The following is a 68,408-nucleotide window of genomic DNA, read 5'->3' as shown; positions in this document are numbered from 1 at the left end:
ACAGGCCTGGCAACCTACTTCTGAAAATCAGCCCGTGAAAACCAGTGGATCACAATGGTCTGAACTGAAACTGATTGTGGGGAAGGTGCAGGACCAGGCAGTGTTTCATTCTGTTGTGCATGGGGGCGCCATGAGTCAGGGCCTACTTGATGGCAGCTAACAGCAACAACATCATACTATATATTTACAGCTCCCTGTGTTTGGAATCGTCCTTAGTCTTGGAGAGAGGTTTAATGAGGGGGTTGGTGTGGCTGTTTTATCTCCGGGCTTAGCGCTCCAAGGGCCTCATGTAGCAAACTCTTTACTTCTCTTGTGTCACAGTGGGAGATCTGCCCCAGGAGCCATGGAACCCTGTCAGAAAACTGTGCCCTGGAGGGCCTGTCGGTAAGTTTTTGTCGTGAAAAGTCAGTGCCCACCCCGGTGTATATAAGGTTACTGGGCTTCCAAAATATATTTTTGTTTCTGAGAACAAAAAGTGACATGTTTAGTGTAAATACGGAGGCAGCTATCTACAGAAAAAAATAAAAATCCCTCGTAAATTGTCCCTAAAGAGAGAGAACCGTTGTGAAGATTATGGTCTGTAATTCTCCAGTTCTGTTTACACACACACACACACGCACACACACACACACATTTATGCTTTGTGTGTGTATGTTGTATACGTGTGTGTTTGCACATGTGGGCTATATATTTGTATGTAGTGATAGTGGTTATTGTACACAAGGAGCCTCAGTGGCGCCCAGCTACTAACCTAAACGAGCGCTGGTGGCAGAGTAGTTAAGAGCTTGGCTGCTAACCAAAAGGTCAGCAGTTTGAATCCACCAGCCGCTCCTTGGAAACCCTATGGGGCCAGTTCTGCTCTGTCCTATAGGGTCGCTGTGAGTCAGAATTGACTCTATGACTACGTGCTTGGTTTTGGTTGCTAACCTGAAGGTCAAGTTGACTGACTCACGGCAACCCTGTGTGTTACAGAGTAGAGCTGCTCCATAGGGTTTTCTCGTCTGTAAACCTTATGGCTCCTTTTTTGTTTTCTAGGCTGCACTAAATACTCCCCCCACATCCCTGCCGTTTCCGGCTCCAAATGGAAATGATTAATCCTCCTTTCGAGTTTTATTTGTGCCTGTCAGGATCCCAAGCACCCGTTTTTCTTCACAGCTTTATTTTGATATACAATGAACAGCGTACATTTAGGGGTACAGTCTGACATGTGTACACTGTGAGGCACGGATGCGGTGCCCTGTCGTAAGTGGCCTCACCTGTTTCCCCTCTGGCCACAGGCACCGAGAACAGGCACCGAGAGGCACCTTCCGGGATGGGCACCGACCGGTGTGGCTGGAGGAGGGTCTCCTGGGGCGAGGACGGGCCCCCGCCTGCAGGCCTGAGATTGTGGACACCTGCTGTGAGGAGGAGGCCACACTCCTCCAGATGGTCACCCTGGGCAGCGGTACGGGCAGTGGGGGGCCTTTGTCAGCATGACCTCTCTCCCCTGAAGTGTCAGATCCTTCACCACTGGGAAAACCCTCCCCCGAGGTGCCCCTGCAGCCGTGCTGGGTACCCCAGCTCCCACTCACTCTCCCAGTCTCCCAGGTGGCGGTCGAGTACTGGGTGCAGGCCTATAAGGCCCAGAGTGACCTGGCCCTGCTGGACCTCAAGCTTCTTAATCCAGAGCTGCGGCCATGAGGCTGAGAGGCCCTGGGTGGAGTCCCAGCAAGACCACCACATGATAATCCCAGTGTCCCGTGGCGGCCGTGACAAGTACCACGGTGCGGGCTTTCAAGGACGCTTGTCAGGGGTCAGCACACGGGGTGATGGTGGGTGTGTAGCCCCTCAGCCTGTATCAGGTCAGCACAGGAGGCGATGGTGGGTGTGTAGCCCCTCAGCCTGTGTCAGGGGTCAGCACAGGAGGTTTGGTGGGTGTGTAGCCCCTCAGCCTGTATCCGGTCAGCACAGGAGGCAATGGTGGGTATGTAGCCTCTCAGCCTGTGTCAGGGGTCAGCACAGGAGGCAATCGTGGGTGTGTAGTCCCTCAGCCTGTGTCAGGGGTCAGCACAGGAGGTTTGGTGGGTGTGTAGCCCCTCAGCCTGTGTCAGGGGTCAGCACAGGAGGCGATGGTGGGTGTGTAGCCTCTCAGTCTGTGTCAGGGGTCAGCACAGGAGGCGATGGTGGGTGTGTAGTCCCTCAGCCTGTGTCAGGGGTCAGCACAGGAGGCGATGGTGGGTGTGTAGTCCCTCAGCCTGTGTCAGGGGTCAGCACAGGAGGTGTTGGTGGGTGTGTAGCCCCTCAGCCCGTATCAGGTCAGCACAGGAGGTGTTGGTGGGTGTGTAGCCCCTCAGCCCGTATCAGGTCAGCACAGGAGGTGTTGGTGGGTGTGTAGCCCCTCAGCCTGTGTCAGGGGTCAGCACAGGTGGTGTTGGTGGGTGTGTAGCCCCTCAGCCTGTGTCAGGGGTCAGCACACGGGGTGATGGTGGGTACGTAGCCCCTCAGCCTGTATCAGGTCAGCACAGGAGGGGATGGTGGGTGTGTAGCCTCTCAGCCTGTGTCAGGGGTCAGCACAGGAGGCGATGGTGGGTGTGTAGCCCCTCAGCCTGTATCAGGTCAGCACAGGAGGTGTTGGTGGGTGTGTAGCCCCTCAGCCTGTATCAGGTCAGCACAGGAGGTGTTGGTGGGTGTGTAGCCCCTCAGCCTGTGTCAGGGGTCAGCACAGGTGGTGTTGGTGGGTGTGTAGTCCCTCAGCCTGTGTCAGGGGTCAGCACAGGTGGTGTTGGTGGGTGTGTAGTCCCTCAGCCTGTATCAGGTCAGCACAGGAGGCGATGGTGGGTGTGTAGCTCCTCAGCCTGTGTCAGGGGTCAGCAAAGGAGGTGTTGGTGGGTGTGTAGCCCCTCAGCCCGTATCAGGTCAGCACAGGAGGTGATGATGGGTGTGTAGTCCCTCAGCCCGTGTCAGCTCAGCACAGGAGGCGATGGTGGGTGTGTAATCCCTCAGCCTGTGTCAGGGGTCAGCACAGGAGGCGATGGTGGGTGTGTAGCCCCTCAGCCTCTGTCAGGGGTCAGCACAGGAGGCGATGGTGAGTGTGTAGCCCCTCAGCCTCTGTCAGGGGTCAGCACAGGAGGCGATGGTGGGTGTGTAGCCCCTCAGCCTGTGTCAGGGGTCAGCACAGGAGGTGATGGTGGGTGTGTAGCCACTCAGCCTGTGTCAGGGGTCAGCACAGGAGGTGATGGTGGGTGTGTAATCCCTCAGCCTCTGTCAGGGGTCAGCACAGGAGGCGATGGTGGGTGTGTAGCCTCTCAGCCTGTGTCAGGGGTCAGCACAGGAGGTGATGGTGGGTGTGTAGCCTCTCAGCCTGTGTCGGAGTCAGCGCAGGAGGCGATGGTGATTGTGTAGCCCCTCAGCCTGTGTCAGGCCAACAGAGGAGGTGATGGTGGGTGTGTAGCCCCTCAGCCTGTGTCAGGGGTTAGCACAGGGGGCGATGGTGGGTATATAACCCCTCAGCCTATGTCAGGGGTCAGCATAGGAGGTGATGGTGAGTGTGTAGCCCGTCAACCTGTGTCAGGGGTCAGCACAGGAGGTCATGGTGGGTGTGTAGCCCCTCAGCCTGTATCTAGTCAGCACAGGAGGGGACAGTGGGTGTGTAGCCCCTCAGCCTGTTTTAGGGGTCAGCACAACAGATTGGGCTTTTTGTTGTTGTTGTTGTCGGGCTATTTCCTGTGAACGTTCACCTGATGTGAAGATGCAGAGAGAGACGCTGACCATGCCCACACCTCTCCACCGCCCCCCCCATCTGTCCCCACAGGCACTACAGTTTGTCTTCACAGCCTACAGGCCAATTGACAGTGGCTGTGGGGGAACTGATCTACCGACGGTAATGTCCCTGCACCCTTCCTGGGAAGTGAGGGGCAGCGTCTGTGTCTCCGTGGCTAGCACCTACAAGCTTTCGTCAGGGTGGGGGGGCTTCTGTGTTCCACTGCCACCTGATTCTTCTTGGGCAGGTTTGAGGGTATTGGGGCTAACCACGTGGCTGAGACCAACGGGGCAGGCGTCTCCTGGCCTCTGCACTGCTCTCCATCCCAGTTTCCTGGGCTGCCTAACAATATCCAAAGTGGCAGACTTCTGAGTATACAAATGTATTCTCTCACAGTCCTGGCGGCTGGGGGTCCGAGATGAGGGTGTCAGCCGTGTTGATTCCTTCTGAGGCTCTGAGGAGAGCGTGTCTTCCTGCCTCTCTCCCAGCTTCTGCTGACGACCCTTGGCGTTCCTTGTCCTGCAGCATCATGTGGTGACCTTCTGTCTCTCTCTTTATTTCTCCTCTTTTATAAAGAAGCTAGTCATGTAGGTTAGGACCTCCCCTACCCCAGTGTGACCTCTTGTGAAGCTAAGTAATTACATCTTCGGAGGCCTCATTTCTGAACAAAGCCACGTTCCCAGGTACAAGGGTAGGACTTCAGCTTGTCATTTTGGAGGACACCACTCAACCCCTGACACCGAGGTTGTGGGGGAGGAGCCTTCCTTGTTTCTCGATACTTCTGGGCATCCCTTGGCTTGTGGCCGCATCTCCACATGGCGTCTTCCTCTGTGTGTGTCCCTGTGACCCTGTGTCTCTTGCCTTTCTTAAGGACACCACTCATTTAAGACAGAGTCCCTGGGGGCACATTTAAGTGCTCAACTCCACCTAGAGGTTCCTCAGAAGAAAGCCCTGGCAGTCTACTGAAAAATCAGCCATTGAAAACCCTACGGAGCAGTTCTGCTCTGCACACACGAGTCGCTGTGAGTCAGGGTCGACTTGTCAGCAGCTGGCAATGGCAGTAACTTATATAGGATTAGGGCCTACCCTACCTCATGTTACCTAATTGATGACATCTTCAAAGACCCTGTTTCCAAACAAGGTCACTTTCACAAGTACTGGGGTTAGGACTTGAACACATCTCTGGTTGGTGGGGGGCTAGGACTTGAACACATCTCTGGGTGGGGGCAGGACACAGTTAAACCACAGCACCCTCTTTCCCTGGCTCTGTGGGCTCGGCATGTGTGCCATGGGTAGGAGGTACAACGTCCTGGCCCTGGCCCCTGCTGTGTGCCCAGTTCCCCGACGACGTAGAGGTGGAATGAGGGTCAGGGCTTGTTCGCCTCTGGAGTTCCCGCCGTCTCCGGCCACCTGTGGCCCACGCCCTGATGGGGCTGTATGGGGCAGGGGCACGGTGGATGGGCAGGCGTGTACACAGGGTCCCTGCTGTTGTGGTTCCTGCACTGTGCAGACGGCTGGGCCTCGTAGGTCCTGGCCCTTTGCAGGCAGGTGAGCGGGGTTTCTCTGTGTTCCCAGACTCCTGGCACCTCCTCAGGAGGGTCTCGTCAGCCATGGCCCCGGTGAGGAGTTCAGCGGGAACGCCCACCACCGGCAGACGCTCATTAGCTTCTACCTGCAGGGCAAGGTGAGCTGGCGTGCGAGGGTCCCCATGAGGTTTGGGGGGATGGTCCTGTGTCACCTCAGCCCCGCAGCCAGGACCTTTGAGGGTGGGGGGCCGGGGAGACATCGCTGTGTCACCTCAGCCCCACAGCCAGGACCCTTGAGGGTCGGAGATCAGGGGAGACGTCCCTGGGTCGCCTCAGCCCTGTGGCCGGGGCCTGTGTGGGGCAGGGAACAGTCCTGTGTCACCTCAGCCCTGCAGCCCAGGTTTGTGAAGGTCAGGGGTCAAGGAGAAGGGACATCCCCTTGTCACTTCAGCTCTGTGGTGGGTCCCATGAGGGTCAAGGATCAGAGGAACGTCCCCGCTTCACCTCAGCCCTGTGGCTGGGTCCCGTGTGTGTCGGGGGCATCCCTGTGTCACCTCAGCCCTACCTGTGTCCCGTGTGGGTCCGGGGGACGTCCCCATGTCACCTCAGCCCTGAGGCTGGGTCCCATGTGGGTCTGGGGGACGTCCCTGTGTCAGAGCCCTATGGATGGGTCCTGTGTGGGTCTAGAGGATGTCCCTGTGTCACCTCAGCCCTGTGGCTGGGTCCCATGTGGGTCTGGGGGATGTCCCTGTGTCACCTCTCAGCCCTGAGACTGGGTCCTACGTGGGTCTGGGGGATGTCACTGTGTCACCTCAGCCCTGTGGCTGGGTCCCATGTGGGTCAGGGGCTGGTTGACTGGGGGAGGAGGACAACTCCTCCGCCCCCTGACGCCCTCTCATTCCACAGACATGTCACGTACCTGGTGGACAGACTGTGGGAGTGGGCCCCTGGCCTGCTGTGTGACTGGGAGACCATGGCGGCCCTTCTGCTGCGTGAGGCACCGCTGGAGCATGGAGGTGAGGAGACCATGGTGGCCCTGTGAGGCACATGGAGGTGACGCATGTGGAGGTGAGGTGCACGAAGGTGAGGTGCACAGAGGTGAGGGGAACATGGTGGCCCTGTTAGGCACGTGGAGCTGAGGCATGTGGAGGTGAGGCGCATGGAGGTGAGGAGACCATGGCGGCCTTGTGAGGCATGCAGAGGTGAGATGTGCGGTTACACACACAAAGGTGAGGTGCACGGAAGTGAGGCTCATGGTGGTGAGGAGACCATGGACCATGGCAGTCCAGTGAGGCATGCAGAGGTGAGGCGCACAGAGGTTAGGTGCATGGAGGTGAGGCATGCAGAGGAGAGTAGACTATGGCAGCCATGTGAGGTATGCGGAGGTGAGGCACACGGAGATGAGGCATGCAGAGGTTAGGAGACCATGGTGGCCCTGTGAGTCATGTGGAGGTGAGACATGCGGAGGTGAGGTGCACGGAGTTGAGGCATGCAGAAGTGAGGTGCGTGGAGGTGAGGAGACCATGGCGGCTCTGTGAGGCACATGAAGGGAAGGCATCCAGCAGTGAGGCATGTGTAGAGGTGAGGCATGTGGGAAGCGAGGCACAGAGGTGAGGAGACCATGGCGACCCTGTGAGGCACACTGAGGTGAGGCACGCAGAGGTGAGGAGACCACGGTGACCCTGTAAGGTGTGCAGAGATGAGACCGCGGTGACCCTGTGAGGTATGCAGAGGTGAGGAGACCGTGGTGACCCTGTGAAGTGTGCAGAGGCGAGGAGACTGTGGTGGCCTTGTGAGGTATGCAGAGGTGAGGAGACCGTGGTGACCCTGTGAGGTGTGCAGACGTGAGGAGACTGTGGTGGCCTTGTGAGGTATGCAGAGGTGAGGAGACCGTGGTGACCCTGTGAGGTGTGGAGAGGCGAGGAGACTGTGGTGGCCTTGTGAGGTATGCAGAGGTGAGGAGACCGTGGTGACCCTGTGAGGTATGCAGAGGTGAGGAGACCGTGGTGATCCTGTGAGGTATGCAGAGGTGAGGAGACCGTGGTGACCCTGTGAGGTGTGGAGAGGCGAGGAGACTGTGGTGGCCTTGTGAGGTATGCAGAGGCGAGGAGACCATGGTAAACCTGTGAGGTGTGCAGAGGCGAGGAGACTGTGGTGGACTTGTGAGGTATGCAGAGGTGAGGAGACCGTGGTGACCCTGTGAGGTATGCAGAGGCGAGGAGACCGTGGTGACCCTGTGAGGTATGCAGAGGCGAGGAGACCGTGGTGACCCTGTGAGGTGTGCAGAGGCGAGGAGACCGTGGTGGCCTTGTGAGGTATGCAGAGGTGAGGAGACCGTGGTGACCCTGTGAGGTATGCAGAGGTGAGGAGACCGTGGTGACCCTGTGAGGTATGCAGAGGTGAGGAGACCGTGGTGATCCTGTGAGGTATGCAGAGGGGAGGAGACCGTGGCAACCCTGTGAGGTGTGGAGAGGCGAGGAGACCGTGGTGGCCTTGTGAGGTATGCAGAGGTGAGGAGACCGTGGTGACCCTGTGAGGTATGCAGAGGCGAGGAGACCGTGGTGACCCTGTGAGGTGTGGAGAGGCAAGGAGACCGTGGTGGCCTTGTGAGGTATGCAGAGGTGAGGAGACCGTGGTGGCCCTGTGAGGTATGCAGAGGCGAGGAGACCGTGGTGACCCTGTGAGGTGTGCAGAGGCGAGGAGACTGTGGTGGCCTTGTGAGGTATGCAGAGGTGAGGAGACCGTGATGACCCTGTGAGGTATGCAGAGGTGAGGAGACCGTGGTGATCCTGTGAGGTATGCAGAGGTGAGGATACCGTGGCGACCCTGTGAGGTGTGGAGAGGCGAGGAGACTGTGGTGGCGTTGTGAGGTATGCAGAGGTGAGGAGACCGTGGTGACCCTGTGAGGTATGCAGAGGTGAGGAGACCGTGGTGACCCTGTGAGGTGTGGAGAGGCGAGGAGACTGTGGTGGCGTTGTGAGGTATGCAGAGGTGAGGAGACCGTGGTGACCCTGTGAGGTGTGGAGAGGCGAGGAGACTGTGGTGGCCTTGTGAGGTATGCAGAGGTGAGGAGACCGTGGTGACCCTGTGAGGTATGCAGAGGTGAGGAGACCGTGGTGATCCTGTGAGGTATGCAGAGGTGAGGAGACCGTGGTGGCCTTGTGAGGTATGCAGAGGTGAGGAGACCGTGGTGACCCTGTGAGGTGTGCAGAGGCGAGGAGACCGTGGTGGCCTTGTGAGGTATGCAGAGGTGAGGAGACCATGGTGACCCTGTGAGGTATGCAGAGGTGAGGAGACCGTGGTGATCCTGTGAGGTATGCAGAGGTGAGGAGACCGTGGTGACCCTGTGAGGTGTGGAGAGGCGAGGAGACTGTGGTGGCCTTGTGAGGTATGCAGAGGTGAGGAGACCGTGGTGGCCTTGTGAGGTATGCAGAGGTGAGGAGACCATGGTGACCCTGTGAGGTGTGGAGAGGCGAGGAGACTGTGGTGGCCTTGTGAGGTATGCAGAGGTGAGGAGACCATGGTGACCCTGTGAGGTGTGCAGAGGCGAGGAGAGTGTGGTGGCCTTGTGAGGTACTCAGAGGCGAGGCACGCAGAGGTGAGGAGACCATGGCGAGCTTGTGAGGTATGCAGAGGTGAGGAGACCGTGGTGACCCTGTGAGGTGTGCAGAGGCGAGGAGACCGTGGTGGCCTTGTCAGGTATGCAGAGGTGAGGAGACCGTGGTGACCCTGTGAGGTATGCAGAGGTGAGGAGACCGTGGTGACCCTGTGAGGTATGCAGAGGTGAGGAGACCGTGGTGACCCTGTGAGGTATGCAGAGGTGAGGAGACCGTGGTGACCCTGTGAGGTGTGCAGAGGCAAGGAGACCGTGGTGGCCTTGTGAGGTATGCAGAGGTGAGGAGACCGTGGTGACCCTGTGAGGTATGCAGAGGTGAGGAGACCGTGGTGACCCTGTGAGGCGTGCAGAGGCCAGGAGACCGTGGCGACCTTGTGAGGTACTCAGAGGTGAGGCACGCAGAGGTGAGGAGACCATGGTGACCCTGTGAGGTGTGCAGAGGTGATACCGTGGTGACCCTGTGAGGTACGCAGAGGTGAGGAGACCATGGTGACCCTGTGAGGTGCACAGAGGTGAGGCACGTGGAAGTCAGATCATGGTGACCCTGTGAGGTGCATGAAGATCAGGCACGTGGAGACTGTGTAGGTGGACCACGGCATGCTGCCAGGTAGCACCATCAGGGTCAGGGATCAGCTTGTGGGTCAGGCTGGCAGAAGATGGCACCGTCGTGGGTTAGGAGTTAGGAAATGAGTTGAGATCAGCAGGAGACAGCATCATTCCGGGTCAGGGCTAGGAATCGGGGTCAGTGAGGAGGTGGTTCCATCTCAGGTCAGGGGTCAGCATTGGGAGTCAGGGCCAGCGGAAGGCAGCACAGTCCCAGGTCGGGGGTCAGGGCCATGGGTCAGGGTTGATTTGGGGATATCGTTGTCCTGGTTCAGGGGTCAGGACACAGGTCGGGGTCGATGGGAGGCCGCACCCACGGCAGACGCCAGAAACCAGGTTTCAGAGGAGACATTGATTCGACTTGTGGCTCCAGGCCGAGATGGTGAGCCCCCGGTCCCTAAAGTCACCTCACGTGGTGTTACAGCAGTGCTCAGAGACACAAGCACCGGGGACTCAGACAAAGTGGGGGGCTTCTCCCCACGGCCACCTGTGTGCTCTCTCCCCTGGGCTGACCGAGTAGGAGGGTGAGCTCATCCCATCTTCCCAGAAAGTTTTGTAGCCCAGGGTGTGGCTTCTCCCCACGGCAACCCAGTGCCCTCTGGTCCCCCCCACCCCACACTGACTGATACTGTCTCCCCGCAGGGCCTCACCACTGAGCAGGAGAGCGTGCTTACTGAGATCCTCGTGGCCACCATGTGCCAGGCTGGGGAATGCTGTCCGCCTGCTGGCCAGCTCCTCAGGAACAGGGTAAGTTGCCTGCTTGTTGCTACCCCAGCATCCCCCCCATGCACCCGTGTCCCCTCCCTGAGCTTTGGGGCTGCAGTTCTCTTGCCCAGGCCCCCACGAGGTCCTACATCTTTAAAATCTCTTCCCAAACCTGATACCTTCACGTGTGACTGCCATGCTGTCGTGTAAAAAAACAAACAAAACTGCTAACTTGTGAAGTGCAAAGCACTATTGTGTTCATTTGCATTTTTCCTTATGACAGAGGCTGGATGGAAGCTCCGTGAGGGCAGGGAGGTTGGGGATCTGAGGCATTCCAAGGGCTTAGGATAGCATTTGGTATTACTAAGTGCTCAAAACACTTTTTTACTGGGTGGAAGGGCGGTTTAAAGAACAGGAATTTAGGGTTCCACAGTTTTGAAGGCCAGAAGTCGGAAGCAGGCACCAGGTCTGGGGCTGCTGGACAGGAGCCCCAGGCGATCCTTGGTTCTTTGGCCCAGAGACAAGCTTTACGTGGCAGCTGTCTTCACCATGTGTCTGTGTCTATTCCGCTCGTTTTCTCCTTTTTGGATTTTTATTTCTTACATATAATTTATCTTGCTGAGATGGCAGTCAAGTTTACAAAAAAAGGTACGTTTAGGAGTAACCCTAAAAGATAAAGCAGCTTTACAACCCCAAACCTCGCAGAAACATTATTCAGGATTTTCTCTTTTAATATATATTTACATTGAGATCTTTTCATGTGATTTCTTCAAATATTTCATTTCTGGGCCCTATCCATTACAGGCTTAAAACACTTGTCGTTCAGTCAATTCAGACTCACGGCAAGCCTATAGGACAGAGTAGAACTGCCTCATAGAGTTTCCAAGGCGCGCCTGGTGGATTCGAAATGCCGACCTTTTGGTTAGCAGCTGAACTCTTAACCACTGTGCTGCCAGGGCTCCATTACAGCCTTATCGAGAGACAAATTTTATCTACATAAATATCCATGTGGAAATAATAACTTACAAAGAGAAAACAAGGCAGCTTCATAACACGATTATTTCTTTTACACTTTTAACAATATTATTCTGCTTTTTCTGTAAGACACCTCTCAGAAGGGGGTAGGTTTAGGACCCGCCCTACCCCAGTATGATCTCATTAACATAACGAAAGAAAAGCCCTATGTCCAAACAGGGCTACCTTCACAGGTACAGGGGCCAGGACTTCAATGTAACTTTTTTGGGGATGCAGTCCAGTCCATGAACCCTGGGATGTCTGTTACTTTCTTTGAACTTACCCAACAGCGTAAATGTGGAGCTGAGCATGGTCACCAGGAGTCTGTCTTTCAGTGTTGAGTGGCACGGTGACGTCTGTCTGTCTGCAGTATTACCACACCTTTGGGGACATCATCCAGAAGACCATGACGAGGAGCAGCAGAATGACAAGCTGTGCTATAGCTCGTTGCTCCTGCTCGGCTGCAGCAGGTGAGGGAGCCACCCGGCCACACAGCGTGGAGCCCGAGGCATGTGGGTCACTCATGTCTGTCTCTGTGTCTCTGTCAGGTTGTCTCCACACCTGTGTCTCTGTTGGGTCATCTCTCTGTCTCTGATCGAGTTATCTCTGGGTCTCTGAGTCCCCCACCCCTGTGTCTGTCACATCATTTTAGCCTCACTCTGGTCAGGCAGGCCATCTCCTGATCCCATGCCCACCGTCTCTCGGTCAGTCCATTTCCTGCGGTCCCATTGCTGTGGAAATGCAGAGAAGAGCAAGGCCCCGGCTTTTCCTGGACGCTTGCTGGTTCTTTGGGTTCCAGAACTTTCTCCTGGGAACATGTCTTACCTGATTCTTGGCAGGAACACAGATCCTGAGTGGTTAGACTCAGCTCTTCCTGTAGGTGGCGACGTTTCCCTGTAGTTGTCCCCCATGAACCCGTGGTTCAGAGGCGACTCGGGGTGATCCCAGTGTCTTCACGGACAGCCTCAGTGCCATGCACCTCCCTCGCGACGTCCGTCTGTCATTTTATCCGTTACTCATCGTGGCCGTACGGCTGTGGCCTAGTGGGCTGTGGGTGTCCCTGTCAGTCCTTTTTCAGGCTTATCACCAAGCAACCCTGAGAACAAGGCTGCTAGGCGTGTCCCCTGTAGGGTGTCCATGGGCGGAATTTCCTCATCTGCCTGCCTGGGGGTCTCCATGCCCGAGCACAGCTGTAACACAGGCACCACACGTGGGCACCTTAAATGACAGCAACTTACTTTCTCACAGTACTTCAGGCTGCAAGTCCAAATCAGGGTCTCGGCATGTAGATTCCTTCTGTGGCCCCTCTAGTCTCTGGTGTCTGGCAGCCATCCTTGGGGTTCCTTTGCCTGTAGATGGTCCTCACATGGCGTCTGTCTCCCTGCCCCTCCCAATCTGTGTCTCTTATGCTGCTTTTACTAAGACCTCTCAGGAGCAACGAGGTTTAGGACCCACCAGACATCACCACAACCTATTTGCAAACAGGGTCAGTCACAGGTACAGGGGTGAGGACTCCACAAGAATTTCTGGGGGGCACAAGCAATAACAAGGGAAGGCCCGCCCCATGGCCTTCTTATGGCAGCAAACCCCCGGGGACGCACCTGCTCTGGGTTTTATCTGTCCGCCCAGATGCACGCGGTACCTGGTTCCAGTGCGGATGTTCCCCAGGTGCAGGCCTGTAGCTGGACGCATGCATCTTACCTGTGAGGCCCAGGACAGCTGAGTGCCTGACCTCATCCCTGTCTGCAGCTATACCGGAAGCACCTGGACGTCCACGGCGTCTGCTACGACCCCATCAGGTTGATCTGCAGCCCCTCCCACAATGTGCAGCACCTGGCGCGGCGCCTGGCCCTGACACTCAGCTTTGACCTGCTCTGTGCGTGGGATGCCACACACCTGATCCACAGGTGGGCAGATAGATGCGCAGGTGTGCCGGTGCCCAAGTGGACACACGCCCAGGTGGGCTGGACGTGTGGGAGCAGTCCTTACAGCTGTCCTCACACTGCCCTTCCTTCTGCCCGCAGGTGCGGACTGGCCTTTGCCTTTGCTGAGGCACCAGCATGTAAGCTGGACAGACAGACACGGCTTCCCCAACCTCAGCTTCCTGCTGCTACTGCTGTTGGGAGTTCTCCTCCAAGGTCCTCCCATCTGAGTGCCAGGCCCTGTGAGTGTCCGTGGGGTGGGGGAGGGGACGCCGGGCCCTGTGGGTGTCCGTGGGGTGGGGAGGGGGTACCGGGCCCTGTGGGTGTCTGTGGGGTGGGGAAGGGGAGCACCGGGTGCTGTGTCTGTGGGCTGGGGAGGAGGGAGCCGGGCCTTGTGTTTGCGGGAGTGGGGCTGAGGTGTCCCTGCTGATATCTGCTTAGGACAGACAGACATACTGGGTGCACAGACATGAACTGGGGGGCTTGCCAGGAGTCCTCAAGGTCCTTCTGTAGGCAGTAGAGGGCCTGGGGGTCATCTGCAATAGACGTCTCAGGAGCCCCCAGTCCATGTCACCTCGGCACCCCCACCCCAGGGCTTCCCGTCACTTCTCTGAGGCAGCACACCTGCCTACCTGCCCACCTGTGCTGCCTGCTCTGGGGTTGGTGCATCGTGTCCCTCGTGTTGGGGGCAGGGGAGAAGCCCCTGGGGGCTCCTCGAGCCAGGCCTGTGAGGGGCTGAGCCCCTCTCGCGGTCACCTGGCTCCTGTTCACCATCTGTGTCCTTGTTCATATCCACTTCCCTGATGCCCCACACCCACCGCCAGGCTTGCCCACTTCCAAGACAAGGTCCCTGCAGGCATCCCCACATTCCGGGGGGGTGGAGATGAACCCCGTTTGTCTACCGTAAGTCCCTGGTCTGGGTGCACAAGGCCCTCGCAGGGGTCGAGGAGCTGCCCCCCAAACCGTTCGATGTCATCACCCAGGAGAGCCAGTGACTCCAGAGTAAGGGGTTTCCATGTCACCCTTCTGAGGGGGGTCCCTACGTCCAGGTGGTGGCCCCAATAACTCGCTGTGGTGTGGGGAGAAGTCTGGGTGTCGTCTGGGGTGCTGCTGATCTGCCCCGCTGTGGGCAGTGGTGTGGGGCATGGTGTTGACCCACTCTGGTATACAGGGCTCCCTGAGGACCAGTGCTTCCCCTGGGTGCCGGATGCCATGGTGGACGCCTCCCCAGATGGATCCCAGGGCCCCACCAGCCGCAGAGGTGAGACTGGGCTCGGGCCTGAGCCACTGGTCTGGGGCAGGGTGGAGTCCGTGGTCCCTCTCACAGGGGCTGCTGTGTGAGGCCATGGCCAGGGCCCAGCTCTGGGATTACAGTGAGTGGGCTGTTGGGGGCTGAGGTCAGCCTTGGGGTGGCCAGGACCCCACACGGTACCGCTGCTCCTGCAGGGATGTGTTCACCGTGATCTCCTGTGGTCCGAGGAGTCTGAGGGCTCAGGCAGCGAGGATGTTGACGTGGACTGTGGCGTGGACGAGGAGGTGGCTCCCACCTTCGGGCCCTGCTCTCCTGCCGCCCCTGGGCCAGAGGTAGAGGATGCTGACTGAGGGTACCCTGACTTTTAGGGGGGTCTCCTTTGTGCAGATGGACACAGAGACGTGGGTTCTAGTGGCAGCTGACCCAGTCTGGCTGGGTGGACGGTTGTCTGGGGCGTGGGCTCGGCCGCAGTATAGCAGGGACACTTACAGTCCATGTCCCAGGGGACCCTGTGATGTGGCCCCTGTGGGTGCTCTGGGGAGCAGCCCCTATTCCCTGTGAAGGGCTTTTGGGCCCCCTGGGGACTGTCCTCCTGTGGGAACCAGGGTGCTCATGCTGAGCCCCCGTCTCTGCAGGGGCTGCTGGATTGAGGCCACCAGGACACGACCTCACCCCGTCAATGCCACAAGTGGACCTGGTGCTATGTCCAGACTCCGGCCTTCACTCTATCACCATCCCAGTCCAGTGGCCCTGGAGCACAGCGTGGCCCCCAGGTCACCGAGCAGGTCACACATGTCCCTAAGCCAGTGGGCAGCAGTGTGGCCGCCTAGGCATGAGGCATCAGGCCATGTAGCCTGTTGCCGTGCATCACCATGACCTGGGACGATGGCAGTGTTGGGGGCTGCTGTGATGTGTGGCCTGCTCTGTGGGTGGAGGCTCCTGCCACCCGGGGTCCCTTCCCGTGTGAGGCCACGTGGCGTGCTCCTTGCTGCTCCCGGGCAAACGTCCACTGAGTCTTTGGAGGCACAGACGTGACATCGTAGAACGCTCCTGGACGTCTGAACACGTAGCAGCAGAGGTCTTTGCGTGTTTCTACATGTCCACGAACGCGTCCGTGAGCCGTGTCAGAGCATCTGCACCATGTGGTGGGTGCTCACCACCTTGGATGGGACGGTCCACTGTCCTTGGGCTCGTGATTGGTGTGGCCGTAGCACTGTTCCTGCTCATGGGAGGTCGGCGACGAGCTGCTGGGGGGAGAAACTCGGCTGCCAAACGCCCCAGACTGAGGTGGCCGCAGTAACGCACAGATGTGGGCGAGGGGCGTGGGTCCCCGCACTTTCCTGGGGAGGGTCTGCCTGTGTAAATGACAGGCCTGAGGCACCAAGTGTGTCCCTGCCACAATTCTGGGGGCCGGTGGACATGGGGGGGCTGCGTCCATGCAGACGGAGACCACGCCACCAATAACCACCCTGACAGCACAGTACTGAATAAATAAAAATTTATCATTCATACAAACGCACTTTGTTTCTATAAAGACGTTGCAGCAACTAACTGTCTGTCTGTCCTATACCAGCCTGCGCCATGTCCGGGGGCAGTGGCCAACCACTGCTGAGCTGACTGGCTGTTTGTCGTCCCCTCCCCGTCCCCTGCGGTCACAGCAGCTGCGGGCCATCGTCGCCCTCATACTCGTACAGGTCCACGGTGCCCAGTGCGGATGACGCCTCCAGGAAGGGCCTCGTGTCCAGCTGTGGGCGCAGCTTGGGGTCCACGGGGCTGAGCTCGGGCTCGTATCTGCAAGAGAAAGGCTGTGAGGATGCAGCTGGGGACGCGTGGCTGGGCGGGCTGCTGTGACGTTGGGCTTGTGTGAGCACAGCCAGGTCCCCGAGCATGTCATCAGGAGGGACCAGTTGCTAGAAAAGGACATCACGCTTGAAATGGAGGGTCAGCGAAAACAAGGGAGAACCTCCATGGTGCGGGACGCGCAGTGTTTTGTTCTGTTGTACACGGGGTCACCGTGAGTCGGAGCCGACGTGTCGGCAACAATAACAATACAGAACATGCGCTGCCCGCCCCAGTTTTGGGGAATGAGTCTACTACTTCTGGGAAGTTCACTTCAGAGCAAAGTTTAGAAATAATCACACCCAAGGGCAAGTCCAGAAGGATCCAGAGACCCCAGATTGAAACCATGGTCTGTCGCCCCACAAACCCAGACTTGTTCCTCTCCTGTGATACCACCTCACAGACAGCAGCTTTCTTTCTCAAATGAGCCCCTGGAACAACTGAGGCAGGGAACCGAGGTCTGGGAGTCCCAATTCCTGTGACTGCCAAACTCAAGAACTTTTAAGGCCCCTACACAAAACCAGGAATCCCTAAAACCTGCAAAAGGTTAACGTGCTCGGCTGCTAACTGAAAGGTTGGAGGTTCGAGTCCACCCAGAGTCACCTGGGAAGAAAGGCCTGGCAATCAACTTCCAAAAAATCAGCCACTGAAAGCCCTATGGGGTGCAGTTCTACTGTGACACATGGGTGGCTGTGAGACGGGTCAGCTCCACAACAGATTTTACACAAAACCGAACGCAGCACTCGCATCCAGAGCATGTGTGCCCTGCCGAGCCCAGCTGTGTGGGTCCTGCCAGGCTAGTCACCGTGCGTGTGCTGTGTGAGTGTGTGTGTGAGCGCATATACACGCGCCCATGAGAAGTGGGTAAAATACACGTGCGCCCATGAGGAGTGGGTAAAATAAACCTCTGTGTGCCCAGTGGGTCAAAGGGACCAAAGGAAAACTAGAAAGTCTTTTGACAGAAATAAAAATGAACACACAACATCATCCTAGCTCTGCGTATGGGGGAAACGCTAGCACTGAAAACCCCGATTTGGGGGAGATGAAAGGCCTCCAGTCCATGACCAAAGAGTCTACCTGAAGAAACCTGAAAAAGTGACCGCAAAGTAAACAGAAAGAAAGAAAATGACAGCAGAAATGAGTGAAACAGAAAACACAAACACAACAGAGAAAATCAAGGACACTGGCCCTTTGAGATCGATAACACTGATAAACCTGTAGGCACACGGATTAAGAAAAAAAGGGGAAAAAACTGTATCGGGGAAGTGAGAGGTGGTATCATGGCAGATTCCACAGATATTGAAAGAATATCGGGGGATGTTATAAATAACCATAAACAAAACAACTCAGATAAACGGAGAAATTCCCTGAAGGACAAACCACCAAAGCTCACTCAAGAAGAAACAAATTGCCTGAGCAGTCCTATCTTTGTTTTAAAAAAAAAAAACAAACAAAACCCATTGTGGCTGAGTTGATTCCAACTCGTGGTGACCCCATGTGACCGAGCAGAACTGCCCCATAGGCTTTTCTCGGCTGGAATCTACGGAAACAGACCACCAGGCCTTTTTTCTGCAGTGCCATTGGGTAGGTTTGAACTACCAACCTTTAGGGTAGAAGTCCGGCACAGATGAATTCAGAGTCAAAGATTCTCACCAAGAAAACTCCAGCACCACATGGCGTTGCTGGTAAATTGTACCAAACATATAAAATTCTGGAAAATACAAACTTATCTATAATTAGAGAAAGCAGATCAGTGCTTTCTTTGGGGGGTGCAAGGAGGGACCCCAAAGGCACAAGACTCGCTCTCCTGATTGTGGCGATGGTTTCACGGGTGGATACAGAGGTCACAACTTATCAGAGTGTACACTCTGAGCGGGGTCATCTCAGTTATACTTCCACAAAACTGTTAAAAAAATAAAAACCCACAAAGACAACTCCAGGTCCAGATGGCGCCACTGGCTTATTTCACAAAGATTTAGGAAGAAATCACACTGTCTGTACACACACTGCCCAGGAAAGAGGAGGGAAGACTTCCCAGCTCCGTCTGCGAGGCCAAAGACGCCCCAAGGAAGGAAAGTGCAGAACAGCACCCCTGTGAACACAGACACAGAAACTCTCGGGAAAAGCGCTGGCAGAGTGAACCTAGCCGTGCGTAAGAAGGGATACGTGTCTGACCAAGTAGGGTCTGTCCAGGGAACGCGAAACTGGTTCCACAACGAAGGTTCACTCGATGTGACTGTACCAGTGGACGAAGGAAGAAAAACTCCTGGGAAAAGCGTCAGTACAGTGAATCCAACACTACGGGTTCTTGCCATACTTGGGTGCCGTCAAGACTATTCCAACTCATGGCGACCCTACAGGACCGGGTAGGGTTTTCTAGGCTGTAAATCTTTATGGAAGCAGACTGCCACATCTTTTCTCTGATGGAGCAGCTGGTGGATTCAAACTGCCAACCTTTTGGTTAGCAGCCAAGTGCTTAACAGTTGTGCCACCATGGCTCCTTAACAGTCTATAAAAAGGGTAACATATCTGACCAAGTAGGACTTATCCTGGGAAAGCAAGGCCGGTTCAACAACCAAAAACCACTCAACATAATTCTGTGTAGCAACAGAATAAGGAAGAAAAACTGTTTGACCAAAACCATCGGACAAAATCCAACATCAACTCATGTTTTAAAAACAAAACAAAACAAATCTCAGCGCACCAGGAACAGAAAGTTCTCCAAGCTGATAAAGGGCGTCTACCAACCCCCACGGCTGGTATCATGCTGAGTGGAAGTGACAATGCGTCTCAGCTAAGATGGGGAACAGGCAAAGGCCCCCGCTCCCGATAGTGAGCGTCACAATGGACGCTCCAGGCAGTGCGGTAGGCAAGGAAAAGTAAATAATTCGATGACCAAGTCTCAGAAGTGTAGCCAGAGCGCTCCTTAGAAGCAAAGATGGTGAGACGTGGTCTCACGTAGTTTGGACATGTTATCAGGGGGACCCGTCCCCGGAGAAGGACGTCATGAGATGGACTGACACGGTGGCTGCGACCAGGGGCTCAGGCATAACAACGACTGTGAGGATGGCGTGGGACCCGGCAGTGTTTCCTTCTGTTGTGCACGGGGTCGCTCTGAGTAAAGCACCTAACAACCTAACAAGGCGCCTCTGGGCGGACTCGAACCTCTGACCTTTTGGTTAGCGGCTGAGCACGTTCACTGTTTGCACCACCTGGGGACTCTGTTCATGGATTAGAACACTCGGTATTTAAGAGGTTATTTCTCCCCAAATCAATCTATTCATTCATCAAAATCTCACACTTTCAGCAGAGTTTTTTTTGCAGAAACAGACGAGTTGGTTTCTAAGTTTGCACATGAAGGCAAAAGCCTGCAACAGCCACGACGGTTCTGAAAGCGATGGAAAACGTTGGCAGGATCTCACCCCCGAGTTTCTACTCACCAACTGAACTACAAAGTCACCACAATTCCAGGGTTTTTCACGGAAACCACCAGGCAGGTTTTTAGGAAATTTGCATGGAAAGGCAAAGGAAGGCCACACGACTTTGAAGGAGACAAAGTCGAGGCCTCCATGGTCCGATTCCCACGCTCACTGCAAAGCTACGGTCACCGACACGGTGCAGCACGGGTGAACGGGCCCACATATAACAGAACGGAGTTCCAAAACCGACCACACGCACGCGGTCCCTGGTTTTCCAGACAGAAGCCGCGGCGCGTCAGTGGAGGAGGGGCAGGCTTTTCAAAAAAGTGCCGGCACAAGTGGGCACTCGCTCGCCAAAACGCAAACTGCGACGCCTACCTCACACCCTGCGTGCAAAACGCGCTCAAAATGACCGCAGACCTAGATGAAACTTGTGGAAGAAAATCTCGGGGACTCTGGATAAGGCACCTTCCGAGAGAAGACGCAGAGGCGCGGTCCGTGAGAGAGACGCTGGTCAGCTGACTGCCTGTCCTCAGTCGGGCCCGGCTGTTCTCTGGGGGGCCGGCCACTGTGGGGTCTCTGTGCCCATGGCACCTGGGCAGGACCTCCCGGTCAGCCGAGCGCGGGGGCCCGGCCAAGACCCGTTTTGTCACGAGGCCCGCGAAACGGTTACCGTCCTCAGCGTAAATCGGGGGACGGGGTGAGCACAACACCGACAGCGAACCTGAGGAAACGCTTTCTTGTCTTACCCGTCGTTCCACGGGTCCCCAGCAGCCTCCTCTGCCACCAGGATGTCGTACTCCTCAGCAGCGTACTTCTCCCAGGCAGAGAGCTCTGGGCCGTCGCTCTCAGTCTCCTGGATGAGACATGTGTTAGAACGTGTAGACACCACATAGGGATGCTGTGTCCCCCAATGGACACCCTGAGCGGGGAGACCCGCACCCCCGACGCTCACCCTGAGAGGGGAGACCCGCACCCTCCCCCAACGCTCACCCTGAGAGGGGAGACCCGCACCCCGACACCCTGAGCAGGAAAACGCTGCTTCCCAACACCCTGAGCAGGGAGACCCGCACCCCCCCCGACACTCACGCTGAGAGGGGAGACCCGCACCCCCGACGCTCACCCTGAGAGGGGAGACCCGCACCCCCGACGCTCACCCTGAGAGGGGAGACCCGCACCCCCGACGCTCACCCTGAGCGGGGAGACCCGCACCCCCGACGCTCACCCTGAGAGGGGAGACCCGCACCCTCCCCCAACGCTCACCCTGAGAGGGGAGACCCGCACCCCGACACCCTGAGCAGGAAAACGCTGCTTCCCAACACCCTGAGCAGGGAGACCCGCACCCCCCCCCGACACTCACGCTGAGAGGGGAGACCCGCACCCCCGACGCTCACCCTGAGAGGGGAAACCTGCACCCTGACACCCTGAGCAGGAAGACGCTGCTTCCTGACACCCTGAATGGGGAGACCCACATCCTCCCTCCAACACTCACCCTGAGAGGGGAGACGCTGCTTCCCAACACTCACCCTGAATGGGGAAATGCTGTCCCCAACACTCACCCTGAGTGGGGAGACCTGTACCCCCAACACTCACCCTGAGCAGGGACACCTGCTCCCTCTGCTCCTGGTCGAGGTACTTCTCAATGTTGAAAAATGTGTCGAAGAACACGTTTGCCAGTTTGCACTTCTTCAGGTCGTGAAGGGTGATCTTCCCTGTAGGGGACACTTGCCTGAGAGGACAGGCTGGGCTCGTGGGTCACAGGTCTGCACGGTACTATGTGCTGTGTGTGAGGACACGCCTGAGAGGACAGGCTGGGCTCGTGGGTCACAGGTCTGCACGGTACTATGTGCTGTGTGTGAGGACACGCCTGAGAGGACAGGCTGGGCTCGCGGGTCACAGGTCTGCACGGTACTACGTGCTGTGTGTGAGCACACGCCTGAGAGGACAGGCTGGGCTCGTGGGTCACAGGTCTACACGGTACTACGTGCTGTGTGTGAGCACACGCCTGAGAGGACAGGCTGGGCTCACGGGTCACAGGTCTGCACAGTACTACGTACTGTGTGTGAGAATACGCCTGAGAGGACAGGCTGGGCTCACGGGTCACAGGTCTGCACGGTACTACGTACTGTGTGTGAGGACACACCTGAGAGGACAGGCTGGGCTCGTGGGTCACAGGTCTGCACACTACTACATGCCGTGTGTGAGCACACGCCTGAGAAGATGGGCTGGGCTCACGTGTCGCAGGTCTACATGGTACTACGTGCTGTGTCAGGACATGCATTTGACGCAGCCAGGGCTACACGTCCAGTAAGATCTGATGGTTTTGAGAAGTGATCGATGGATGTAGAAAGTGGATGTAAACTGGTGGTCGGCCAGGCCGCCAGGGCCTGAGGTCTGGTCCCCCCGTTACAAGTGAGACCTGGGGATGCCACGTGTCAGCCCCACACGGCCCAAACCCTCCCTGGGGGCTTGAGCACGGCCCAGCCCAACAGCCCCTCACACAGGTCCCCACACAGGTACCTCTGCCCACTCGGTCGGGGCCCCAGCACCCCCCCAGCCCCACCCCAGGACCCTGTCCTGAAAGTCCCCCCGTCCCAGTCCTACAGCCCCAGCCCAGCCCAGCCCCCCCCTCCCACCCCAGGCTGGGGCTGCACCAGGTCGAGCATGTGGCAGAGGCAGTTCTGGAAGGGCCCCACCATCCCCCAGCCCCACCCCACGGCCCTGTCCCGGAAGTCCCCCCGTCCCGCCCCAGGCCCCCACCTTCATGCTCGGGCTGCACCAGGTCGAGCATCTGGCAGAGACAGTCCTGGAAGGGCAGCGCCTCGATGGCCATGTTGTCCAGGCGGCGGCACTGCTCCTCGTAGAAGTACTCAAGCTCATACATGGACAGCACCCCGTCCCCGTCCAGGTCCATACAGCGGAACCAGTACTCGATGCTGACAGCCAGCAGGGCTGCACGTCAGCTACACGCCACCTACATGCACACGTCAGCCACACACTACCTGCACGCACACTACTCATACACGTGCCACCCACACACACAGTACCCGCCACACGCTACCTGCATACATAGTGCCTGTACACATGCCACCTACACACACATCAGCCACATGCTACCTGCACGCACACTGCCCCACACATGCCGCCCACACACACACGTCAGCCACACGCTACCTGCATGTACACTGCTCCCCACACATGCCGCCCACACACACGTCAGTCACACGCTACCTGCACGCACACTGCCCCACACATGCCACCCACACGCTACCTGCACGCACACTGCCCCACACATGCCACCCATGCACACATCAGCCACACGCTACCTGCACGCACACTGCACACATGCCGCCCACACACACACTTCAGCCACATGCTATCTGCACGCACACTGCCCCCACACATGCCACCCACATGCTACCTGCACGCACACTGCCCCAGATGCCACCCATGCACACATCAGCCACACGCTACCTGCATGCACTGTCCCCACACATGCCACCCACGCACATCAGCCACATGCTACTTGCACGCACACTGCCCCCACACATGCCACCCACACACGTCAGCCACACGCTACCTGCACACACACTGCCCGTACATGTGCCACCCACGCATGTCAGCCACGCCACCTGCACGCACACTGCCCCCACACATACCGCCCACACACGTCAGCCACAAGCTACCTGCACTCACACTGCCCATACACGTGCCACCCACACGTCAGCCACATGCTACCTGCACGCACACTTCCCGTACACGTGCCACCCACACGTCAGCCACACGCTACCTGCATGCACACTGCCCCGCACACATGCCACCCAAGCACCTCAGCCACATGCTACCTGCACGCACACTGCCCCCACACATGCCACCCATGCACGTCAGCCACACGCTACCTGCACGCACACTGCCCACACACACACCAGCCACATGCAGTCCATGCACACATCGCCTGCATGCACGTCACCCACATGCTGCTCACTCACAGGCATGTCTCTAGCACATTCATGCCAGCCACCCGCCACCCGCACTCACTCCCGTGGGCGCACACATCAGCGTGTCCACGGAGGTGGCTCACACCCTCCCGCCATGGCAGCACGGCACACGCCGGCACCCACCTGGTGGGGGTCTTCTTGTCTTCCTCTGAGATGAGGAACCAGACGAAGTCGGCGTAGCTGATCTTCCCCTCTTTCTGCACCTTCTTGCCTCTGTGGTCGGGACCGGGGACAGGAGTTGGCTGTCACGTGGTATGGCTGTCAGTCCACACTCACCTGCCCTGCTGACAGCCCCCCATCCGCATCCTGGCTCCACCCTCCCTCCAGCCGGAGGCCAAACGGCCTGACCCACAGAGGACGCGTCTCCTGACCACAGGCGGCGTCACTGTCACAGCCCCTCCCAGGGCTCCAGGTCAAGGGGCCTCCTGAGGCTGACCGGCCAGCAGAGGGGCCTGGCCGTGCGGGGTTGAGATGGCACCCACGGTCTGATCCAGACTCGAGGGGGGAACAGCCCAAGGCCGAGCTCACGTGGGGAAGACACTGCCGTGGCTGGACACACCTGGTCACTGCACCTGAGAAGATCCGCTCCACCATCTTCCTGGATATGGCTGCAAGACAAGAGCGGCTGTGAGCTCCGTCCACTGTGCTCGGCCAGGCATCAGTGGGCCCCGGAAGGCGTCTCGGGTGCAAGGAGGGCACTGAACACGACTGCGCGATTCCTGTGCCCACCTGCCCAGCACCCAAAGGAGGTTCTGTCCCTGGGACAGAGCTGGATTCTGCCCTGTTGACCCCAAACGGTAAAGTGGAGCCGGGGGCCTCAAATGGATGGCGTGTAAGAAGCAGGACACGCTCACGTCACGCCAGGTGTACACGACCACCTCCACCATGACTGTGACTGTGAGAATGAGAGCATCTGAGTGCAACTCGACCAGGAGGAAGACAGCCATGTCCTTCTGCTTATGAAGCTGTGGGGACAGTCCCCCTGCCCCGCCATGCCCGCTCGGGGAGCCCTCAGTCCTGATGGGTGAGTTCAGCTCTTGGGGCAGTGGCGGCAATGAATGCCGCTGTCGAGGGGACCACTCTGTGGGTGCACAAGACACAAGACACCCCCCGCCCGGTCTCTACCAGCACAGCAGCCCTCCTGCCACGCCTGCAGGAAGCCTTCAGACTGCTCAGAGGAGGGGGGCACATCAGACCACACCTCTGGCACTGGGTGGCCACCCTGACCCTCATGGGCCTTCAGCATCAGTGAGAGACCACTGACCACCACTGTTGGGGTCCTTGGGGGACAAGGACAAGGGCCGGCTCAGGACCAACAGAAGGATGTGAGGGTCCCACACATGGAGACGCCGTGGAGGGCACGAGCCTCCAGAACTGCAGGAAACAGGCTCCACAGGGCAGGACAGAGAGCTCATGGTGGGGGGCTCCACACGGTGGGGGCACAGGCTCTGTGGATTTAAGGAAACTGTACAGAGCTAAGTGGCCGCAGGCCCCACAGCTGATTTCACAAACCCTAAAAGTCTGGGTTCCCCGACTGGACAATAGGAGGGGGCTGCTTTCTTTTATGAGAGAGAGAGAGAAGGCCTTCCCCTAGAGCCAGCGCCTGGAATCCAGACTTTCAGCCTCCTCAACTGTGAGGAAATAAACTTGTTTGTTGAAGCCACACTTGTGCTATTTCTGTACAGCGGCACGAGGTGACTCAGACAAGGGGCAAACAGGGCAGCCGGAGACGAGGAGGGTCGGAGGCAGGCCCTGAAGACAGGGATTCCTTCTCCTGGGGGAAGTGACCACCTATGAGAACATGGGCTGTGGGAACGGACCTTCACCTGTGTGAGCAGTCATCTGTGTGAGCAGCCACCTGTGTGAATGCTCACATGTGAGCAGTCACCTGTGTGTGTGTTCACCTGTGTGAACGTTCACATGTGTGAGCAGTCACTTGTGTGAGCCGTCACCTGTGGGAATGTTCACCTGTGTGAGAGATCACCTGTATGAGCAGTCATGTGTGAGCAGTCACCTATGGGAATGTTCACCTGTGTGAGCAGTCACCTGTGTGAATGTTCACCTGTGTGAGCAGCCACCTGTATAAATGTTCACCTGTGTGAGAAGGTGCCGTGGGAATGGACCTTCACCTGCGGGAACAGTCACACAGCGAGGAGAAGCTTGTCAGGGAGATTCCATAGGGGAACCCAGAGGCTCGCTCATGAGGGCCCACCCTGGCTGACGTGGTGTAAGCCTCAGGGCTGACCAGATCCCTGGAGGTCGACGCAGTGGGACAGGGTGGACAGGTAGCTGAAGGAGAGGAGGAGGATGCTGGGCAAGGGGAGACCCCATGTGAGCAGGGGTTGCTGAGGGAGGACGGCCCGCCCACTGCTCCCAGCCACAGGGAAGCCACCGTAGACCCCTTGGGCATGGATCTGAGGACGCCGCAGTCATGGACCTGCGGACCCCATAGTTGTGAGCCTATGGACCCCGTAGTCGTGGGCCTGCGGTCATAGCCACACTGGGGGCGGAGGGGATGGGAGGTGATTAGCTGCAGGTGCATGTCTGGGGAGGCGCAGGGCGTCTAGGTGCCCATGACTGTCCTCACCGTGGTCGTTGTGCCGGGCCAGGTCGTCGGGGTCGATGAGTAGGTCGTGGTCAGTGTCCAGCTCCCAGAACTTGCAGTAGATGACGTAGAAGTGCTCGTAGGAGAAGAACTCCGTTAGCTGGTTGATGTCAGCTTCCTCCTCCAGGAGCGCCACGTTCTGTGGGGGACACGGGGGGCCGTGTGGGGATGGGGGGAAGTGTGGGGATGGAGGACGGGCAGGTGGGGACAGGGTAAGGGCAGGTGGGGATGCAGGGGGTGTGGGGGGACGTGGGGGGCGTGGGATAGGCAGGTGAGGATAGGAGGACAAGCAGGTGGGGACAAGGGTTGTGTGAAGATGAGGGATCATGTGGAGCAGCCATGTGGTGATGTGGGGGTCACGTGGAGCAGCCGTGTGGTGATGTGGCGGTCACGTGAAGCAGCTGTGTGGTGATGTGGGGGTCATGTGAAGCAGCCGTGTGGTGATGTGGGGGTCACGTGGAACAGCCGTATGGAGATGGGGGAGTCACGTGGAGCAGCCGTGTGGGGATGGGGGGTCACGGGGAGCAGCCGTGTGGGGATGGGGGGTCACATGGAGCAGCCGTGTGGGGATGGGAGGTCACGTGGAGCAGCCGTGTGGGGATGGGGGGTCACGTGGGGTTGGGGGCCGTCTGGCTGTTCCAGGTGGATCTCAGGGAGAGCAGCTGAGGGGCACCACACCCAGACACCACTCCCACCCCTGCAGGAGAGTTCTCCCGAAAATGGTCCCCAGCCATGTCCTCGTGAGGTTCAAACCCCCCAGAGGGTTCACGCACATACAGGCAGCATCTCCACGTGAACGCTCCCCCGTGAAGCTGGGTGCGTACCTGCAAGAAGGTGCTCTTCCTGAGCTCCGTGCATGTGATTCGTCCCGACCAGGACCGGTTCACGGTGTAGAATATCCGCTGGATGACCTGTGGTGGGTGAGGGGGCGCCGTGAGGGGGACATGGGGAGCCAGGCCCAGGTGAGCCTGTGGGCAGAACTCAGGTGCAGGAGCCCTGAGTGACCAGCAGGGGAGCCACATGCCCTCACAGGGCACAGAAACCAGGACTAGGGGACGGAGCTGGGGACAGAGCCTATACACGGGGGCTGCAGAGGAGAACAGCCCTGCGGCCATAGGGGTCACATGGGGGAGAGACAGGGCCTTCCGAGGGGTCTTCTCAGCCTGAGCCCCTGGCTCGTTCTTCCTGCTGGGGACTCGGCTCCGCCTTGCTGGCGTCTGACTCTGATGAAGTCTGACTGCTCTGCACACTGACTGCAGGAGGGCTGGCACCCAGGCTCACCATGTCCTGTGCCCACACCCAGGGCATCTATCCACTCGACCTCACAGACCACAAGGTGGAGCTGCCCCCAACTCAGACTACAGGTGAGGAACACGGGGGACCTGGGGGCAGGACTTTGGCTACTGACATCAGGATTCAGCAGGGCCGGCTCTGGAAGGGGCTTTTGGGAGCACGCTGTGCGTGACCAGGAGCAGATACTCACCGTGGTGATGTAGCGGGAATGGAACTCGGACGCCTCCTTCAGAAAGGACAGGCCCGGGTGCGTGTTCACAACGTCCTGCACACAGAAGGGGAGAGTGCTGAGGCGTGTCTGCCCGTGTGCACAGGGGCGTGTGCACACCCCAACACAAACCACCTGAGAGGCTGTGCCGAAGGCGTTACTTCCTATAAAAGGACCTCAACCACATTACTTAGGGACCCCGGCAGATTGAAGCCCACAGGTGAGCTAAAATGACACCTACAATTTTACAGCCTCTCGCAGTAAAGGATAACTCGGCAAATGTACAATTTATAACAACCAACATGTAAGTCCATGTGAAATATCCTCATTTTGCAAAGAATTACCACCACACGCCCTTCAGGTCACTTGCACTGCTCTGCTACTATGTTTAGCTGCCATCAACGATTCAGACTCACAGCGGCCCCATGAGTTACAGAGGAGAACTGCTCCATACGGTTTTCTAGGCTGCGATCTTTTTTTTTTCAAATGATATTTGAGTGACGCCTGATGACGAGCTCTCTCTACCACTTTGCAGAGCACATATGCGTTTAGTGGCGCCCGGAGCACGAACCTATAGGTCTGACCTGCTCTGTGCAGGGCGAGGCCCATGGTGACCCCCTGCCCCCGTGACCCCACCTCCTCGTGTTGTGGATGCTGAAGGTGTGCAGGTGATGTTTACAGAAATGTGAGAAAGGCTGGAGATTAAACCATGTCCTCATACAAGCCATGTGGGCGGCCCTCCCCAGGGAAGGCACGGAGCTCCCCAGGGAAGGCAAGGGGTCCCCAGGGGCCCTTGAGTGTTACCTGGAGGAAGGGCACGAAGTCCTCCTGCACCAGGTAGTTGCTCCCAGGGCTCATGAGGAGGTGCACGAACTTGGCGGCGTCATCGTGACAGTTCTGGAGGACCCTGGAGGGGACAGAGGACGCCCACTGCTCTGACACGCGAACACAGGAGCAGCCCTCTGCAGAGGCGTGAGGGCAGGGACTGTCGACCGTGGGGCGCAGGGAGACAGCCTGGCGGAGTGGGACAGCATGTGGGGGCCCAGGTGTACCCACAAGCTGCCCATGGCCAAATCTCTGCTGTGACGGGGCAGAAGAACGTGCCTGAGGCAAAGGGGTCTCCAAGTGAGAGCACAGGCCCTGAAGGCCGCACGTCCAAGCTCCATGCATTCACACGACCAAGCTCCACATGCTCACTCGTCCACATGACCAAGCTCCACGTGCTCACATGCCCGTACCTCCGCAAGACTAAGGTCCACATGCTCACACGCCCACATACCCATGCACCCACACGACCAAGCTCCATGTGCTCACACACCCACACAACCAAGCTCCACGTGCTCACGCATCCATATGACCAAGCTCCACGTGCTCACATGCCCGTACCTCCATGTGACTAAGGTCCACGTGCTCACACGCCCACATACCCATGCACCCACACGACCAAGCTCCATGTGCTCACACACCCACACAACCAAGCTCCACGTGCTCATGCATCCACACGACCAAGCTCCACGTGCTCACACATCCACAAGCCCAAGCTCCAAGTGTTCACACGCCCACACATCCACATGACCAAGTGTTGTCTGAGCGTCCACATCCCTCATGTCCACATATCCACACATCCACTTTGCCCTGTGTCCACGCTTCCATATGCCCATGTCCGAGTGTCCACATGTCCACACCCCTCATGTCCATGTGTCCACACATCTACTTGGCCCCGTGTCCATGCTTCCATACGCCCACACCTCCAAGCATCCACATGTCCACACGTGCGAGTGTTCACGTCTGAGCGTCCACACGTCCACACATCCCTTTGGCCCTGTGTCCACACTTCCATACACCCACATGTCCACACATTCACTTGGCCCTGTGTGCACACTTCCATATGCCCACACGTCCAAGCGTCCACATGTCCACACCCCTCATGTCCACATGTCCACAACCCACTTGGCCCTGTGTCCACACTTCCATATGCCCAAACATCCAAACGTCCACATGTCCACACCCCTCATGTCCATGTGTCCACACATCCCCTTGGCCCTGTGTCCACACTTCCATATGCCCACATGTCCACATGTCCACAATCCACTTGGCCCTGTGTCCACACTTCCATATGCCCACACATCCAAATGTCCACATGTCCACACCCCTCATGTCCACGTGTCCACACATCCCCTTGGCCCTGTGTCCACACTTCCATATGTCCACATGTCCACAATCCACTTGGCCCTGTGTCCACACTTCCATATGCCCACACATCCAAATGTCCACATGTCCACACCCCTCATGTCCACGTGTCCACACATCCCCTTGGCCCTGTGTCCACACTTCCATATGTCCACATGTCCACAATCCACTTGGCCGTGTCCATGCTTCCATATGCCCACACGTTCAAGCGTCCACATGTCCACACCCCTCATGTCCACGTGTCCACACTTTCATATGCCCACATATCCACACCCCTCATGTCCACATGTCCACAACCCACTTCGCCCTGTGTCCACACTTCCATATGCCCAAACATCCAAACGTCCACATGTCCACACCCCTCATGTCCATGTGTCCACACATCCCCTTGGCCCTGTGTCCATGCTTCCATGTGCCCACATGTTCAAGCGTCCACGTCTACACCCCTCATGTCCACGTGTCCACACATTCACTTGGCCCTGCGTCCACACTTCCATATGCCCATATGTCCAAGCGTCCACATGTCCACACCCCTCATGTCCACACATCCACTTGGCCCTGTGTCCACACTTCCATATGCCCACACGTCTGAGCATCCACACACAAGCCTCTGCATGTCTCCCCATGCCCCCCACCCTCCCAGGGACAGGACTCACTTCCTCCACATGGCGATGAACTTGTGAACGGACACAGAGCCTGTGCGTTCTCCCCCGGCACCGTAGAACAGCGGCCCCTTCCAGTACAGCGGGCAGCCACAGGCCTGCGTTGGGGCAGAAGAGAACATTTGCGAACCCTGACTCCCTCATCAGCCTCACGTTACGAGGCCTGAGCTCTGATGCTGAGGCTACAAAGGGACCGCCCTGCTGCTGCTGCAGAAAATCAGAACGTAACTTTCCAAACCCACCAGCTGCAGCAATGGGTATCAACTTGTTTCCTCAAAACGCAAAGTATGTTTTCATTCTCGCAAGCCAGGTCGTTTATTTCCGTCGTCAGACATTGCTATGAACAGAGAGCCACGGCACTGTGCCCAGAACAAATCCCCTAAGCACGGTTAAAATACCTTGGAAATCTGTACAGGAAGGCAACATGCAAACCCTCGAATGTGTGGAAATTAAGCAACATCCTTCCACAAGACAACTCAGAAAATGCTTTAAATGCAAACACTGTCAAACCGTATTGAGTGCAGGTAAGCGATGACCACAGGTAAGTTTGTAGCTTTAAACACACGCACTAGAAACAAAGAAAGGTTGAAGATGAACAATGTCCCAAGCTTCTGTCTCAGAAAGAAAAGGAAAATAAAGAGCCCAAATGAACGAAAAAGAAAGCAAATCAGTAAAGAGTATCAATACAACCAAAGTCATTTCTTTGATAAGATTTTTAAAATAAATTGATGCCCCTTTAGCAAGACTCTTCAAGAACAAAAGAAAGAAAACACAGATGACCGACGTCAGGAATGAGAGGACATCACTACAGCTCCCGTCGACATTAAGCGCTGGACCTACCGAGGCTGCACTCTTCAAACCTTGAACTGAAATTATCCCCTGAAGTCACCTTTAAAATAAGTAACGGTTTAGCCCAAAGAGTAGATTGTCACCCTTCAGTACTGTGTCCCCCCAAAAATATGAAAATCTATATAAGACCAAAGGGTCAACAGATTATAAAACATGGAAGAGATGGCAGCAGGGAGATTAAATACAGGAAAGTGAAACAACTAGAACAGAAACAAGGAGAATGTTGACACGACGTGAAGAACATAACCAACGTCACTGAACATTTTCTTTAGAAACTGTGGAACGGGAGCCAGCTTTGCTGTGTGTATTTGCACCGGAAAAAAAAAAAAAAGGGTAGTACGTGGATATTATGAATAACTTTATGCCAATAAATTTGACAATTTAGGTGAAATGGACAAATTACTTCATTAACACACCTAACCAAAACCAACACAAGAAGAGAAAATCTCGACAGTCCTATGTTTCTTCAGGAGATTGAACACATAATTAAAAACTTTTCTGCCAACAAAATGCCGGACCCAGGAGGGTTCACCAGTGAATTCTTCCAAGTGTTTACAGAAGAGATAATGTCAATGGTATGCGAGCCCGTCCAGAGAATAAAAAAGGAAGGAGCATTTCCCAACTCTGATGAGGTCAGCGTGACCCAGATTCTGAAACCTGCCAAGGACACAAGGAAGGAAAATTACAGGCCAATGTCCCTCATGAACATAGACTCAAAACCCTAAATAAAATACGTTATTAGCAAATTGAATTCAGCAATGTATATGTGTATGTACATTTTTGTTTGTAGGTATGTACATATGTACACACACACACACACACACACAGACGCTTGAATTAAGGTGTTGGAGAAGAATACTGAATATATCACAGACTACCAAAAGAATGAACAAATCTGCCTGGGGAGAAGTACAGCCAGAAGGCTCCTTAGAAGTGAGGAAGGTGAGACTTTGTTTCACGTACTTGGGACATGTTATCAGGCGGGACCAGTGCCTAGAGAAGGACACCATGCTTGGTAAAGTAGAGGGTAAGCAAAAAAGAGGAAGACCCTCAACAAGATGGAGTGACACAGTGGCTGCAACAATGGGCTCAAACATACCTACTATTGTGACGATGGTGCAGGACGGGGCAACGTTTCATTCTGTTAAATGTGGGTTTACCGCGAGTCGGAAGTGGCTTGGTGGCAGCTATGATGGTTAAGGTTGTGTGTCACATTGGCTGGGCCATGATTCTCAATGGTTCGGCAGTTATGTAATGATGTAGTTATCCTCCATTTTGTGATATAATGTACTCACCTCCATGATGTATCTGATGTGATCAGCCAATCAGCTGTAAGGGCAATTTCCTCAGGAGTGTGGCCTGCATTCAATACATACAGACGTTCCGGAAAAGTATGCTGGGTTTTGCTCGTTCTGGGTCCTACATCCAGTTCCTCATTGTCTGACCTCTGGCTCCTGGAACTTAAGCCAGGTGCCTGCCATGTTGCCTGCTGATCTTGGGATTCACCAGCCTCTGCAGCCTGTGAGCCAGGAGAAGCCTCTGACCTGACGCCTGACCCATGGACTTGGGGCTTGCCAGCCTCTACAACTACATGAGCCATTTCCATGAGATAAATCTCTCTCTCTCTCTATTTATATCCTTCACTGGTTTTGCTTCTCTATAGAAGACAGCGTAAGACAGCAACTAACAACTGTCTGTCTGTCTATCTAGATACATAAATCACGATTAAAGAAAAAAAAAAAAAAGCCAGGAAACTAGGTACACCCGTACTGTAATAAAGGGTATCTACAGAAGACTCTCTGGGTAACGTCACACTTAATGGTGAAACACGAGAACGATTCCTCCCTGAGCTTGGAAATAAGAACAGGATGTCCTAACCAGGGCAACAAAGCAAGAGAGAGAAATAAAAGATAATGATTGAAAAAGAAGAGGCAAAACTGTCAATTTAAAATCATATGATTTGATATGCAAAAATCCAAAAGGTTTACAAAATCTAGAATTGCTAAGTGTAAAAACTTAGCAAGGTTGCTGGATCCAGGTTCAATAGCAAATACAAAAATCAGTTATATTTCAATATACTAGCAACAATCGATTGAAAAAAGAAATTTTAAAACGGACCATCTAAAATCAACCTATCAATAAATTTAATAAAAAGTGTACAAGATCTTTACAAAGAAAACATTGCTGAGAGAAATTACGAAAGACCCAAATAAATGGAGGAACACAGCATACTAACAGGTCTGAAGACTTGATGTTGTTAAAATGTCCATTGTTCCAAAAATGTTCTAAAGATTCATTGCAATCCCAATCAACACCCAGTTGGTTTTTTTTTTTTTTTTTGTAGAAATTAACAAGCTGATTCTAAAACATGGAAATGCTTGGGGAAAAAAAAGAAGAAGAAGAAAATTGGAGGAATTGCATTTCAAGGCTTTCTTTATAAAGCTACAGTAATTAAGACCATGTAGTATCAGCACAAGGAAAAAGAAACAGAGCAATGGAGCAGAACAGAGTTTCAGGCCCTCACATAGCCAGTTAACTGATTCGGGCCAAAGGCACAATTGCAATCCAGTAGGAAAAGGAGAATCTTTTTAATAGAAGTACTGCATCCGTGGACTTGCCACATTAAATAATAAATAAAAAAATCTTGATCCCTACCTCACATCGTACATAAAAATTAATGTGCACTAGATCACAGTCCTGAATGTGAAAGAGTAAACTTCCTAAAAAACAGAAAAGATCCGCATAACTTTGGAGTAGATAAAAATTCTTAAACAGGACACAAGAATACTACCCTGAAAGAACAGACTGGTAAACTGAACTACGTTAACACTGAGACCTTCTGTTCAACCAAAGACATCGTTGGAGGAACAAAAAGACAAGCCATTGACTGGGTAAGGATATCTGCAATACATTATTTCTGACAAAAGACTCATATGCAGAATTTTAAATAACTCCTACAAATCGATTTTTAAAAAATGACCCAAACACCACAACTTAAAAGACAGGGCAACAGACTTGAATGGACACTCCAAGAGAAAGAACATGCATGTGGCCAGAAAGCACATGAAAACGTGCTTGGCGCCAATTAAAAGCACGAGACACCAGCACAAACACCCTGTGAATGGCTAGAACTGAAAGGACTAGAAATACAAGCTCTGGTAACAGGGTCTGGAGCAACCGCAACTCTGGAGTGGTGTTGCTGGGATAGTAAAGTGGTCCAGCTACCCGGGAAAACAGGCAGTTCTACTAACGTAGTTAACATGTGCAAACCATCAGTTCTCTTCCTAGGAACTCACCAACAGAATCGAGTGCTTGTGCTCACAAAAGACACCAACAAGGATGTTCATAGTAGTTTTATCCATAATGCCCCCAAGACAAAAACAACCCAACTGTCCCTGAGGAGCAGGCTGGATGGATAAATCATGGTATAGTCAAAGAGTAGAATACGATGCAGCAATGAAAAGGAAGAGCCAATGGCTCCACGCACGTGTGGATGAATCTGATGGACACAATACTGAGCTGCGGAAGAAAGATAACAAAGAATGTGTGTGCTTGGTTCTGTTAACGCTAATCCCAGTAGCATTCACAACTCTGGCTACCCGGGGGGACTAACTGGGGTGCCAGAAATACTCACTCTCTGGGTCTAGGGTGTATAAAGGTTCATCACTTAGGATTTGGGGGCAATGGTGCTGCTCTGAACCAGTGCTGGTGCTGTGTACATGACTCTGTGCATTTGTCAACAACCAGAGATGTGTGTGAATTAAGGTTTGTATGCTCGTTTGTATATAAGCTACGTTGTTGTAGTCATTAGGTGCCGTTGAGTCAGTTTCACCTCACAGTAACACCATGTGACACAGAGCTGCCCCACAGAGTTTTCTAGGTGGTTAAGTGCCCGGCGGCTAACCCAAAGGTCGGTAGTTTGAACCCACCAGTGGCTTCCCAGGAGAAAGGTGTGGCAGTCTGCGTCCATAAAGATCAAGGCCTTGGAAACGCTATGGGGGAGTTCTACTTTGTCCTATAGGGTCACTATGAGTTGGAATCGACTCCATGGCAATGGGTTTGGTTATTCTGGTTCAATATTTATGGGAGCAGATGGCCAGGTCCCATGAAGCTGCTGGATAGGTTCAAACCGCCAACCTTTTGGTTAGCAGCCGATCACTTAACTGATACGCTACCAGAGCTCCTTCACGTAAACTATACCTCAATTAAAAAGTTAGGGGAACTGGATGCACACCTTGAATTCCAATTCTATTCAATCCTAAAAGGTGGCTGAAAGATTCAACAGGGTTTTTCTTTTTAAAGTTTTACTGTGGTATATCATCATATTTTCATTTAAAAATTAAAAGAAGAAAATCAGCTTTGACCTAAATCATCTCTCACAATTTTTTAAAAAATCTTCTGAAGTGAATGGGAAATGAGTTAGCTCTAAAACATGAAAGATATAAAGCAGTTTTTACATAGAGTGCCATTATCTCCAACAACTCCCTCCCCTGCCCCTTTAGAGTCAACCCCTACAACTGACCGGCTCTCCATGCCTAGCTATGGTTGTGTCTTGTCCAGAATGTCATATCAATGGAATCAGACCCTATGAAGCTCGTAGGTCTGGCTTCTCTTCACTCAGCACAATGCAAATGAGACTCGCCTACGTTATTCTGTGTGTCAATAGTTCGTTTCTTTTCACTCCTGAGTAGTATTTCATTGTGGATGCGTTGATGTCAGACAAAGCAGCTTTCAGAGCAAGAAATACTGCCGGGGACACAACGGATCATGTTATGGTGATAAAGGGGCAATTCATGGAGGGTACAGAGAAACCCTAAATGGGGCATGCTTTCTAACAGAGCCTCAACGTCCATGAAGCAGATACTGATAGAACTGCAAAGAGAAACAGAAATCCACAATTACAGCTGGTGTCTCAACACTGACAGAAGGAGCAGACAGAAAACCTGTAAAACTGCAAAGATTTGAAAACACTATCAAGCAAACTGATATTCAACACACTGCAAAGAATGTATCTCCTTTTCAAGCCCACACGGAGCACTTAAAACATAGACGTCCGCTCCTAAGACAAGTCTCAGCAACTTTTAAATAACTGAAATCAGGCAAAGTCTGTTCCCTGATCACAATGGAATTAAATTAGAAATCAGTAACAAAAAAATGTCTGAAAAATCTGCAAGTTTTTAAAATTAAGCAACAAAATTCTAAATAACTCATTGGGCAAAGGAGAAGTAACATAGCAAATTAGAATCTGGATAGAACCAAAAGAAAATGAGGAAAAAAAGAACATACATCCATTTGTAGGATACAGGTTATGTAATTCTTAGAAGGAAATTTACAGCATTAAATGCGTACATTAGAAAAGAAGAAAGTTTTAAAGAGCAAAGCTGCCACATTAAGAAACTGGAAAAAGAGCAAATTAAATCTAAAGTAAGCAGAAGGAAGGAAATGATAAAGAAAAGATAAAAAATCAACATAACAGAAAATTGTAAGAGAAAATCACTAATACCAAATGCTGATTTTTGGGAGAGGAAAAAAAGTAAAGAAAATTCAGCTTCTGGCAGACTAATGAAGAATAAAAGAGAGAAGACAGAAATGCTCATGTCAGAAATGAAACGAACTACTGGAGCTCACCGGAGAAAATGTACATAACTTGTATTTATTAAAGAAATTGTAGTTAGAAACCTCCCCACAAAGAAAACTTTAGTCCAAATGGGTTCACTGGTGAATTCTACCAAAAACTTAAAAACAATGGCCCAAGAAAAGCGAATAGAAGGAACACTTCCCAGCCAGCTCCGAGAGGCCAGAACTACCCCGAGAGCAACCTGGAAACGCTGCAGACCATTATCCTTCGTGAGCATAGACATAAACCTGTAACAAGAAGCCAGGCGCAGAAGCCAACGCACCCTGACACCATTCGTGTGAAATTCTACAAGGGGCAAGACTTGGGAGACACAAAGCAGATCTGTGGGTGGCCAGGGCCAAGCAGTGGGGTTGATTACAAAGGGCACAGGGACGTTCAGGGGTGATGAAATGTCCCACATCTTGATTACGGTGGTCGATATGCAGGTGAACCCTGTTGTACGTAAATCACATCCCAGTAAAACTGACCCAAAGCAGGGGGAGAAAAAAAGAATAAGTAGTTAACCCAAGAGGCTAGAAAAAGAATGGCAGAATAAATAGAAAAAAAAAGAAAAACTACATGGAAGAAAATAATAAAAATGAGAGCAGAAATTTAGGAAAAGGATAAACAAAAAATTATAAAAATAATCAACAAGCTCAAAGATACTTATTAGAAAAAAGTAGTATGAGTTGATCTTGAGAATGGAAGAAAGAATAGCAGAAGTAAACAATAAAGCAAAAGGGTCCTATGTGGGGATAAACCATCGTTGACTGTGTGCCGTCAAGTCAGTTCCGACTCACGGCAACCCACTGTGACAGGGTAGAGCTGCCTCATAGGGTTTTCTAGGCTGTAATCGTTACGGGAACAGATTATCAGGTCTTTCTCTCGTGGAGCTGCCAGCTTTTTGGGTAGCAGCTGAGCGCTTAACCATCATGTCACCAAGGCTCCCTGCAGATAAACCACAGACTTAAAAAAAAAAAAAATACAGAAGACAATGAAAAGCTTTAGAGTAGTAAACTGATAAATTATGCAAAAATTATTTCAGAAGAAATATAAATTACTGACATCGATGCAAGAAATAAAAAACCTGAGTTACACTTGGAAAATTAATGGTAAAAAAGAAAAACTCGTTCTCCTGTAGAAGAAAGCAGACCCAGTGGAGGAGGGGAGAGCTTACTGGCATTTAAGGAATAGAGAATCCCATGTCCTTCAAACTGTATCAGACAAAAAGCAAGGAGGGAAAACAATGAAAGAAATAAAAAAAAACTCATTTAGTTAACCGGCTCAAAGTGGACAAGAACAATTAGGTATACAGCAAGTGTATACCAACATCCTTACAACTACGATTCAAATTCCCCAGATAGTTTCTGCTTATGGCATTGCTGTCAAGTAGCTTCCGCCTCATACCGACCCTACAGGACGGAGTAGAACTGCCCCATAGGGTTCCCAAGGCTTTAATTTTTACGGAAGCAGACTGCCGCATCTTTCTCCTGCACAGCCACTGGGGAGCTCGAACCTTTAGGTTAGCAGCCGAGGAACCTTTAACTACTGTGCCATCAGGTCTCCTAAAATACTGTTGGAACTAATAAATGAATTCAGCAACGTTGCAGGATACGAGATCAACATACAAAAATCGTGTATTTCTATGCACTATTTTCCCGGTTGCCACGGCGTCGACTCTGGCTCACGACGCACCCATGAGTGTCAGAACAGAACTGTGCACCACAGGGTTTTCAACGGCTGATTGACAACGAGCAACCCAAGAATAAAATTAACAAAACGATTCCATTTACAACGGCATCGAAAGAACAAAATACTCTGGAATAAATTAAAACAAAAGAAATACACAACTTATAATTTGAAAACTAAGAACAAAAAAAAATTTTTTTTTATAATTTATATTGTGCCTTAAGTGAAAGTTTACAAATCAAGTCAGTCTCTCACACAAAAACCCACATACACCTTGCTACACACTCCCAATTACTCTCCCCCTAATGAGACAGCCCGCTCTCTCCCTCCACTCTCTCTTTTCATGTCCTTCTCGCCAGCTTCTAACCCCCTCCACCCTCTCATCTCCCCTCCAGGCAGGAGATGCCAACATAGTCTCAAGTGTCCACCTGATCCAAGAAGCTCACTCCTCACCAGCATCCCTCTCCAATCCACTGTCCAGTCCAATCCATGTCTGAAGAGTTGGCTTCGGGAATGGTTCCCGTCCTGGGCCAACAGAAGGTCTGGGGGCCATGACCACCGGGGTCCTTCCAGTCTCAGTCAGACCATTAAGTCTGGTCTTACGAGAATTTGGGGTCTGCATCCCACTGCTCTCCTGCTCCCTCAGGGGTTCTCTGTTGTGTTCCCTGTCAGGGCAGTCATTGGTTCTACCTGGGCACCATCTAGTTCTTCTGGTCTCAGGCTGGTGTAGCCTCTGGTTTATGTGGCCCTTTCTGTCTCTTGGGCTCGTAATTACCTTGTGTTTTTGGTGTTCTTCAGTCTCCTTTGATCCAGGTGGGATGAGACCAGTTGATGCATCTTAGATGGCTGCATGCTAGCGTTTAAGACCCCAGACGCCACTCTTCAAAGTGGGATGCAGAATGTTTTCTTAATAGATTTTATCATGCCAATTGAACTAAGAAAATTTTTTGAAAAAAATTAAAGATCTATGAGTCGGGATAGACTTCAATGGGTTTGGTTTTTTTGGCTTAAGTACGAGCAGTCCCCAAGTTACGGGTTACGAGTGTCTGACTTAGTGCCAACAGGTCCTTGCCCTTTAATGCATGTAAATTCACCCTCACTCTGAAATGACTGAACCAAGTCCTACTCTTGCAAAAAATACTTCATCACAATTATCTTCACCTGCTGCTTTTAAATCACTGCATTAAAGTAACACTAAATCGGAATCGCAGGCACCTGTTCTGATTACCTGTAAATTCGACTTAAAGACACAGTTAGGAATGGACACCGCCCGCAACCCGGGGACTGCTTGTAAATGCAAAGGTTTCCCACGTTCACGGATCAGAAGGCTGGGAATTGTTCAGATGACAGTAGTCCCGAAACTGATCTACAGATTCAATGCAATGCCTATCAGAATCCCAGCTGGCTTCTTTGTAGAAACTGATAAACTGATCTGAAAATCCATGTGGAATTGCAGGGGACCCCAAACAGCCAAAGCCATCTGCGTAAAGAAGAACAAAGTTGGAGGGCTCCCACTTCTTGATTCTGAAACTCACTACAAAGCGAACTTAATGAAGACAGTGTGGTACTGGCATACGGCTAGACATGTACATCAGTGGAAGAGAATTCGGAATCCAAACTAAATGTCAGGTTTACGGCCAACTGATCTTCAACAATTGGTCTTCCAAGAATTCAACGGGGGGAGAAGAGTCTCTTCAACCAAGGGTGCTGGCACAACCGGATCTCTACCTGCAAAAGAGTGAACTTGGACCCCCTACCCTCACCTCATACGCAAAAATTAACTTAAAAGGGACCAAAGACCTATATGTAAGAGCTAAAACCACAAAACTTTTAGATGAAAACATGGTAAAATATTCATGACTTTGGATTAGGCAATGGCTTTTTAGGTATTATACCAAAAGCACAAGATTCCAAAGAGAAAACAAATTGGGTGTCATTAAAAGTGAAAGCTTTTGTGCATCAAAGGACGCTATCACGAAGTAACAACACGGCCCAGAGAACGGGAAAGAGTATTTTCAAATCACATATCAGATATAAACTCATATCTAGCACATGTAAAGAACCCTCACAACTCAATAATAAAAAGACACATAACTCAATTAAAATGGGGGCAGAGGATCTGAACAGGCATTTCTCCAAGACATAGAAATGGCCGACAATCACATGAAAAGACACAGCATCGTTAGTCAGGGAGATGCAAATCTAAACACCCCGATACCCTACTTCGCACCCACTGGGATGGCTACAGTAAAAAAAGACAGAAAATAACAAGTGTTCACAAGGATGTGGACAAATCGGAACCCTCACGCACTGCTGGCGGGAATGTAAAATGGTGCAGCCGCTGCAGAAAACAGCCGAGTAGTTCCTCAAGCTACCCTATAACACAGCAACTGTGCTCCTAGGTATATACTCGAGAAAAACGAAAACTTACATCCACACGGAGACTTGCCTACGAACATTCACAGCACCACTCTTCACAACAGTCAAAGGTGGAATCATTTCAAGTGTCCACCAGCAGACGATGAACAAACAAGATGTGTATTACTCAGTCATAAAAGGGAACAAAGTTCTGATACAACCATCAACGTCAGAACAGGCGAACCATCCACACCAGCACAGGTGAACCATCGACACCACCACGATGAACCATCCACACCACCACGATGAACCATCCACACCACCACGATGAACCATCCACACCACCACGGTGAACCATCCACACGACAACGATGAACCATCCATACCAGCACGGGTGAACCATCCACACCAGCACAGGTCAACCATCCACACCACCACAGTAAACCATTCACACCAGTCCAGGTGAACCATCGACACCACCACGATGAACCATCGACACCACCACGATGAACCATCCACACCACTACAAATGAACCATCCACACCACCACGGTGAACCATCCACACCACCACGATGAACCATCCACACCACCACGATGAACCATCCACACCACCACGGTGAACCATCCACTCCACCATGATGAACCATCCACTCCACAATGATGAACCATCCACACCACCACGATGAACCATCCACGCGACAACGATGAACCATCCACACCACCACGATGAACCATCCACTCCACCATGATGAACCATCCACACCAGCACAGGTGAACCATCCACACCACCACGATGAACCATCCACTCCACCATGATGAACCATCCACACCAGCACAGGTGAACCATCCACACCACCATGATGAACCATCCACACCACCACGATGAACCATCCACACCAGCACAGGTGAACCATCCACACCACCATGATGAACCATCCACACCAGCACAGGTGAACCATCCACACCACCACGATGAACCATCCACACCACTACAAATGAACCATCCACACCACCACGGTGAACCATCCACACCACCACGATGAACCATCCACACCACCACGGTGAACCATCCACACCACCACGGTGAACCATCCACTCCACCATGATGAACCATCCACTCCACCATGATGAACCATCCACACCACCACGGTGAACCATCCACACCACCACGGTGAACCATCCACACCACCACGATGAACCATCCACACCACCATGGTGAACCATCCACTCCACCATGATGAACCATCCACTCCACCATGATGAACCATCCACACCAGCACGGTGAACCATCCACGCGACAACGATGAACCATCCACACCACCACGATGAACCATCCACTCCACCATGATGAACCATCCACACCAGCACAGGTGAACCATCCACACCACCATGATGAACCATTCACACCAGCACAGGTGAACCATCCACACCACCATGATGAACCATTCACACCACCACGATGAACCTTCCACACCACCACGGTGAACCATCCACACCACCACGATGAACCATCCACACACCAGCACAGATGAACCATCCACACCACCATGATGAACCATCCACACCACCACGATGAACCATCCACACCAGCACAGATGAACCATCCACACCACCACGATGAACCATCCACACCACCACGATGAACCATCCACACCACCACGATGAACCATCCACACCACCACGATGAACCATCCACACCACCACGGTGAACCATCCACTCCACCATGATGAACCATCCACTCCACCATGATGAACCATCCACACCAGCACGGTGAACCATCCACGTGACAACGATGAAGCATCCACACCACCACGATGAACCATCCACTCCACAATGATGAACCATCCACACCACCACGGTGAACCATCCACGCGACAACGATGAACCATCCACACCACAACGATGAACCATCCACTCCACCATGATGAACCATCCACACCAGCACAGGTGAACCATCCACACCAGCACGATGAACCATCCACTCCACCATGATGAACCATCCACACCAGCACAGGTGAACCATCCACACCACCATGATGAACCATTCACACCACCACGATGAACCATCCACACCAGCACAGGTGAACCATCCACACCACCATGATGAACCATCCACACCACCATGATGAACCATCCACACCACCATGATGAACCATCCACACCAGCACAGGTGAACCATCCACACCACCACGATGAACCATCCACACCACCGCGATGAACCATCCACACCACCACGATGAACCATCCACACCAGCACAGGTGAACCATCCACACCACCACGATGAACCATCCACACCATCACGATGAACCATCCACACCAGCACGATGAACCATCCACACCACCACGATGAACCATCCACACCACCACGATGAACCATCCACACCACCACGATGAACCATCCACACCACCACGGTGAACCATCCACTCCACCATGATGAACCATCCACTCCACCATGATGAACCATCCACACCAGCACGGTGAACCATCCACGTGACAATGATGAAGCATCCACACCACCAGGATGAACCATCCACTCCACAATGATGAACCATCCACACCACCACGGTGAACCATCCACGCGACAACGATGAACCATCCACACCACAACGATGAACCATCCACTCCACCATGATGAACCATCCACACCAGCACAGGTGAACCATCCACACCAGCACGATGAACCATCCACTCCACCATGATGAACCATCCACACCAGCACAGGTGAACCATCCACACCACCATGATGAACCATTCACACCACCACGATGAACCATCCACACCAGCACAGGTGAACCATCCACACCACCATGATGAACCATCCACACCAGCACAGGTGAACCATCCACACCACCATGATGAACCATCCACACCACCATGATGAACCATCCACACCAGCACAGGTAAACCATTCACACCACCACGATGAACCATCCACACCACCATGATGAACCATCCACACCACCATGATGAACCATCCACACCAGCACAGGTGAACCATCCACACCACCACGATGAACCATCCACACCACCATGATGAACCATCCACACCACCATGATGAACCATCCACACCAGCACGATGAACCATCCACACCACCGCGATGAACCATCCACACCACCACGATGAACCATCCACACCACCGCGATGAACCATCCACACCACCGCGATGAACCATCCACACCACCACGATGAACCATCCACACCACCACGATGAACCATCCACTCCACCATGATGAACCATCCACAGCAGCACAGGTGAACCATCCACACCACCATGATGAACCATTCACACCACCACGATGAACCATCCACACCAGCACAGGTGAACCATCCACACCACCATGATGAACCATCCACACCAGCACAGGTGAACCATCCACACCACCATGATGAACCATCCACACCACCACGATGAACCATCCACACCACCATGATGAACCATCCACACCAGCATAGGTGAACCATCCACACCACCATGATGAACCATTCACACCACCATGACGAACCATTCACACCACCAGGATGAACCATCCACACCACCATGATGAACCATTCACACCAGCACAGGTGAACCATCCACACCACCATGATGAACCATCCACACCACCACGATGAACCATCCACACCACCACGATGAACCAGTCACACCAGCACAGGTGAACCATCCACACCACCATGATGAACCATTCACACCATCACGATGAACCATCCACACCACCACGATGAACCACCCACACCACCACGATGAACCAGTCACACCAGCACAGGTGAACCATCCACACCACCATGATGAACCATTCACACCAGCACAGGTGAACCATCCACACCACCATGATGAACCATCCACACCAGCACAGGTGAATCATCCACACCACCATGATGAACCATCCACACCAGCACAGGTAAACCATCCACACCACCATGATGAACCATCCACACCAGCACAATGAACCATCCACACCACCATGATGAACCATCCACACCACCACGATGAACCATCCACACCACCATGATGAACCATTCACACCAGCACAGGTGAACCATCCACACCACCATGATGAACCATCCACACCACCACGATGAACCATCCACACCACCATGATGAACCATCCACACCAGCACAGGTGAACCATCCATACCACCACGATGAACCATCCACACCACCACGATGAACCATCCACACCACCATGATGAACCATCCACACCAGCACAGGTGAACCATCCACACCACCATGATGAACCATTCACACCACCATGATGAACCATCCACACCACCACGATGAATCGTCCACACCACCACGATGAACCATCCACACCACCATGATGAACCATCCACACCAGCATAGGTGAACCATCCACACCACCATGATGAACCATTCACACCACCATGACGAACCATTCACACCACCAGGATGAACCATCCACACCACCATGATGAACCATCCACACCACCACGATGAATCATCCACACCACCATGATGAACCATTCACACCAGCACAGGTGAACCATCCACACCACCATGATGAACCATCCACACCACCACGATGAATCGTCCACACCACCACGATGAACCATTCACACCACCATGATGAACCATTCACACCACCAGGATGAACCATCCACACCACCACGATGAACCATCCACACCACCACGATGAACCATCCACACCACCACGATGAATCATCCACACCACCATGATGAACCATTCACACCAGCACAGGTGAACCATCCACACCACCACGATGAACCATCCACACCACCATGATGAACCATCCACACCAGCACAGGTGAACCATCCATACCACCACGATGAACCATCCACACCACCACGATGAACCATCCACACACCACCATGATGAACCATCCACACCAGCATAGGTGAACCATCCACACCACCATGATGAACCATTCACACCACCATGATGAACCATCCACACCACCACGATGAATCGTCCACACCACCATGATGAACCATTCACACCAGCACAGGTGAACCATCCACACCACCATGATGAACCATTCACACCACCATGATGAACCATCCACACCACCATGATGAACCATCCACACCAGCACAGGTAAACCATCCACACCACCACGATGAACCATCCACACCACCACGATGAACCATCCACACCACCATGATGAACCATCCACACCAGCACAGGTAAACCATCCACACCACCACGATGAACCATTCACACCACCACAATGAACCATCCACACCAGCACAGGTGAACCATCCACATCAGCACAGGTTAACCATCCACATCAAATGACAGAATTGGATGATGAGATGTGATGTATGTAATATAAATGTAAGCACCTTCCATGATGTGATCATCCTATCAGCTGGAAGGAGTTTCCTTGGGTGTTTGGCCCGCCTTCAGATTAAGGGTGTCCTGGCAGGGCTCACCCACTCTCACTCCCTTCCTTTACCTCTCTCCGTCTCTCTCCACCCTGCGGTCTACTCGTCTGAGCATCTGACCTTCAGATTTTAGGTTCATCAGGCCCTGGAACCCCGTGAGCCAGCAGGGGTCCGTAGCCGGCCACCTGACCCATGGATTTGGAATCTGCCAGCCCCACAGCTGTGTGAGCCGTTTCCTTGATGTAAATGTCTCTCTACGTGTTTATATATACACGTCTCACTGGTTTTGCATCTCTAGAGCTCAGCTAACATGAGAAGAGGACCCCTCCAGTAGCGGAAGGGTCAAAGTACAGTGTTATGGATTGAACTGTGTCCCCCAAAATGTGCGTTGTAAATCCTAACCTGTATATAGGCGGTCTCCAGGTTATTACCATTATGTACAACCCATAGTTACAAACCAACCTCCATAAAGCCTATTATGTTAAAAATTCGAGAAGCATACAATGGTTCGTGATAACAAACCACTTTGTAACATGCATCAAAACGTTATTACTGTATTATTATGTTAAAAATGTCTTACTGCATCTGAAAGTTTCTTTAATCTTTTTTATGCATAGAAAGGTACACCATATATTACATACTAAAACAAACATTTGACTAACTGACGTTAGATTCGAACCCTACCTAACCATTCCAACTTACAAATTTGAATTAAAGACAAATTTGGAAATGGAACTTATTTGTAATCCGGGGACTGCCTGTACCTATGGTTACAAGCCCTGGTGGTACGGTGGCCAAAATGCTCCGCTGCCAACTGAACCCACCAGCCACTCCGTGGGAGGAAGATGCGGCAGTCGGCTTCCTTGAAGATTATAACCTTGAAGGTGGTATGGATTGAATCGTGTTCCCCATAAATATGTGCTGTAAATTCTAACCCCTATGCCTGTGGTTATAATCCCATTTGGGAATGGGTTGTTTCTGTCTTGTTAACAAGGCAGGATTAGTGTAGGGAGTGCCTTGAGTCCATCTCTTTTGAGATATAAAAGAGATTAAACAAGCAAGCAGGAAGCACAGGTGGGGGAAGAGAGATGCCAAGCCACGTGAAGATCACCCAGGAACAGAAGATCAAAAAGACGAGAACCTTTCCCCAGAACCGACAGAGAGAGAAAGCCTTCCCCTAGAGCCGGCACTCTGAATTCGGGCTTGTACCCTCTTAAACTGTGAGAAAATAAATGTTTGTTAAAACCATCCACTTGGGGTATTTGTCATAGCAGCACTAGATAAGGAAGAGAGAAACCCTACGGCACAGTTCTACTTTGTCCTGTAGGGTTGCTACGGAGGGCATAAGACATCATACTTCAGTTACAATCCCCATTTCTCTGTTACGCTAACGAGGCAGTATTAGCATAGGTGTGTCTCAAGTCAATTGCTTTTGAGATACAGAAGCAGAGAAAGGGGAAGGTAGCTGCCATGTGGAGATCACTAAGGGACCAAGGAACAGAAGCTAAAAACAGACAAGGACCTTCCCCCAGTGTCAGCAGAGAGAAAACCTTCCCTAAAGCCAGCGCCCTGAATTCGGACTTCTAGCCCCCTGAACTGAGAAAACAAGTTTTGGTTTGTTAAAGCCACCACTCACGGCGCTCCTGTTACAGAGGCACTAGCTAGCTCAGACAGGAACAAGCCTTCTCCTCTCATGGGAGCGCACTCTCAAGACACTGGCCGTCACCAGCAACTGGGACGGGCAAACTCAAACCTCGACAGGTGCCGGCGCCCAGTTCCCAGCCGACAGGCATTCAAGCACCAGATGGGGGGGCTAGGACACAGGCACTCTCACACACTGTGGGGCACGCACACTAGTGGACACTGTGGAGGACCCCTGGCCAGCTACTCGAGGTGAGGGCGAGGTGCTCTCTGACCCAGTGACTTTTCTTGCTGGGTTACACACCAGGGAAACCTGGCACTGAGCATAGATGACAGGTCCCTCACCAGGACACCCAGGGGTAAGTAAATCGTGGTCCATCCCCACAACAGACGCCATACAGAAACCAGAGTGCGTGTGCAGAACCTGTGCACCGACATGGATAAATCCTGAGATGGAGCACTGAGCGGGAAAACGAAAACTGCGAAATGGCACGTGAACAGGACGACAGCTAGCTGGTGTTTAGGGCATACATGACGTGTTACTATCTACCGACAGCGGGCCTGAGCTCGTTGCTCTCGAGTGCGACGGTGCGTCCACAGGACAGAGATCGGGGGATTACAGAACAGGGCATGCATACGCCCATCAAGGGCCATTCTTGTTGGCCTCAGAGAGGGGACTCTGCACATGAGGGGACAGGGCCAGGACGGTGCTACCTGCTGTCACGCCTGGGTGACCAGCCACAGACCGTGGTGCTCAGGCTTGATGGTAAGACTGAATACAAAGTCTCTGCGTGTGTCTTGGGTTCTCAGAAACTCCGTGTCTCTCAGGTTCTTAGGAACTCCCTGTGTGTCTCGGGGTCTCAGGAACTCCCCGCGTGTCTTGGGGTCTCAGGAACTCCCTGCGCGTGTCTCGGGTTCTCAAGGACTCCCTGTGTGTGTCTCGGGGTCTCAGGAACTCCCTGCGTGTGTCTCGGGTTCTCAGGAACTCCCTGAGTGTGTCTCGGGTTCTCAGGCACAACCTGCGTGTCTCGGGGTCTCATGAACTCCCTGTATGTCTCAGATTCTCAGCAACTCCCTGTGTGTCTCGGGGTCTCAGGAACTCCCTGCGTGTGTCTCGGGGTCTCAGGAACTCCCTGCGTGTGTCTCGGGGTCTCAGGAACTCCCAGTGCATCTCAGATTCTCAGGAACTCCCTGCGTGTATCTCGGGGTCTCAGGAACTCCCTGTGTGTTTTGGCTTCTCAGGAACTCCCCGTGTCTCAGGGTCTCAGGAATTCCCTGCGTGTTATGGGGTCTCAGGAACTCCCTGCGTGTCTCAGGGTCTCGGGAACTCCCTGCGTGTGTCTCAGGGTCTCAGGAACTCCATGCGCGTGTCTCAAGGTCTCAGGAACTCCCTGTGTGTCTCGGGGTCTCAGGAACTCCCTGTGTATCTCGGGTTCTCAAGGACTCCCTGTGTGTGTCTCGGGGTCTCATGAATTCCCTGTGTGTTTCAGATTCTCAGGAACTCCCTGTGTGTCTCGGGTTCTCAAGGACTCCCTGTGTGTCTCGGGATCTCAAGGACCCCCTGTGTGTGTCTCAGGGTCTCAGGAACTCCCTGCGTGTGTCTCGGGTTCTCATGAACTCCCTGTGTGTGTCAGATTCTCAGGAACTCCCTGTGTGTTTCGGGGTCTCAGGAACTCCATGCGTGTGCCTCAAGGCCTCAAACTCCCTGTGTGTCTCAGATTCTCAGGAACTCCCAGCGTGTGTCTTGGGGTCTCAGGAACTCCCTGCATGTGTCTTGGGTTCTCAAGGACTCCCTGTGTGTGTCTCGGGGTCTCAGGAACTCCCTGCGTGTGTCTCGGGTTTTCATGAACTCCCTGTGTGTCTCAGATTCTCAGGAACTCCCTGTGTGTTTCGGGGTCTCAGGAACTCCATGCGTGTGCCTCAAGGCCTCAAACTCCCTGTGTGTCTCAGATTCTCAGGAACTCCCAGCGTGTGTCTTGGGGTCTCAGGAACTCCCTGTGTCTCAGCATCTCAGGAACTCCCTGTGTGTCATGGGGTCTCGGGAACTCCCTGTGTGTCTCGGGGTCTCGGGAACTCCCTGCGTGCGTCTCAGGGTCACATGAACTCCCTGTGTGTCATGGGGTCTCGGGAACTCCCTGCGTGTGTCTCGGGGTCTCAGGGACTCTCTATGTGTGTCTCGGGATCTCAGGAACTCCCTGTGTCTCAGCGTCTCAGGAACTCCCTGTGTGTCATGGGGTCTCTGGAACTCCCTGCGTGTCTCAGGGTCTCGGGAACTCCCTGCGTGTGTCCTGGGTCCTCGGGAACTCCCTGTGTGTCTCGGCGTCTCAGGAACTCCCTGTGTTTCTCGGGGTCTCATGAACCGTGTCAGGAAAATTGAGTCCACGCCTCTCGCGTGCTTGTCATGTGCCTGAGCAGCCTAGCAGACGTGCCCATGCGCACCATGGCCTACCTTGGTCCCCCAGCCCACGTCCTCCAGGGTGACCCGCTTGTACTCCAGGAGTGCGCTTCAGGTGTGTAGCACACGCGCCCACACGCACCGTGGCCTACCTTAGCCACCCGGCCCATGTCCTCCAGGGTGGCCCGCTCATGTGGAAACTGGGTGAAAGCTGTCTCTATCCGGGCGATGACGGCGTCAACATGGACGGTTCCCTGTGGACGTCCTTTCGGGAAGTAAAAGGCTGGAATGCTTCGGCTGGAGGCTGGGGGCAGAGGCTCCTCCTTCTTGGTCTGGACCTGAGAAACAGAAGAGCAGCCCTCGTCACGGTCTGGGGACGTGCTTCAGTACCTTCTCAACACAAACACGCAACAAACACAAACAGACCTCGTCAAGGAGTAAACGCGCCAAGTTCTCTGACCTAAATTTGGACAGAACACTCAGACAATCCCTCTATATCACACACAGTACAGACACCTAAACACGGCAATGAAGGCGCCGGAACGTGTTCAGTAGTGTGGTGCTCCGTGTGGCCACTATGTCAGGTGGCTGATTTTGGACATGTCATTAGGGAGGACCAATCGCTGGAAAAGGACGTCGTGGTTAGTAAAGTGGAGGGTCAGTGAAAACGAGAGAGACCCTCCACACGAGGGATTGACACGGCGGCCACCACAATGGACTGTAACATACCAATGATCATGAAAGTGGCTTAGGACCAGGCAACACTCCTGTTGTACATGAGGCCCCCGTGAGTCAGAGCCAACTCAACGGCAGCTAATGACAACGCGATGCACTAAAAGAAGAATCCCGCATGCACCGTGAGCTGCCAGAAGAACGAACAGAGCAGACTTAGAAGAAATAGAACCAGAAGACCCCTAGAAGCAAGAATGGGGAGACTTCGGCTCACTGACTTTGGACACCGCATCAGGAAAGACCAGTGGCTAGAAAAGGACGTCATAGTTAGTAAACTGGAGGGTCAGTGAAAACAAGAGACCCTCCACGGCGAACCCACACAGTGTCCACAACAAGGGACTCGAACGTACCAGCGATCGTGAACATGGTACAGGACCAGACAGCGTTTCCTCCTGTCAGACATAAGGTCGCCGTGAGTCGGCGCTGACTCGATGGCACCTAACGACAGTAGAAACGCTGTACTCTAAACTAGGAGACGAAAAATTAAGAGGAATGAGAAAAAAAAATATGGCAACACAGGATAGGAAAAAAAAATAAGATGGTAAAAATAAGTCAAGATGGATTAACAGTCATAGTAAATATTACCAGACTAAATGTGCCAGTTAAAAGATAAAAATCAGACTGGAAAAAAGAAAACTGTATTTATTTAGAAGATATATATACAGAACACAAGGACACAGAGAGGCTGGGGATTTTAAAAAGGAAAGAAGAGGATACGCCAAGCAGACGGTAACCAAGAGGACGCTGGTGTGGCTCTCTCATCACCTGACAAGGCAGACGCAGGGGGATGTACTTTACTGGCGATAACGGGGTCACTTCATGAGGACAAAAGGGACAACCACAAGGAAGACATAGCCAGTCAACCCACTGCCATGGAGTAACCCTGACTCATAGTGACCCCGTGTGTGTCCGAGTAGAACTGTGCTCCGCAGGGCTTTCAGTGGCTGGTTTTTCAGATCTGCCTGGCCTTTCTTCCGAGGCACCTGTGGGTGGCCTCGACCCTCCAGCCTTTCAGTACCAGCCGAGCACGTTCACCGTGTGCACCACCCGGAGACTCCAAGGAAGACAGAAGGGTCCTGACTTCATCTGAAGCTCGTGCACAGAGCACACGCCATGTCTCTCTCTCTCTCACACACACACCCAGCAGGGAAGGGGGCAGCCCGCTCCCCAGCAACCAGCCCCCCGTTGGCCCAAACAACCAAAAACAAAGCCAGCCCTGCGGACACGGGAGCTTTACACGTGTGATCCCGGGACAGAAATAGACACGCCTGCAGCACAGCTGCACACCACACATTCTTTTCAACACGCGCAGCGGAGCGCGGACACATCCCAGCAGAAACCAGCCCCACAGATCCTGCGGGCAGCTCCCCTGACCCCGTGGTGATCAGGTTAGAGATCAGTGATAAACAGATAACAGCATTCTCCAGGAGGCCCCCGCCAGTCAGTGTGAGCACACAGGGCTGTGCTGGGTCCCAGGTCCCACGGGGAGGGGGTGTCCCATCTGCGGAGGGGGCTGCCTGGGCCACAGGGACGGGACTGCGGGTGTGCAGACACGACGATGGGGCTGCGGGGACACCAGCAAGCATCGCACAGCGTGGAGGCTGGGCTGCAGGGTGCACCAGGCACCCGGACGGGAGGGTGAGAGGGTTCCCTGGGGTGCTGACTGCATCCCTCAGCTCCTTTAGGAGAGGTAGCAAAGTGCAGGTGCTCACGGGGAGCGGGAGGAGCAGGCGGGGGCTCAGGCCACCGGCACCAGTCCTGGGCCTCTCCAGAGGCCAGCAGGGGAAGACTCCTGCCCCCACGGACCCCTGCCGCCAGCAGGACAAAGGTCTGAGAGACAACTCCTGCCCCCGCAGACCCCTGCCCCCTGCAGACCCCTGCCCCACAGACCCCTGCAGCCAGCAGGATAAAGGTCTGAGAGATGACCCCTGCCCCGCAGGCCCCTGCCGCCCGCAGGACAAAGGTGTGAGAGAGACCCCTGCCCCCGCAGACCCCTGCCGCCAGCAGGACAAAGGTCTGAGAGATGACCCCTGCCCCGCAGGCCCCTGCCGCCCGCAGGACAAAGGTGTGAGAGACACCCCTGCCCCCGCAGACCCCTGCCCCGCAGACCCCTGCCGCCAGCAGGATAAAGGTCTGAGAGATGACCCCTGCCCCGCAGGCCCCTGCCGCCCGCAGGACAAAGGTGTGAGAGAGACCCCTGACCCCGCAAACCCCTGCCCCGCAGACCCCTGCCGCCAGCAGGATAAAGGTCTGAGAGATGACCCCTGCCCCGCAGGCCCCTGCCGCCCGCAGGACAAAGGTGTGAGAGAGACCCCTGCCCCCGCAGACCCCTGCCGCCAGCAGGACAAAGGTCTGAGAGATGACCCCTGCCCCGCAGACCCCTGCCGCCAGCAGGATAAAGGTGTGAGAAAGACCCCTGCCCCCGCAGACCCCTGCCCCGCATGGCTCCACGCTCATGGGAATGTGGGAGTCCTGGGCATCCCAGGCAGGGTGGGACGGGCGGACACACGGATGGGGCTGGGGCCACACGGAGAGGAGATGGAGACACAAGGACCGAGGCGGAGCCACAGGGATGGAGATGGGACCACAGGGACGGGGGCGGGGCCACATGACACGGAGTCACAGGGATGGAGGCGGGGCCACACGGACAGGAGCGGGGCCAGACGCACAGAAGTGAGGACACAAGGACCAAGGCGGAGCCACAGGGATGGAGATGGGGCCACGCAGACGGAGGCGGAGCCACAGGGAAGGGGTGGGGCCACACGGGCAGGGGCGGGGCCACACAGACGGGGGTGGGGACAGGCGGGGCCACACGGAGGGGGCGGGGACAGAGGCGGGGCCACGCGGAGGGAGGCCAGGCTCAGGACCTGCACTCTGCCCCACATCCACCAGAGGCGGGGCCACACGGACGGGGCGGGGCCACACGGACGGGGGCAGGGGCAGAGGCGGGGCCACACAGATGGGGCGGGGCCACACGGACGGGGGCGGGGGCACATGGAGGGAGATCAGGCTTAGGACCTGCACTCTGCCCCACGTCCACCAGAGGCGGGGCCACACGGAGGGGCGCGGGGACAGAGGAGGGGCCACACGGAGGGGGCGGGGACAGAGGCGGGGCCACACGGACGGGGCAGGGACAGGGGCGGGGCCACACAGATGGGGCGGGGCCACACAGACAGGGGCGGGGCCACGCGGAGGGAGGTCAGGCTTAGGACCTGCACTCTGCCCCACGTCCACCAGAGGCGGGGCCACACGGAGGGGCGCGGGGACAGAGGAGGGGCCACACGGAGGGGGCGGGGACAGAGGCGGGGCCACACGGACGGGGCAGGGACAGGGGCGGGGCCACACAGATGGGGCGGGGCCACACAGACAGGGGCGGGGCCACGCGGAGGGAGGTCAGGCTTAGGACCTGCACTCTGCCCCACATCCACCAGAGGCGGGGCCACACGGACGGGGCGGGGCCACACGGACGGGGGCAGGGGCAGAGGCGGGGCCACACAGATGGGGCGGGGCCACACGGACGGGGGCGGGGGCACATGGAGGGAGATCAGGCTTAGGACCTGCACTCTGCCCCACGTCCACCAGAGGCGGGGCCACACGGAGGGGCGCGGGGACAGAGAAGGGGCCACACGGAGGGGGCGGGGACAGAGGCGGGGCCACACGGACGGGGCAGGGACAGGGGCGGGGCCACACAGATGGGGCGGGGCCACACAGACAGGGGCGGGGCCACGCGGAGGGAGGTCAGGCTTAGGACCTGCACTCTGCCCCACATCCACCAGAGGCGGGGCCACACGGACGGGGCGGGGCCACACGGACGGGGGCAGGGGCAGAGGCGGGGCCACACAGATGGGGCGGGGCCACACGGACGGGGGCGGGGGCACATGGAGGGAGATCAGGCTTAGGACCTGCACTCTGCCCCACGTCCACCAGAGGCGGGGCCACACGGAGGGGCGCGGGGACAGAGGAGGGGCCACACGGAGGGGGCGGGGACAGAGGCGGGGCCACACGGACGGGGCAGGGACAGGGGCGGGGCCACACAGATGGGGCGGGGCCACACAGACAGGGGCGGGGCCACGCGGAGGGAGGTCAGGCTTAGGACCTGCACTCTGCCCCACGTCCACCAGAGGCGGGACCACACGGGCGGGGGCAGGGGCAGAGGCGGGGCCACACAGATGGGGCGGGGCCACACGGACAGGGGCGGGGCCACGCGGAGGGAGGTCAGGCTTAGGACCTGCACTCTGCCCCACGTCCACCAGAGGCGGGACCACACGGGCGGGGGCAGGGGCAGAGGCGGGGCCACACAGATGGGGCAGGGCCACACAGATGGGGCGGGGCCACACAGACAGGGGCGGGGGCACACGGAGGGAGGTCAGGCTTAGGACCTGCACTCTGCCCCACGTCCACCAGAGGCGGGGCCACACGGACGGGGGCGGGGCCACACGGACGGGGGCAGGGGCGGGGGCGGGGCCACACGGAGGGAGGCCAGGCTCAGGACCTGCACTCTGCCCCACGTCCACCAGAGGTGGGGCCACACGGACGGGGCGGGGCCACACGGACGGGGGCGGGGACAGAGGCGGGGCCACACAGACAGGGGCGGGGCCACACGGAGGGAGGCCAGGCTCAGGACCTGCACTCTGCCCCACGTCCACCAGAGGTGGGGCCACACGGACGGGGCGGGGCCACACGGACGGGGGCGGGGACAGAGGCGGGGCCACACAGACAGGGGCGGGGCCACACGGAGGGAGGCCAGGCTCAGGACCTGCACTCTGCCCCACGTCCACCAGAGGTGGGGCCACACGGACGGGGCGGGGCCACACGGACGGGGGCGGGGACAGAGGCGGGGCCACACAGACAGGGGCGGGGCCACACGGAGGGAGGCCAGGCTCAGGACCTGCACTCTGCCCCACGTCCACCAGAGGTGGGGCCACACGGATGGGGCGGGGCCACACGGACGGGGGCGGGGACAGAGGCGGGGCCACACAGACAGGGGCGGGGCCACACGGAGGGAGGCCAGGCTCAGGACCTGCACTCTGCCCCACGTCCACCAGAGGTGGGGCCACACGGACGGGGCGGGGCCACACGGACGGGGGCGGGGACAGAGGCGGGGCCACACAGACATGGGCGGGGCCACACGGAGGGAGGCCAGGCTCAGGACCTGCACTCTGCCCCACGTCCACCAGAGGTGGGGCCACACGGACGGGGCGGGGCCACACGGACGGGGGCGGGGACAGAGGCGGGGCCACACAGACAGGGGCGGGGCCACACGGAGGGAGGCCAGGCTCAGGACCTGCACTCTGCCCCACGTCCACCAGAGGTGGGGCCACACGGACGGGGCGGGGCCACACGGACAGGGGCGGGGCCACACGGAGGGAGGCCAGGCTCAGGACCTGCACTCTGCCCCACGTCCACCAGAGGCGGGGCCACACGGATGGGGGCGGGGACAGAGGCGGGGCCACACAGACAGGGGCGGGGCCACACGGAGGGAGGTCAGGCTCAGGACCTGCACTCTGCCCCACGTCCACCAGAGGCGGGGCCACACGGACGGGGTGGGGCCACACAGACAGGGGCGGGGGCCCATGGAGGGAGGTCAGGCTCAGGACCTGCACTCTGCCCCAAGTCCACCAGAGGCGGGGCCACACGGATGGGGGCGGGGACAGAGGCGGGGCCACACAGACAGGGGCGGGGCCACACGGAGGGAGGCCAGGCTCAGGACCTGCACTCTGCCCCACGTCCACCAGAGGCGGGGCCACACGGACGGGGCGGGGCCACACGGACGGGGGTGGGGACAGAGGCGGGGCCACACAGACAGGGGCGGGGGCACATGGAGGGAGGCCAGGCTTAGGACCTGCACTCTGCCCCACGTCCACCAGAGGCGGGGCCACACGGAGGGGGCGGGGACAGAGGCGGGGCCACACGGACGGGGGCAGGGACAGGGGCAGGGCCACACGGAGGGAGGCCAGGCTTAGGACCTGCACTCTGCCCCACGTCCACCAGAGGCGGGGCCACACGGACGGGGCGGGGCCACACGGACGGGGGCGGGGACAGAGGCGGGGCCACACAGACAGGGGCGGGGGCACACGGAGGGAGGTCAGGCTCAGGACCTGCACTCTGCCCCACGTCCACCAGCAGGAGGTGGGGGGTCGCCAAGGAAGGAGCCCCCGGATCCTGCTCCAGGACCCCGGCCCGCAGCCCCCATGGCCGTGGAGGCAGGCAGGGCCACAGTGCTCCCCGAGGCTGGGGCCCTGACAATCCTACCAGGGTCGGGCCCAGAGGGGACAACAGGGCGGTCACCCCAACAGGAAAGGGCAGCAGACGGGGAGCGCCACTGCACTCGGTGCCCCAGGGGCCGGGAGCCTCGGGGTTCTCCAGAACACAAGCCGAGGCTGTTGGGGCCGAGACAGGAGCGTCGGTCGGGGGGGTCCCGCAGCCCTGAAGGCAGGGACAGCACACCCCCATGGAGGGAGCCTGATACTCCCAATGGCACCTCCAAGATGACACTACAGTCCCATTGCCCCGTGGGTCCCAGCGCCCCACACAGCCACTCAGAGACCCCACTGACAGCAGCAGGGAGAATTACCCCAACACTCCCCCCCCCCCCAAAAAAAACACCCAGACCCATTGCCGTGGAGTGGATTCCAGCTCATAGCAACCCTGTACGTCAGAGTAGAACTGCCCCGTAGGGTTTCCCAGGAGCGGCAGGTGGATTCGAACGGCCGAACTTCTGGTTAGCAGCCGAGCTCTTAACCACCGCGCCACCAGGGCTCCAATGCCCATCCCCCCAGAAGAACCTACAATCCTTCCTACTAGAGAACACTGACTTCACACAGCACACGCTCTCATTCCTGAAAAGCGCAGGGACGGACTTTCCTCAAAATGAAACAATTTACTGAGAGAGGAATTCATAAAATTTGTGTATCAAAAAAAGCTGGCTTTTGCAAAATAGTCTTTCTAAAACAACGCAGGCTTCCAGGATGGGTTCTGCCTCCCCGCTGAGAACCTCTAATGAGAAGGCTCCACAGACCCCCATGAGGAAGGCCCCGGCAGCCCTCAGGGCCCCAGGGCTAAGGGGTTCCTAAGTCCACAGACACTCCCCAAGGCCCCCCAGCCCTCAGAGCCCCAGGGCTAAGGGGTTCCTAAGTCCACAGACACTCCCCAAGGCCCCCCAGCCCTCAGAGCCCCAGGGCTAAGGGGTTCCTAAGTCCACAGACACTCCCCAAGGCCCCCCAGCCCTCAGGGCCCCAGGGCTAAGGGGTTCCTAAGTCCACAGACACTCCCCAAGGCCCCCCAGCCCTCAGAGCCCCAGGGCTAAGGGGTTCCTAAGTCCACAGACACTCCCCAAGGACCCCCAGCCCTCAGGGCCCCAGGGCTAAGGGGTTCCTAAGTCCACAGACACTCCCCAAGGCCCCCCAGCCCTCAGAGCCCCAGGGCTAAGGGGTTCCTAAGTTCACAGACACTCCCCAAGGCCCCCCAGCCCTCAGAGCCCCAGGGCTAAGGGATTCCTAAGTTCACAGACACTCCCCAAGGCCCCCAAGCCCTCAGGGCCCCAGGGCTAAGGGGTTCCTAAGTCCACAAACACTCCCCAAGGACCCCCAGCCCTCAGGGCCCCAGGGCTAAGGGGTTCCTAAGTTCACAGACACTCCCCAAGGCCCCCCAGCCCTCAGAGCCCCAGGGCTAAGGGATTCCTAAGTTCACAAACACTCCCCAAGGCCCCCAAGCCCTCAGGGCCCCAGGGCTAAGGGGTTCCTAAGTCCACAGACACTCCCCAAGGACCCCCAGCCCTCAGGGCCCCAGGGCTAAGGGATTCCTAAGTTCACAGATACTCCCCAAGGCCCCACAGCCCTCAGGGCCCCAGGACTAAGGGGTTCCTAAGTCCACGAACACTCCCCAAGGCCCTCCAGCCCTCAGAGCCCCAGGGCTAAGGGGTTCCTAAGTTCACAGACACTCCCCAAGGCCCCCCAGCCCTCAGGGCCCCAGGGCTAAGGGATTCCTAAGTTCACAGACACTCCCCAAGGCCCCACAGCCCTCAGAGCCTCAGGGCTAAAGGGTTCCTAAGTTCACAAACACTCCCCAAGGACCCCCCAGCCCTCAGGGCCCCAGGGCTAAGGGATTCCTAAGTTCACAGACACTCCCCAAGGCCCCCCAGCCCTCAGAGCCCCAGGGTTAAGGGGTTCCTAAGTTCACAAACACTCCCCAAGGACCCCCAGCCCTCGGGGGCCCCAGGGCTAAGGGGTTCCTAAGTCCACAGACACTCCCCAAGGCCCCCCAGCCCTCAGAGCCCCAGGGCTAAGGGATTCCTAAGTTCACAGACACTCCCCAAGGCCCCCCAGCCCTCAGAGCCCCAGGGTTAAGGGGTTCCTAAGTTCACAAACACTCCCCAAGGACCCCCAGCCCTCGGGGGCCCCAGGGCTAAGGGGTTCCTAAGTCCACAGACACTCCCCAAGGCCCCACAGCCCTCAAGTGCCCCAGGGCTAAGGGGTTCCTAAATTCACAGACACTCCCCAAGGCCCCCCAGCCCTCAGGGCCCCAGGGCTAAGGGGTTCCTAAGTTCACAGACAATCCCCAAGGCCCCCCAGCCCTCAGGGGGCCCCAGGGCTAAGGGATTCCTAAGTTCAGAAACACTCCCCAAGGGCCCCCAGCCCTCAGAGCCCCAGGGCTAAGGGATTCCTAAGTTCAGAAACACTCTGGCCGGGAACAATTATGGAATGCTCATTCCCTGTTACTCGGAAAAGTCAGTCCTGTGGTCATTTCAATTTTCAGGTCTCAAAGATGATTTTAAGGAGACAAACCTCAAAAAGAAGGAACACATTGTATACCTTTACCAGTTTGCAGGCAAAATTTCAAAATCTGGAAGGCAAAGGCCAGACAGAAAAATTCCGGAACGATGTAAAACTTGAGACGTGACTGAGAAAAAAATTCTAAGGAAAACATCGGCAGAAAGTTGCTTCTTTGCTTTTTTTCAGGGTAGCATACTTTGACCCAATTTGATTTTTAAGCCAGAACATGACACCAGTTCCCCGTAGCAGATGTGCCTAAACAAGATGCCAAGATCTCTGCGGAGCACTCCCAGGGGAGCCTCCTGGCCCCCACCTCTGCATCCCCACCCAAATCAGGAGCCAGTTAAGGGCCCCTCTGGCCTCTACAGACACTAAAGCCTAGGAAACAGCGAAACGGCACCAAGAGCCATGGGGCACGCCTGGCCTTTGCAGAGGACGCCCTACTCTGAAACAGATTTGAGAAACACCGTACGAACACAAAGACGGTCTCACGACTCAGCGTTACGAGGAAGGTGATTAACTTGAAAAGCCCGTTAGCACTAAACCCGGAGAACTGCCCACTCCAAACGGGTGACCATGCGGTACAATATCTATCCCGACCTCACAAAGCCTTAAAAGAGCGGATCACTGAGCAGCAAAGAAAGCGAAGTGCTCAGACAGCGGTAACAGTCGGGGTTCCCTCCGGGCTTTATGAAGCGTGAAGTCCCCCAATGGGCGTTACTAACAATCCAAAGTCCTGTCCACACTGAAAATCTCCGCTGGGCTGGGCTGCCGGGCGACAAGCACTTACAATGCCCCCACGGTGACACGGCCCTGAGGCAGGTGAGCTGGCAGCCACGGGACGCACGTGAGGGCCCCTCTTTGAAAGCAAGTTTTCCGGCATATAAAGTTATGTAAACACTTTCCCCAGAATGCGAGCCCTGTTAGGGCCCCTGTCTTAAATCTCAGCCAGCTCTGTCTGGAAGGCTCGCGGGAGCACCGCAACCCCAGGCACTTTGATTTTGCCCTCCCGGGAAACAACAGGGAGGGCGGACGGACAGACACAGCCAAGGACAGACAGACGGAGAGACGGCGCACCTGGACCTGCTGGAAGGCCTTCAGCCGCTTCTTGAAGCGGGAGGGCAGCACGAAGTCGCAGCCTCGGGCCAGCAGGGCCAGCTCCTGGCGCAGGTCGGGGTCCTGCCGCAGCGAGCGCTCCTTGAGCCGCATGCTGTCGGCTTTCATGGGGCCAGGCGGCCGGGCGGCAGCTGTGCGGTGGGCTATTCTGAGCCGCCCGCCGGCCTCAGCGGGCTCCGGGGGTGGCCCCCGCCACCAGGGAGCCACCAAGGGGACCTGCGCTGGGCCGCACGCATTCCACAGGCTGAGGCGGGCACATGGCAGGGAGCGGGGAGAGGCCTGCGGCCCTGTGTGCTTGTGTGTGTCCGTGTGTGTGCACGTGTGTGTGAGAGAGAGAGGGGGGAGGCGCGTGCAGCCGGAGCCCCTGGAGCCCCTCTCCTGTGGAGTGAAGCCCAGTCCCTCTCCTCTCTTCTCTTCCCGAGGGGCTGAAACCGCTCTGAAACTGCTCGAGGCCCCCAGAGGGAGCTGTCCACATAGCAATCCCCTTACGTGGCCTGGCCTTAAAGTGCCCCTGTCACCACACACATACACACAAACATCAAAGGGTGTGTCCCCAAGAGACTTGGGCCAAGATCGCATACACACAGTTGGCAGGCCCCGTCACCACACACACACACACACACACACACACACACACAGGAGCGTCCCGCAGGGACCTGGGCCCCGTCACCACACACACACACACACACAGGAGCGTCCCGCAGGGACCTGGGCCCCGTCACCACACACACACATACAGGAGTGTCCCGCAGGGACCTGGCCCCGTCACCACACACACACACATACAGAAGCGTCCTGCAGGCACCTGGGCCCCGTCACCACACACACACATACAGAAGCGTCCTGCAGGCACCTGGGCCCCGTCACCACACACACACACACAGGAGCGTCCCGCAGGGACCTGGGCCCCGTCACCACACACACACACATACAGAAGCGTCCCGCAGGGACCTGGGCCCCGTCACCACACACACACATACAGAAGCGTCCTGCAGGCACCTGGGCCCCGTCACCACACACACACACACAGGAGCGTCCCGCAGGGACCTGGGCCCCGTCACCACACACACACACACACATACAGGAGTGTCCCGCAGGGACCTGGGCCCCGTCATCACACACATACACACGCACATACAGGAGCGTCCCGCAGGGACCTGGGCCCCGTCACCACACACGCACATACAGGAGCGTCCCGCAGGGACCTGGGCCCCGTCACCACACACACACACATACAGGAGCGTCCCGCAGGGACCTGGGCCCCGTCACCACACACACACATACAGGAGCGTCCCGCAGGGACCTGGGCCCCGTCACCACACACGCACATACAGGAGCGTCCCGCAGGGACCTGGGCCCCGTCACCACACACGCACATACAGGAGCGTCCCGCAGGGCCCTGGGCCCCGTCACCACACACACACACACACAGGAGCGTCCCGCAGGGACCTGGGCCCCGTCACCACACACGCACATACAGGAGCGTCCCGCAGGGACCTGGGCCCCGTCACCACACACGCACATACAGGAGCGTCCCGCAGGGTCCTGGGCCCCGTCACCACACACACACACACATACAGGAGTATCCTGCAGGGACCTGGGCCCCGTCACCACACACACACACACAGGAGAGTCCTGCAGGGACATGGCCCCGTCACCATACACACACATACAGAAGTGCCCTGCAAGCACCTGGGCCCCGTCACCACACACACACACACATACAGGAGCGTCCTGCAGGGACGTGGGCCCCGTCACCACACACACACATACAAGAGCATTCTGCAGGGACATGGCCCCGTCACCACACACACACACATACAGGAGCATCCCGCAGGGACCTGGGCCCCGTCACCACACACACACACACATACAGGAGTGTCCTGCAGGGTCCTGGCCCCGTCACCACGCGCGCACGCACACACACACACACACACACATACAGGAGCGTCCTGCAGGGACATGGCCCCGTCACCACACACACACACACAGGAGCGTCCCGCAGGGACCTGGGCCCCGTCACCACACACACACACACACACACAGGAGCGTCCCGCAGGGACCTGGGCCCCGTCACCACACACACACATACAGGAGTGTCCCGCAGGGACCTGGCCCCGTCACCACACACACACATATACAGGAGCATCCCGCAGGGACCTGGGCCCCGTCACCACACACACACACACATACAGGAGTGTCCTGCAGGGTCCTGGCCCCGTCATCACGCGCGCACGCACACACACACACACACACACACAGATACAGGAGTGTCCTGCAGGCACCTGGGCCCCGTCACCACACACACACACAGGAGCGTCCCGCAGGGACCTGGGCCCCGTCACCACACACACACACACACACACACAGGAGCGTCCCGCAGGGACCTGGGCCCCGTCACCACACACACACATACAGGAGTGTCCCGTAGGGACCTGGCCCCGTCACCACACACACACATACAGGAGTGTCCCGCAGGGCCCTGGGCCCCGTCACCACACACACACACACACACACACACACACAGGAGTGTTCTGCAGGGACCTGGGCCCCGTCACCACACACACACATACAAGAGCGTCCCGCAGGGACCTGGGCCCCGTCACCACACACGCACATACAGGAGCGTCCCGCAGGGCCCTGGGCCCCGTCACCACACACACACACACACACATACAGGAGTGTCCCGCAGGGACCTGGGCCCCGTCATCACACACATACACACGCACATACAGGAGCGTCCCGCAGGGACCTGGGCCCCGTCACCACACACGCACATACAGGAGTGTCCCGCAGGGACCTGGGCCCCGTCACCACACACACACATACAGGAGCGTCCCGCAGGGACCTGGGCCCCGTCACCACACACATACACACACATACAGGAGCGTCCTGCAGGGTCCTGGCCCCATCACCACACACACACACATACAGAAGCGTCCTGCAGGGACCTGGGCCCCGTCACCACACACACACACATACAGGAGCGTCCCGCAGGGACCTGGGCCCCGTCACCACACACACACACACACATACAGGAGCGTCCTGCAGGGTCCTGGCCCCGTCACCACACACACACACATACAGAAGCGTCCTGCAGGGACCTGGGCCCTGTCACCACACACACACACATACAGGAGTGTCCCGCAGGGACCTGGCCCCGTCACCACACACACACATACAGGAGTGTCCCGCAGGGCCCTGGGCCCCGTCACCACACACACACACACACACACACACATACAGGAGTGTTCTGCAGGGACCTGGGCCCCGTCACCACACACACACATACAGGAGCGTCCCGCAGGGACCTGGGCCCCGTCACCACACACGCACATACAGGAGCGTCCCGCAGGGCCCTGGGCCCCGTCACCACACACACACACACACACATACAGGAGTGTCCCGCAGGGACCTGGGCCCCGTCATCACACACACACACACACACACACACACATACAGGAGTGTCCCGCAGGGACCTGGGCCCCGTCATCACACACATACACACGCACATACAGGAGCGTCCCGCAGGGACCTGGGCCCCGTCACCACACACGCACATACAGGAGTGTCCCGCAGGGACCTGGGCCCCGTCACCACACACACACATACAGGAGCGTCCCACAGGGACCTGGGCCCCGTCACCACACACATACACACACATACAGGAGCGTCCTGCAGGGTCCTGGCCCCGTCACCACACACACACACATACAGAAGCGTCCTGCAGGGACCTGGGCCCTGTCACCACACACACACACATACAGGAGCGTCCCGCAGGGACCTGGGCCCCGTCACCACACACACACACACATACAGGAGCGTCCTGCAGGGTCCTGGCCCCGTCACCACACACACACACACACACATACAGGAGTGTCCCGCAGGGACCTGGGCCCCGTCATCACACACATACACACGCACATACAGGAGCGTCCCGCAGGGACCTGGGCCCCGTCACCACACACGCACATACAGGAGTGTCCTGCAGGGACCTGGGCCCCGTCACCACACACACACATACAGGAGCGTCCCGCAGGGACCTGGGCCCCGTCACCACACACATACACACACATACAGGAGCGTCCTGCAGGGTCCTGGCCCCGTCACCACACACACACACATACAGAAGCGTCCTGCAGGGACCTGGGCCCTGTCACCACACACACACACATACAGGAGCGTCCCGCAGGGACCTGGGCCCCGTCACCACACACAAACACACACATACAGGATCGTCCTGCAGGGTCCTGGCCCCGTCACCACACACATACACACACACATACAGGAGTGTCCTGCAGGGACCTGGGCCCCGTCACCACACACACACATACAGGAGTGTCCTGCAGGGACCTGGGCCCCATCACCACACACACACATACAGGAGCGTCCTGCAGGGACGTGGGCCCCGTCACCACACACACACATACAAGAGCATCCTGCAGGGACATGGCCCCGTCACCACACACACACACATACAGGAGCATCCCGCAGGGACCTGGGCCCCGTCACCACACACACACACACATACAGGAGTGTCCTGGCCCCGTCACCACACGCGCACGCACACACACACACACACACACACACATACAGGAGCGTCCTGCAGGGACATGGCCCCGTCACCACACACACACATACAGGAGCGTCCTGCAGGGACCTGGCCCCGTCACCACACACGCACACATACAGAAGCGTCCTGTAGGCACCTGGGCCCCGTCACCACACACACACATACAGAAGCGTCCTGCAGGCACCTGGGCCCCGTCACCACACACACACATACAGAAGTGTCCTGCAGGCACCTGGGCCCCGTCACCACACACACACACACAGAAGTGTCCTGCAGGCACCTGGGCCCCGTCACCACACACACACACATACAGAAGTGCCCTGCAGGCACCTGGGCCCCGTCACCACACACACACATACAGAAGTGTCCTGCAGGCACCTGGGCCCCGTCACCACACACACACACACAGAAGTGTCCTGCAGGCACCTGGGCCCCGTCACCACACACACACACACAGAAGTGTCCTGCAGGCACCTGGGCCCCGTCACCACACACACACACATACAGAAGCGCCCTGCAGGGACCTGGGCCCTGTCACCACACACACACACATACAGGAGCGTCCCGCAGGGACCTGGGCCCCGTCACCACACACATACACACACATACAGGAGCGTCCTGCAGGGTCCTGGCCCCGTCAGCACACACACACACATACAGAAGCGCCCTGCAGGGACCTGGCCCCGTCACCACACACACACACATAAAGAAGCGTCCTGCAGGCACCTGGGCCCCGTCACCACACACACACATACAGAAGTGCCCTGCAGGGACCTGGCCCCGTCACCACACACACACACATACAGAAGCGTCCTGCAGGCACCTGGGCCCCGTCACCACACACACACACATACAGAAGCGTCCTGCAGGCACCTGGGCCCCGTCACCACACACACACATACAGAAGTGTCCTGCAGGCACCTGGGCCCCGTCACCACACACACACACACAGAAGTGTCCTGCAGGCACCTGGGCCCCGTCACCACACACACACACATACAGAAGCGCCCTGCAGGGACCTGGGCCCTGTCACCACACACACACACATACAGGAGCGTCCTGCAGGGTCCTGGCCCCGTCACCACACACACACACATACAGAAGCGTCCTGCAGGGACCTGGGCCCTGTCACCACACACACACACATACAGGAGCGTCCCGCAGGGACCTGGGCCCCGTCACCACACACATACACACACATACAGGAGCGTCCCGCAGGGCCCTGGGCCCCGTCACCACACACACATATCACAGGAGAGTCCTGCAGGGACCTGGGCCCCGTCACCACACACACACACACAGGAGAGTCCTGCAGGGACATGGCCCCGTCACCATACACACACATACAGAAGTGCCCTGCAAGCACCTGGGCCCCGTCACCACACACACACACACATACAGGAGCGTCCTGCAGGGACGTGGGCCCCGTCACCACACACACACATACAAGAGCATCCTGCAGGGACATGGCCCCGTCACCACACACACACACATACAGGAGCATCCCGCAGGGACCTGGGCCCCGTCACCACACACACACACACATACAGGAGTGTCCTGGCCCCGTCACCACGCGCGCACGCACGCACACACACACACACACACATACAGGAGCGTCCTGCAGGGACATGGCCCCGTCACCACACACGCACACATACAGAAGCGTCCTGTAGGCACCTGGGCCCCGTCACCACACACACACATACAGAAGCGTCCTGCAGGCACCTGGGCCCCGTCACCACACACACACACACAGAAGTGTCCTGCAGGCACCTGGGCCCCATCACCACACACACACACATACAGAAGCGTCCTGCAGGGACCTGGGCCCCGTCTCCACACACATACACACACATACAGGAGCGTCCTGCAGGGACATGGCCCCGTCACCACACACACACACATACAGGAGCGTCCCGCAGGGACCTGGGCCCCGTCACCACACACATACACACACATCCAGGAGCGTCCTGCAGGGTCCTGGCCCCGTCACCACACACATACACACACACATACAGAAGTGTCCTGCAGGGACCTGGGCCCCGTCACCACACACACACATACAGGAGTGTCCTGCAGGGACCTGGGCCCCGTCACCACACACACACATACAGGAGTGTCCTGCAGGGACCTGGGCCCCGTCACCACACACACACATACAGGAGCGTCCTGCAGGGACGTGGGCCCCGTCACCACACACACACATACAAGAGCATCCTGCAGGGACATGGCCCCGTCACCACACACACACACATACAGGAGCATCCCGCAGGGACCTGGGCCCCGTCACCACACACACACACACATACAGGAGTGTCCTGCAGGGTCCTGGCCCCGTCACCACGCGCGCACGCACACACACACACACACACATACAGGAGCGTCCTGCAGGGACATGGCCCCGTCACCACACACACACATACAGGAGCGTCCTGCAGGGTCCTGGCCCCGTCACCACACACACACATACAGAAGCGTCCTGCAGGGACCTGGGCCCTGTCACCACACACACACACATACAGGAGCGTCCCGCAGGGACCTGGGCCCCGTCACCACACACATACACACACATACAGGAGCGTCCTGCAGGGTCCTGGCCCCGTCACCACACACATACACACACACATACAGGAGTGTCCTGCAGGGACCTGGGCCCCGTCACCACACACACACACAGGAGTGTCCTGCAGGGACCTGGGCCCC

At 56.1% G+C, this 68,408-nt stretch overlaps 1 protein-coding gene and 2 long non-coding RNA genes across 5 annotated transcripts; 1 reads left to right on the top strand and 2 right to left on the bottom strand.

Moving 5' to 3' along the window:
- The first annotated feature begins 10,131 nt into the window (after positions 1–10,131).
- LOC126068987 (uncharacterized) lies at positions 10,132–15,750 on the top strand. 2 transcript variants are annotated; one of them, XR_007515807.1, is made up of 7 exons: positions 10,132–10,231; positions 11,574–11,673; positions 12,953–13,110; positions 13,228–13,367; positions 14,297–14,386; positions 14,572–14,709; positions 15,013–15,750. It is a non-coding gene; the product is annotated as an uncharacterized LOC126068987 (long non-coding RNA). The 2 variants fall into 2 exon arrangements; XR_007515806.1 differs by having other exon boundaries at positions 11,494–11,673.
- Positions 15,751–15,855: 105 nt separating this feature from the next.
- On the bottom strand, positions 15,856–62,006 carry PPP2R3B (protein phosphatase 2 regulatory subunit B''beta). 2 transcript variants are annotated; one of them, XM_049871818.1, is made up of 14 exons: positions 61,841–62,006; positions 61,094–61,788; positions 50,666–50,851; positions 30,586–30,689; positions 28,544–28,646; positions 27,722–27,796; positions 27,063–27,149; positions 26,221–26,377; positions 24,193–24,241; positions 23,757–23,846; positions 22,396–22,571; positions 21,229–21,347; positions 20,385–20,491; positions 15,856–16,168 (listed from the first exon to the last, which is right to left on the bottom strand). In XM_049871818.1, the coding sequence occupies exons 2-14, from the start codon at positions 61,709–61,711 to the stop codon at positions 16,030–16,032; spliced, it is 2,010 nt and encodes a 669-aa protein (XP_049727775.1). In that variant the 5' UTR covers positions 61,712–61,788; positions 61,841–62,006; the 3' UTR covers positions 15,856–16,029. The 2 variants fall into 2 exon arrangements, with proteins under 2 accessions (XP_049727775.1, XP_049727774.1); XM_049871817.1 differs by having other exon boundaries at positions 61,094–62,006.
- A 2,307-nt stretch (positions 62,007–64,313) lies between these two features.
- LOC126068986 (uncharacterized) lies at positions 64,314–65,294 on the bottom strand. Its single transcript, XR_007515805.1, has 3 exons — positions 65,128–65,294; positions 64,612–64,715; positions 64,314–64,547 (listed from the first exon to the last, which is right to left on the bottom strand). It is a non-coding gene; the product is annotated as an uncharacterized LOC126068986 (long non-coding RNA).
- Positions 65,295–68,408: the final 3,114 nt, after the last annotated feature.

Source organism: Elephas maximus, chromosome X (genome assembly GCF_024166365.1).
Source record: "Elephas maximus indicus isolate mEleMax1 chromosome X, mEleMax1 primary haplotype, whole genome shotgun sequence".
Lineage (NCBI taxonomy): Eukaryota > Metazoa > Chordata > Mammalia > Proboscidea > Elephantidae > Elephas > Elephas maximus.
This window is presented reverse-complemented; position numbering and strand designations above follow the sequence as displayed.

Excerpts from the sequence above, each read along its gene's own strand:
- PPP2R3B (XM_049871817.1), bottom strand. The coding sequence starts at position 61,711 with ATGCGATCTTGGCCCAAGTCTCTTGGGGACACACCCTTTGATGTTTGT. Across the intron at positions 27,797-28,543 it reads ACTTCGTGCCCTTCCTCCAG|GACGTTGTGAACACGCACCC; the intron begins GTAACACTCAAG and ends TTCTGTGTGCAG. Across the intron at positions 24,242-26,220 it reads GGCCCGGCACAACGACCACG|CCATATCCAGGAAGATGGTG; the intron begins GTGAGGACAGTC and ends CTTGTCTTGCAG.